At 43.3% G+C, this 72,089-nt stretch overlaps 2 protein-coding genes across 2 annotated transcripts; both read left to right on the top strand.

Moving 5' to 3' along the window:
• Positions 1–7,177: 7,177 nt before the first annotated feature.
• Positions 7,178–8,044, top strand: LOC311144635 (G-protein coupled receptor 183-like; the record flags this gene model as incomplete). The annotated part of the gene is made up of 1 exon (XM_084180683.1): positions 7,178–8,044. One exon carries the CDS (start codon positions 7,178–7,180, stop codon positions 8,042–8,044), a length of 867 nt encoding a protein of 288 aa, XP_084036809.1.
• A 33,974-nt stretch (positions 8,045–42,018) lies between these two features.
• LOC311144474 (creatine kinase S-type, mitochondrial-like) lies at positions 42,019–67,059 on the top strand (the record flags this gene model as incomplete). Its single annotated transcript, XM_084180498.1, has 9 exons — positions 42,019–42,167; positions 52,216–52,414; positions 52,594–52,689; positions 52,848–53,069; positions 54,002–54,087; positions 56,083–56,206; positions 66,325–66,459; positions 66,644–66,769; positions 66,943–67,059. 9 exons carry the CDS (start codon positions 42,019–42,021, stop codon positions 67,057–67,059), a joined length of 1,254 nt encoding a protein of 417 aa, XP_084036624.1.
• Between the last annotated feature and the right edge of the window lie 5,030 nt (positions 67,060–72,089).

Below are 72,089 nucleotides of genomic sequence, written 5' to 3'. Positions count from 1 at the left end.
TCATGGAACATTCTGACAGTTGCTACAAGACAAAAAAAATTACAGTCTGTCAAACCTGGAGGATTTACAAACAATTTTTTCAACTTGAGGTAAGCAAGCAAAGCATTTTAAATAGTAATGTACAGTATGTCAGCCAAAACAATATTTTGTCAATATGAAAAAAATATGTTAATGACATCTTATGTTAGCTCTACTAAATTTGATATCATATGCAGACAGTTATCTAGCTAGCTAACTGTCATTAGCTAGCAAGTAGGGGCCTACATGTTAAACAACTATGTAGTTAAATATCTAAATGCATCTCGTTACTTTGTTTCAGTTGCTCATGGAGTATCAGCAAGAGGGAAGGGATCAGGTCTGTCACGGATTCAGCCGAGGCTGCTCCTCCTCCTTGCTCGGGCAGGCTTCGGCATTCGTCGTCGCCGGAATACTAGCTGCTACCGATCTATGTTTCTGTGATCTACTTGTTTTGTCTTTATTGTTCACACCTGGTTCCCATTATGTATTGATTTCTTCCCTATTTAAACCCTCTGGCTCCCACTGTGTTTTGTGCGTGTTTGTTCATGTTTGGTTGTCGTCTGGTGAGCGGGTTTGTTCCTCCCTGCGTGGAGGTTATGTTATTTACATTACCTACGAGTAAAGTATGTTTTCGATTAGCTCTGTGTCCTTCGCCTGACTACGTCCTACCGCATCACCCTGACCTCCTGACAGAAACACGCACCATAAATGGAGTCAGCAGGTACATTAATTTCTTCTGGATCAATGGTGGAACGTGTCCAACAGCAGGCGACCATGATCCAGACTCTCGGCACCGCAATGGATTGCGTGTTGAACACCATGGAACGATGGGAGAGAGGTGGTTATCCTATACCTCCTCCAACTACACAACCACCCTCACCGCTGTCCACCCCTTCGTCACCTGGGTCCAGTGGGATTCGGCTCTCGCTCCCGAGGGCATACGATGGTACAGCTGCCGGGTGCCAGGGTTTTCTGCTCCAGGTAGAGGTCTACCTGGCTACCATCCACCCGAATCCCTCGGGATACGAGAGTGTGTCCGCCCTCATCTCCTGTCTGTCGGGGAGAGCGCTCGAGTGGGCCAACGCTGAGTGGGAAGGAATAGACGCAGCGTCAGTATGCTATGAGGAATTCACCCGCCGCTTTCGGGGCGGAATTCGATCATCCACCGGAGGAGTGAGCGGGGGGGACGACGTCTATTCCAACTCAGACAGGGGAAGAGGAGCGCACAGGACTTTGCACTGGACTTCAGGACTCTGGCTGCCAGCGCAGGATTGAATGATAGGGCCCTGATCGACCACTACCGATGCAGCCTACGGGAGGACGTTCGTCGGGAACTGGCCTGCAGGGACACCACCCTTAACCTGGACCAACTGGTGGATATGTCGATATGGCTGGATAACCTATTGGCAACCCGCGGACGTCCGGATCAGGGGCTGTCCATTCCATCCCACAGCACCTCCGACCCTACCCCTATGGAACTCGGAGGTGCTGCGCTTAGGGAGACCGGAAGAAGGGCTGTCTCCTGCACCAACTGTGGCCGCAGAGGACACACTGCTGGTCGGTGCTGGGGAGGGTCTTTAGGGAGTCGAGGCAGTAGGCAGCGCACTGGTGGACCGTCTCACGTGAGTAGGCACCCAACTCACCCAGAGCTCCCTGTTGCGCATATGTGTATTTATATCGCATTTCCAGAGTTTTCCCCTCATTCCCAGCATAAGGCGCTCGTAAATTCAGGTGCAGCTGGGAACTTTATTGATCGTCAGTTTTCCCGTAGTTTAGGAATTCCTAGTGTTCCTGTTGATGTGCCCTTCCCTGTACATGCCTTAGATAGTCGACCTTTGGGGTCAGGCCTGATTAGGGAGGTCACAGCTCCACTCTGGATAAAGACGCAGGAGGGTCATGAGGAGAAAATTTGTATCTATCTGATTGATTCTCCTGCGTTTCCAGTGGTGTTGGGGCTTCCCTGGTTAACTTCTCATGACCCCACGATTTCATGGCAACAGATGGCTCTCAAGGCATGGTCAAGTCAGTGCTCGGGGAGGTGTGTAGGTCTTTCCATAGCGGCAACTACGGTGTAAAGTCCAAACCAGGTCTCCACCATGCACATTCCCCCCGAATATGCCGATTTGGCTCTCGCCTTCTGTAAAAAGAAGGCGACTCAATTACCACCCCATCGACAGGGGGATTGTGAGATAAATCTCCAGGTAGGCGCTGCACTTCCCCGGAGTCACGTGTATCCCCTGTCACAGGAAGAGACGGCGGCTATGGAAACATATGTCTCCGAATCTCTGGGGCAGGGATACATTCGGCCATCCACTTCACCTGTCTCCTCGAGTTTCTTTTTTGTGAAGAAGAAGGATGGAGGTTTATGCCCGTGCATTGACTACCGGAGTCTCAATCAGATCACTGTCAAGTACAGTTATCCACTACCGCTCATTGCTAGTATGACGGAGTCATTGCACGGGGCGCGCTTCTTCACAAAATTGGATCTCAGGAGTGCGTACAATCTGGTGCGTATCCGGGAGGGAGATGAGTGGAAGACGGCATTTAGTACCACATCTGGGCACTATGAGTACCTCGTCATGCTGTACGGGTTGATGAATGCTCCATCAGTCTTCCAATCCTTTGTAGATTAGATTTTCAGGGACCTGCACGGACAGGGTGTAGTGGTGTATATAGATGATATTCTCATATACTCCGCTACACGAGCCGAGCATGTGTCTCTGGTACGCAAGGTGCTTGGTCGACTGTTGGAACATGACCTGTACGTCAAGGCGGAGAAATGTCTGTTCTTTCAAAAGTCTGTCTCCTTCCTAGGGCTCCGCCTGTCCGCGTCAGGGGTGGAGATGGAGATTGACCACATTTTGGCCGTGCGAATTTGGCCGACTCCAACCACGGTGAAGGAGGTGCAGCGATTCTTAGGGTTTGCCAACTACTACCGGAGGTTTATCCGGGACTTTGGTCAGGTAGCGGCTCCCATTACCTCCTTGCTGAGGGGGGGACCGGTGCGACTGCAGTGGTCAGCCGAGGCGGACAGGGCGTTTGGTCACCTGAAGGACCTGTTTACCTCGGCTCCAGTGCTGGCTCATCCGGATCCCTCCTTAGCATTCACAGTAGAGGTGGACGCATCCGAGGCTGGGATAGGAGCTGTACTGTCTCAGCGCTCGGGTACGCCACCAAAACTCAGCCCCTGTGCTTTCTTTTCGAAGAAGCTCAGCCCGGCGGAGCGCAACTATGATGTGGGGGACCGGGAGCTGTTAACTGTGGTTAAAGCTCTGAAAATATGGAGGCATTGGCTTGAGGGAGCTAAACACCCTTTTCTCATTTTGACTGACCACCGCAATCTGGAGTACATCCGGGCGGCGAGGAGATTAAACCCTCGCCAGGAAAGTTGGGTCATGTTTTTCACTCGTTTTGTGTTCACCCTTTCTTACAGACCAGGTTCCCAGAACGCTAAGGCAGACGCCCTGTCCCGACTGTATGACACAGAGGAGAGGTCCATTGAGCCCACTCCCATACTTTCGGGGTCATACCTGGTGGCACCGGTGGTGTGGGAGGTTGACGCGGACATCGAGCGGGCATTACGTACAGAGCCCACTCCCCCCCAGAGGGTCGTATGTACGTGCCGTTAGAGGTCCGCGATCGATTGATCTATTGGGCTCACACGTCACCCTCCTCTGGTCATCCTGGCATCGGTCGGACAGTGGGAAATACTGGTGGCCCACTTTAGCCAAGGACATGAGGGTTTATGTTTCCTCCTGCTCGGTGTGCGCTCAGTGTAAGGCACCTAGACACCTGCCCAGAGGGAAATTACAACCCCTACCCATTCCACAACGGCCGTGGTCCCACCTATCGGTGGATTTTGTTACGGACCTTCCCCTGTCATAAGGGAACACCACGATCCTGGTCGTTGTGGATCGTTTTTCTAAGTCCTGCCATCTCATTCCTATGCCCGGTCTCCCTACGGCCCTACAGACTGCGGAGGCCCTATTGACACACGTCTTCCGGCACTATGGGGTACCTGAGGATATTGTGTCTGATCGGGGTCCCCAGTTCACTTCAAGGGTCTGGAGGGCGTTCATGGAACGTCTAGGGATCTCGGTCAGCCTGACCTCAGGTTTTCACCCCGAGAGTAATGGGCAGGTGGAGAGAGTGAACCAGGATGTGGGTAGGTTTCTGCGGTCCTATTGCCAGGACTGGCCGGGGGAGTGGTCGGGTTTTATCCCTTGGGCAGAGATGGCCCAAAACTCCCTCTGCCACTCCTCCACTAACCTTTCTCCATTTCAGTGTGTGTTAGGTTATCAGCCGATCCTGGCACCTTGGCATCAGTGGAGGAGTGGTTTCGGCGCTCGGAAGAGACCTGGAATGCTGCCCATGTACGCCTGCAACGGGCCATCAGGCGACAAAAGACGAGCACCGACCACCACCGCAGGCTCCGGTGTATGCACCGGGGGACCGGGTCTGGCTCTCGACCCGAAACCTGCTCCTTCGCTTGCCCTGCCGGAAGCTGGGTCGGCAGTTTGTGGGGCCATTTAAAGTCCTGAAGAGATTGAACGAGGTTTGTGAGTATTGCATTAACCCCTCGTTCCATGTGTCTCTCCTCAGGCTGGTGGTAGCTGGTCCACTCCAGGAGTCTGAGGTACGGGAGGTTCCTCCGCCCCCACTGGACATCGAGGGGGCACATGGTCCGTTCCATCCTGGATTCGAGGCGTCGGGTGGGGGACCTGCAGTATCTCGTGGAGTGGGAGGGGTACGGTCCGGAGGAACAGTGCTGGGTCCCTAGGAGGGACATCCTCGATCCCTCCATGTTGAGGGATTTCCACCATCGTCATCCGACTCGCCCTACACCGCGTCCTCCTGGCCGTCCCAGAGGCTGGTGTCGGCGCACAGCTGGAGCCGCGCGTCAAGGGGGGGGGGGGGGTACTGTCATGGATTCAGCCGAGGCTGCTCCTCCTCTTTACTCGGGCAGGCTTCGGCGTTCGTCGTCGCCGGAGTACTAGCTGCTACCGATCTATGTTTCTGTGTTCTACTTGTTTTGTCTTTATTGTTCACACCTGGTTCTCATTATGTATTTATTTCTTCCCTATTCAACCCTCTGGCTCCCACTGTGTTTTGTGCGTGTTTGTTCATGTTTGGATCGTCTGGTGAGCGGGTTTGTTCCTCCCTGCGTGGAGGTCATGTTATTTACGTTACCTACGAGTAAAGTACGTTTTTGATTAGCTCTGTGTCCTGCGTCTGACTTCGTCCTACCGCATCACACTGACCTCCTGACAATGTCAAATGTCTCAACCTCGATGATAGCTCAGCCATCTCCACCTTCATCTTAAGATGTCTCAAGACATCTTGAGACATAAAGTTGATCTACTCTTGTTAACAGGTAACAACAATTCAGGTATTTTCTATATAGAATATATCTATATGTTACATCAAATATATTCTCTAAATAAATTACAAATATTATTATATTTTCATTAGGGATGCTAACCTCACATGCTGCAGAGTAGACTGGACTTATCTGAGTGCTGACCTCTATGCATGGATAGGCTGATGAGATAAGTTATGAGTGAATGCTTGTATCTGCTTTTTGTTTTGCATGTGCTTTTGGTCTCTTTTGTCAGGATACGAGGATGGAAGACATGTCAGCAACTTAACTCAATCAAGGTAAGCTGTCACCCAGCAAATACAAGTGACAACACCGCATTGCAAAAAGGAACATGGAACATGCAATGTTAATTTCTTTCAATGAGAACAGACAGAGTGCTTAACTGATTCATTGTATTTTCAGACTGGACATACGATAAAGCTGGGGTCATATCTGCTGTCAAACATTAAGCCCTTGTGCCCCCTTGTCCTTGTGGGTGATTGTTTATTGTGAGCTCGGTTGAGCGCAGTGTATTTTTGTATTTTCCCCGTGTGACTGTTTGTTCCAGTGCGCCTGTTTTGCGCACTGGACTGGAAGAACGCTGTATTACGGATTAAACTCTGTATACCCTCCTGCGACTGAATCCTTCAAATCACGCATCACAGGTATTGTTATTGCTGTATTTATGATATGATACCTAATGGCATTTTATTTTCCAGCAGATTAAGGAGGATCATCTGGCTGTAAAGAGTTGAAGATAGGCATTGTTTGGAGCTCTATACTGCCTTTACCACAAGTTATTTTGTTGCATCTGACATTTTATTTTGGTCAATAAATCTACATTACTTTGATTTGGTGTACAGTACAATTTGTGCTATGAATGTCCATGAGTGAATTATTAGTATTAATCACTAATAAAACATGAACCATTTTTATTATAAAATGTTTAGAGACATCTTAAGACGGATGTCTCAAGACATTGGTATTTCCCAGACCTTTTTATAGACTGTCTTAAAGACGTCTTCATTTTCTAAGTCATGTATTAAGACATATTTCAAGACATCTCAAGAAGTCTTCATTTATATATCTTAAGACGACTCAAGACATGGTGATGGTTGGGTATGTACTTATCGTTAAAATGTCTTGCACAACTAACTTAATTTGTTTTGATCACATTACACATTTATTTTGGGATTCACCCCTGTAAACGTAATTTGCCTGATGACGCACGAGTGGAGAAGGAGTCTCATTTCAAACAAGAACATTTTTGTCCACTTTCCTTCTCCTCGCCGACTCTCCTCAATTATCTTTGACCTTTTTCAAAAGGAGGCGAGAGAGGACAGAGGAGAGAGGACACAGGAGTTGAGCCAAACCAATTGAGAAAAGGCCCATAACAACTCATTTCGTTCCTCCAGACCACAATATAATTAGATTACAAGACATTTGGCAGTGTGACATCATTCAAGATAGTCTATGGAGGGAGGAATCAGGTTAAGAGGTTACCAGTAGGCCTATAGCCTACATGGCAATTAGGTCATTGTTCTTTATGCATTTTGTAATCTAAATACTATAAGCCATTGTTTTTCACCCAATACAAATCAAATAGTGGTTCAACTTTCCATGTTCCCATCTCAGGCCCAATCTACCCCTGGCCTTGCATAACGATGCTAATTGTGTGCCTGTAAACATATTTTACTCAGGTGACAATGTGCTGACTCTCAGGAGAGACGTGCATGCATTAGACGCAGTGGTTCAGCTATAAATACTGATTCATCGCTCACTGTCTGACGGAGCTTCACGATGCTCTCAAACGCGACCATTCCACTGTCGGTTGACTTCAACAGCCCCGGCGATTTTCTTATCTTTATTTTCCACATTCTGTTCGCTACAAGTGCCATTCTCCTCGCTGGCTCGGTAGTGATCAGTATCTTTAGCACGAGATCTCTGCGAATACAGAACCGGTTCATATTCATGTTGAACACCAGCATCAGTGACACACTGACTGGTTTTTCCATTTACTACCTTGGTCTCTTCGACGTTCAAGAAGGCTACCCATCCAGGAATGGAACATTTTACATTTTGCCTTCATTCCTAGGGGTGAATGTGCTCACATTTTTGTTTGCACAATTCGACAGGTACTTTGCAGTGTGCCACCCCTTTTTTTACAATCGCTTCATCTCGCGGTCGTTTGTCATTGGAATTTGTGCGTTTTGTTGGATTTACACTTATTCCATATTAACGGTGCAAAACATGGTTCCCATCTCAAAAGCTGCGCAGATCAATGCGTTCGGCGTTATGACTTTGCAAATAATAGTTCTCACCAAGGTATTGATGACCATCAAGTTGTATATCATAGCCAGAAACCAGCTAGGGCGAGAGGCACCCAGCACTGAGAGAGATAACAAAAAAGAGTCTCTGCGCATCATAGTGTTTGTGGTCATATGCTTCTTAACGTTATGGGCTCCCTCCTTTGTCAATATCATAGTGCGGCAGCTAACTTACCGCGGTCTGAAGTTTAGGAATGAGGCAACAAATCTGTTTGCCATCTTGGCGAGGTTTAACGCATTGGTCACACCAGCGCTGTACATCTGGGGCAGCCCAGCGCTACGCGGTGCGGTATGGAGAACAGTGTGGAGGAGAGTGTGTCCCAAGCGGATGGGAAGGTAGGTTATTACAAAGGAGTCACCAACCCTGGTCCTATAGAGACCCCACAGGGTGCCACGTTTCTGTTTCAGACCTATAAACCAACTGAATCAAGATCTAAATGTTAGAACAAAAGTCTCTCCAGGACCAGGGTTGGAAGTTATCACCGTGTCAACCATTTAGGTAAAGTGTCAAGATTGTAGGTGTTGATGTTTCTGTTTTTATCTCTCACATACAGAATTGGTTTTGATCACGTAAGGATGAGCAAAGACAGCGGAAGGACTTTAAGTATATCGAGGGTCTTGGGGCAACCGGTGTGAACAAGCTAAATGTCTCATTTTAAAGTGCGACACCCATGGCCATTGTTTGCTCCAATTTCCTTTTCCGCTATTTCCCCTAGAACTTTCTCTGGTAGCCTACCCACGCTCTTGTATTTCTTTTTTTTTTTTTTTGTAAAGACTGAGACATTTTAATTTCTAACCTGGTATTAATTTTGGAATTCATTAATTCATTTACATGTCGTGGTGGCCTATTTGTGAAAAAGATCAACTACACCTCATTTATCTTCTGTAAAAGTAAATTAACCGGGTTCAACGTGAACACCCAAAACCTGTTCCTATTCCCATCATTGTCAGAGATAGTCTTCTGTATCTTTGTGTTGGGACCCTTCCAAGAATGATGCATGTGAAATGTAACTTCACTTTTGTTGTGCACAGAGGTGAAATGGGATTTGAGAGATAGAACGGACCAGACTGTAAATTTGTCTCTCTGGGAAAAAGTAAAACATATAATCTTCTAACCAACGTTTATTTTTCCAGCTATCCAAAAATGTTCCACTAGGAATGTCATAGTATCGAATGCTACCTCAAGTTCCCCATTGAAAAATAAATGATTCATTAACTTGCACGTCTCCTGTTCGACTATGTGGCCAATTCTTGCAAACTGTTATTTTGTTACCCTGCGGCTATTTTATTACCCTGCATGTGAAAGGTACGTAGTCCAACCATATGTGGTGTGTCATCAAGGCTACAGACGTTCACCTATGGACAATATTGAAAATGTTTAGCTTTAAGTCTACATAGGCTACAAGAGTTGTACAAGCATTGTAGCCTACAAGACTACACCTGCTTATTTGTAATTTGTTGAATGCCTATATATCATCACTAAAATGTCAGTATTTGTTGTAAATGTGAAGATCAACGTCAAAAGCCTGACTGAATAAATATGTTTATTGTATGACTTCACACTGTTGTTTGAATAGAGCACCAATTTTCCAATTTCTCTTCTAGTAATATCTGAGGAATGGTGTCTTAAAGTGGTTCTCATCCACTTCAGTTGTTAAATTATATTTAGTTATTATGGTGTTTTTAACCAATCTAACTGCCACTAACGTAGAGGCCTATACTTAAGCTACTGTTTTCACTAAGAATGCTGTTATCTCCTTGTTCGTTTCTGTTTGTTTTGAATCACCAACTTTTTTATATGACAGGAAAGTATAATTTCAGCATGTTCTAACTGTGAGGCTGAGTCACAATTATTTTGAAGTATTTTCATATCACCCATCATTTAGGCCTACTAGCCTATAAGGATAATGAGACTTCTGAAAATAATTGTTTTTCAATGTGTTGGGTAGCTATATTGATTCGTTCAAATGCTTCCAAAGAACCAAACTAATTTTCAGAATTAATGTAGGCTTTAGGTCATAGGCTATTAAAACACGCAAGAGGCAGAAGGCCAAAGAGGAATGACAGTATGATGTTTTGATCGTGCTTTATTTAATTCTAAGATAGTGTGTATCAGGGCCTCGTTTCCCAGTTGCGTTGTAACTTCAGCATTACAATGATCATGCCAGATGCATTGTTATTTACGAGCTAACTTTTTAAGTGTTTCCCAAACAAGTGCGTTGAGAGAACGTTCGCTATTGTGTATTGTTAGGCCATGTGTCGATACTGATAGGATCGAAAGAAAAGCATTCAAATCAGCTCCTAGAGAGATATTATCACCTATGGCTGCAAACATTGAGGCGGCTTGTTCTAAATGCTTAACCTATAATAATTCACTAAATCAAGACTTGGCACATCATTGTACACATGTTTTTACACATTATGAAATATATTAAGACAGTAGCCTGGATTTAGCAAAATATAATTCAACAAAATTAACATAAAATTGATTCAGTGTGATTTAAATATATAGGCCTATTTAGCCTATAATGTATGCATCTTTTGCAGTCATCTTTGTTTTCATTTGAAGCATTGTGGTAACACTTCATTTTAAGGGGTCCTTATTACAGTGTAATTACATATGTAATTATAATGTAAGAAATATTGTAATTAATTGTAATAATTCGGAGTTACACTGTAATAACAAGATGTAACTGTTGGTGATTGCGGTCTGTAATTACAGAGGTGTAACAACGAATGCTTGTTACCATGGGGGTGTTGGCACCGACAGAAATGGCAGCCTCGCGACTAGCTCTTAGGAAACTTTGCGGTATATTGTTTTTTTATGTGTTATTTTTTACATTATTAGCTCAGGAAATGTTTTGTGTTATTACGTACAGCCGGGAAGAACTATTGGATATCAGAGCATTGGTAACTCACCAGAACTACCAGCATTATGAACAGGAATACGACTTCCCAGAAGCAGATCCTTTGTTCGCTCTACCCAGAGCAATTGAACTGATTCCAGAGGCCGACCCAAAATATCGCGGGCGGAGGAGAGGCACTCATGGCGGCTTGCTGGTTCGACTTAGGAGGCGCACACACCACCCACCGCTTCCGAGTATATTACTTGCTAATGTTCAGTCTTTGGATAACAAAGTTGATGAGTTCAGGGCAAGGATATTTTCCAGAGAGACATCAGGGCCTGTAACATACTTTGTTTCACGGAAACATGGATCTCTCAGGATACTCTGTCGAAATCGGTCCAGCCAGAGGGATTCTCAGTTCATCTTGCAGACCGGAATAAATATCTCTCCGGGAAGCAGTAGGGTGGATGCGTGTGTTTCACGATCAACAACTCATGGTGTAATTGTAGTAACATAGAGGAACTCAAGTCATTTTGGTCACCTGACCTAGAATACCTCACAATCAAATGCCGACCGTATTATCTCCCAAGATAATTTTCCTCTGTTATAGCCATGGCCGTTTATGTCCCCCCTCAAGCCGATACCACAACGGCCCTCAAAGAACTTCACTGGACTTTATGCAAACTGGAGACAACATATCCTGAGGCTGCATTTATTGTAGCTGGGGGATTTTAACAAAGCAAATTTGAGGACTAGGCTGCCGAAGTTCTATCAACATATCGACTTTAGTACTCGCGCTGCTAAAACACTCGACCACTGTTATTCAAACTTCCGGAATGCTTACAAGTCCCTCCCCCGCCCTCCTTTCGGCAAATCTGACCACAACTCCATTTTGCTTCTCCCTTCCTGTAGGCAGAAACTCAAACAGGAAGTACCAGTGCTAAGGACTATCCAACGCTGGTCTGAACAATCGGAATCCATGTTTCAGGATTGTTTTGATCATGCGGACTGGGATATATTCAGGGTAGCTTGAGAAAATAATTTAGACGAATACACTGATTCGGTAACTGAGTTTATCAGGAAGTGTATAGGAGATGTCGTATTCATTGTGACTATTAAAACCTACCCTAACCAGAAACCGTGGATAGATGGCAGCATTCAAGCGAAAATGAAAGCGCGAACCATCGCATTTAACCATGGCAAGTTGACTAGGAATATGGCAGAATACAAACAGTGTAGTTATACACTCCACAAGGCAATCAAACAAGCAAAACGTCAGTATAGTCGCAATTCAACGGCTCAGACACAAGACGTATGTGGCAGGGTCTACAGACAATCACGGACTACAAAAGGAAAACCAGCCACGTCGCAAAGACTGACATCTTGCTTCCGGACAAGCTAAACATCTTCTTCGCCCGCTTTGAGGATAACACAGTGCCACTGACGTGGCCCACTACCAATGACTGTGGGCTCTCCTTCTCCATGGCCGATGTGAGTAAAACATTTAAACGTGTTAACCCTCGCAAGGCTGCCGGCCCAGACGGCATCTCTAGCCGCGTCCTCAGAGCATGCGCAGACCAGCTGGCTGGTGTGTTTACGGACATATTCAATCTCTCCCTATCCCAGTCTGCTGTCCCCACATGCTTCAAGATGGCCACCATTGTTCCTGTACCCAAGAAAGCAAAGGTAACTGAACTAAATGACTATCGCCCCGTAGCACTCACTTCTGTAATCATGAAGTGCTTTGAGAGACTAGTCAAGGATCATATCACCTCTACCTTACCTACCATTCTAGACCCACTTCAATTTGCTTACCGCCCCAATAGATCCACAGACGATGCAATCGCCATCCCACTACACACTGCCCTATCCCATCTGGACAAGAGGAATACCTATGTAAAAATACTGTTCATTGACTATAGCTCAGCATTCAACACCATAGTACCCTCCAAGCTCATCATTAAGCTCGAGGTCCTGGGTCTGAACCCCGCCCTGTGCAACTGGGTCCTGGACTTCCTGATGGGCCGCCCCCAGGTGGTGAAGGTAGGAAACAACACCTCCACTTCGCTGATCCTCAACACTGGGGCCCCACAAGGGTGCGTGCTCAGCCCACTCCTGTACTCCCTGTTCACCCATGACTGTGTGGCCAAGCACTCCTCCAACTTAGTCATCAAGTTTGCAGACGACACAACAGTAGTAGGTTTGATTACCAACAATGACGAGACAGCCTACAAGGAGGAGGTGAGGGTGCCAGGAAAATAACCTCTCTCTCAACGTCAACAAAACAAAGGAGATGATCGTGGATTTCAGGAAACAGCAGATGGTGCAACCCCCTATCCACATCGACAGGACCGAAGTGGAGAAGGTGGCAAGCTTCAAGTTCGTTGGTGTACACATCATTGACAAACTGAAATGGACCACCCACACAGACAGTGTGGTGAAGAAGGAGCAACAGATCCTCTTCAACCTCAGGAGGCTAAAGGAATTTGGCTTGGCACCTAAAACCCTCACAAACTTTTACAGATGCACAATTGAGAGCATCCTGGTACGGCAACTACACCATCCACAACCGGAAGGCTCTCCAGAGGGTGGTGCGGTCTTCCCAATGCATTACCGTGGGCAAACTACCCGCCCTCCAGGACACCTACAACACCCGATGTCACAGGAAGGTCAAAAAGATCATCAAGGACATCAACCACCCAAGCAACTGCCTGTTCACCCTGCAATCATCCAGAAGGCGAGGTCAGGTGCATCAAAGCTGGGACCGAGAGACTGAAAAACAGCTTCTATCTGTCACGATCATCAGAAGGAGCGGACCAAGGCGCAGCGTGATACGAGTACATACTTTTATTTTAGTACTTTCAAATACACAAAATAACAAAACGATACGTGAAGTCCTCGGTTATACAATACAAACCAACACGGAACAAGATCCCACAAAAGACAAGTGCACAATAGGCTGCCTAAGTATGGTTCCCAATCAGAGACAACAAGCAACAGCTGATTCACGTTGCCTCTGATTGAGAACCACCCCGGCCAACATAGAAACACATAAACTAGATCGTGAACATAGAACACAAAACATAGACACTACACACCCTGGCTCAACATAAAAGAGTCCCTAGAGCCAGGGCGTGACACTATCTCAAGGCCATCAGACTGTTAAACAGCCATCACTAGCACATTAGCGGCTGCTGCCTATAGACATACAGTGAGGGAAAAAAGTATTTGATCCCCTGCTGATTTTGTACGTTTGCCCACTGACAAAGACATGATCAGTCTATAATTTTAATGGTAGGTTTATTTGAACAGTGAGAGACAGAATAACAACAAAAATATCCAGAAAAACGCATGTCAAAATGTAAAAAATTGATTTGCATTTTAATGAGGGAAATAAGTATTTGACCCCTCTGCAAAACATGACTTAGTACTTGGTGGCAAAACCCTTGTTGGCAATCACAGAGGTCAGACGTTTCTTGTAGTTGGCCACCAGGTTTGCACACATCTCAGGAGGGATTTTGTACCACTCCTCTTTGCAGATCTTCTCCAAGTCATAAAGGTTTCGAGGCTGACGTTTGGCCACTCGAACCTTCAGCTCCCTCCACAAAGGAGACTGGCTAGGCCACTCAAGGACTTTAATGTGCTTCTTCTTGAACCACTCCTTTGTTGCCTTGGTCGTGTGTTTTGGGTCATTGTCATGCTGGAATACCCATCCACGACCCATTTTCAATGCCTTGGGTGAGGGAAGGATGTTCTCACCCAAGATTTGACGGTACATGGCCCCGCCCATTGTCCCTTTGATGCGGTGACGTTGTCCCCTTAGCAGAAAAACACCCCCAAAGCATAATGTTTCCACCTCCATGTTTGACGTGGGGATGGTGTTCTTGGGGTCATAGGCAGCATTCCTCCTCCTCCAAACACAGCGAGTTGAGTTGATGCCAAAGAGCTTGATTTTGGTCACATCTGACCACAACACTTTTACCGAGTTCTCCTCTGAATCATTCAGATGTTCATTGGCAAACTTCAGACGGCCCTGTACAGTGAGGGAAAAAAGTATTTGATCCCCTGCTGATTTTGTACGTTTGCCCACTGACAAAGAAATGATCAGTCTATAATTTTAATGGTAGGTTTATTTGAACAGTGAGAGACAGAATAACAACAACAAAATCCAGAAAAACGCATGTCAAAAATGTTATAAATTGATTTGCATTTTAATGAGGGAAATAAGTATTTGACCCCCTCTCAATCAGAAAGATTTCTGGCTCCCAGGTGTATTTTATACAGGTAATGAGCTGAGATTAGGAGCAAACTCTTAAAGGGAGTGCTCCTAATCTCAGTTTGTTACCTGTATAAAAGACACCTGTCCACAGAAGCAATCAATCAATCAGATTCCAAACTCTCCACTGTGGCCAAGACCAAAGAGCTCTCCAAGGATGTCAGGGACAAGATTGTAGACCTACACAAGGCTGGAATGGGCTACAAGACCATCGCCAAGCAGCTAGCTGAGAAGGTGACAACAGTTGGTGCGACTATTCGCAAATGGAAGAAACACAAAATAACTGTCAATCTCCCTCGGCCTGCGGCTCCATGCAAGATCTCACCTCGTGGAGTTGCAATGATCATGAGAACGGTGAGGAATCAGCCCAGAACTACACGGGAGGATCTTGTCAATGATCTCAAGGCAGCTGGGACCATAGTCACCAAGAAAACAATTGGTAACACACTACGCCGTGAAGGACTGAAATCCTGCAGCGCCCGCAAGGTCCCCCTACTCAAGAAAGCACATACACAGGGCCGTCTGAAGTTTGCCAATGAACATCTGAATGATTCAGAGGAAAACTGGGTGAAAGTGTTGTGGTCAGATGTGACCAATATCGAGCTCTTTGGCATTAACTCAACTCGCCATGTTTGGAGGAGGAGGAATGCTGCCTATGACCCCAAGAACACCATCCCCACCGTCAAACATGGTGGAAACATTATGCTTTGGGGGTGTTTTTCTGCTAAGGGGACAGGACAACTTCACCGCATCAAAGGGACGATGTACAGGGTCATGTACCATCAAATCTTGGGTGAGAACCTCCTTCCCTCAGCCAGGGCATTGAAAATGGGTTGTGGATGGCTATTCCAGCATGACAGTGACCCAAAACACAAAGCCAAGGCAACAAAGGATTGGCTCAAGAAGAAGCACATTAAGGTCCTGGAGTGGCCTAGCCAGTCTCCAGACCTTAATCCCATAGAAAATCTGTGGAGGGAGCTGAAGGTTCGAGTTGCCAAACGTCAGCCTCGAAACCTTAATGACTTGGAGAAGATCTGCAAAGAGGAGTGGGACAAAATCCCTCCTGAGATGTGTGCAAACCTGGTGGCCAACTACAAGAAACGTCTGACCTCTGTGATTGCCAACAAGGGTTTTGCCACCAAGTACTAAGTCATGTTTTGCAGAGGGGTCAAGTACTTATTTCCCTCATTAAAATGCAAATAAATTCTTAACATTTTTGACATGCGTTTTTCTGGATATTTATGTTGTTATTCTGTCTCTCACTGTTCAAATAAACCTACCATTAAAATTATAGACTGATCATGTCTTTGTCAGTGGGCAAACGTACATAATCAACAGGGGATCAAATACTTTTTTTTCCCTCACTGTATCTATGTTTATTTGTCACTCGATTAAAATAATTATGTAACAATTAACTCATTAGGAATTTGGGGCACCACGGAAGAAGTTGTTTAACGAGTTACCATCTCCCGAATTAAACTCTTAGAAGATATGTTATAAATCGATAAGTCACTTATTAAATAATTACCTCTTATCAGTCTCATCCTGAATGTTGCATCATCCTTGAACCTGCAAGAACCCTAACCGTATTGATGAATCAGCAAAACACAAATTGGCTTATTTATTTATTTACTAACTAACTAAATAATAACACAATGCAAACACACACAGGTTATTGATTACTAATGTAGTACAATGAAAACAGGTCCCTAGTGGACTGGACTAACATTAGCATGAATGCTTGGGTATAGGGAGGGTCAGAATGGAAGGGAGAGACAGAGATTCAAACTATTGTAGTTATTTTGGAAACTACGCTCACAGTAATCATAATAATTATACACCCTAATAATCACTCATTCGGATTAGAAATGCAACATTTAGTTACGTGTTGCTGTCCTCAATAGTTGAGTTGATGATGTAGGACTCTGGTTTGCCCACCAGAGATCTCAATGTTCTTGGTAGAATTTCTGGTTGTAGTGCTGGTTAGAATGGATACTTCAGATGTACCAGCGGTTGTCGGAGAGGGATTGTCCTCTCCTCTCGTGTCTTTAGTGAAAGTTCTCTAGACGACTATACATGCCAGCTGCAGACTGATATGATAAGGTCTAGTGCATTGTCTTCTTCTTCACCTCGTGTAGAGGTTGAGAGCTTCAGAGTTTCTCCATTTCAAACGTGTGGACTAACGTCTCACGTTTTCTGGTCTTTCTGAAATTCAACCATTTGCCACGTTTAGCTCACGCTTCACGTCTGCTGGTCTAAAGAGTTTCAACCATTTTAAGCCGTGGGGCTTGCTGGTCTGGTAGAAATTCAACCATTTGCAACGTTTAGCTCACACTTCATGTCTGCTGGTCTAAAGAGTTTCAACCATTTTAAGCCGTGGGGCTTGCTGGTCTGGTAGAAATTCATCAATTTGCAACGTTTAGCTCATGCTTCACGTCTGCTGGTCTGTAGAATTTCAACCATTTTAAGCCCTGGGGCTTGCTGGTCTAAGGTGAATTTTGTCACAAGGCTTTCTATGCACTCGGGGTAAAAGGGGTGTTCCATCATGTTTGTGCTCATCTGACTGAGAACAAATCAAAATGGAAAACAATCATCTCATCTAGAATGCTAAAATCACATTGTTATCTTCACAAAATTATTATTATATTTAATCATTTGTTTTATACAACAATTAATTAGCTACAGTGGTCCTCTGTAGCTCAATTGGTAGAGCATGGCACTTGTAACGCCAGGGTAGTGGGTTCGATCCCCGGGACCACCCATACGTAAAAATGTATGTACACATGACTGTAAGTCGCTTTGGATAAAAGCATCTGCTAAATGGCATATTATAATTAGATGCAAACCTCATAACTGGGAAGTGTACCCCCCCAGAGATATAGTTATGTTGTTCCACCATCTTTAATTACATCACAACATAGTAATGAATTTGACATAATTGTTCTTTAAGTCCCCACCAACTATTTCCCACATTCTTTTAAGTAGGAATATTGTTTCATTATCCACTTTTGGATGTTGGAGTATTGGCGGGAAGACTTTCTTTGTTAACAAAGGGGTCCTTTCTCCCAATACTTCATGGCAAGGAAGAGAAAGTCTGCACATAAAACTGGCCCCCAGGAAAGGGGGTGTTCAAACCTTTGCCTGGCCGGTATCTTTGATCCTCAGCCCATGAGGCCAAGTCATGACAGTACCAAGGCGCTAATGTGTCTCTCTCCTCACTGAATGAATGACATCAATAGATGACGTCAATGGATAGAAATTGATAATTGTGCACATGACTTCACAATTTTATTTGAATGTGGAGGATGAAATTGAAATTTAGAACAATAGTGTGCCCTGCTTGTCCTCTTCCCCGCTGCACAACAGCTCACAACCGGGGAAAAGATACCTATTTTTTTTATTTCTACTTTGTCAGAAGAAGCTTTAACTGGAATGTATTACTTACTGTAACTATAATACTAATCGAATCTACAAATAAAATGTATCAAATGTACAGTGGGGAAAAAAAGTATTTAGTCAGCCACCAATTGTGCAAGTTCTCCCACTTAAAAAGATGAGAGAGGCCTGTAATTTTCATCATAGATACACGTCAACTATGACAGAAAAAATGAGCAAAGGAATTCCAGAAAATCACATTGTAGGATTTTTTATGAATTTATTTGAAAATTATGGTGGAAAATAAGTATATAGTCACCTACAAACAAGCAAGATTTCTGGCTCTCACAGACCGGTAACTTCTTCTTTAAGAGGCTCCTCTGTCCTTCACTCGTTACCTGTATTAATGGCACCTGTTTGTACTTGTTATCAGTATAAAAGACACCTGTCCACAACCTCAAACAGTCACACTCCAAACTCCACTATGGCCAAGACCAAAGAGCTGTCAAAGGACACCAGAAACAAAATTGTAGACCTGCACCAGGCTGGGAAGACTGAATCTGCAATAGGTAAGCAGCTTGGTTTGAAGAAATCAACTGTGGGAGCAATTATTAGGAAATGGAAGACATACAAGACCACTGACAATCTCCCTCGATCTGGGGCTCCACGCAAGATCTCACCCTGTGGGGTCAAAATGATCACAAGAACGGTGAGCAAAAATCCCAGAACCACACGGGGGGACCTAGTGAATGACCTGCAGAGAGCTGGGACCAAAGTAACAAAGCCTACCATCAGTAACACACTACGCCGCCAGGGACTCAAATCCTGCAGTGCCAGACGTGTCCCCCTGCTTAAGTCAGTACATGTCCAGGCCCGTCTGAAGTTTGCTAGAGTGCATTTGGATGATCCAGAAGAGGATTGGGAGAATGTCATATGGTCAGATGAAACCAAAATAGAACTTCTTGGTAAAAACTCAACTCGTCGTGTTTGGAGGACAAAGAATGCTGAGTTGCATCCAAAGAACACCATACCTACTGTGAAGCATGGGGGTGGAAACATCATGCTTTGGGGCTGTTTTTCTGCAAAGGGACCAGGATGACTGATCCGTGTAAAGGAAAGAATGAATGGGGCCATGTATCGTGAGATTTTGAATGAAAACCTCCTTCCATCAGCAAGGGCATTGAAGATGAAACGTGACTGGGTCTTTCAGCATGACAATGATCCCAAACACACCGCCCGGGCAACGAAGGAGTGGCTTCATAAGAAGCATTTCAACTATGACAGACAAAATGAGGGAAAAAAAATCCAGGCCTAGCCAGTCTCCAGATCTCAACCCCATAGAAAATCTTTGGAGGGAGTTGAAAGTCTGTGTTGCGCAGCGACAGCCCCAAAACATCACTGCTCTAGAAGAGATCTGCATGGAGGAATGGGCCAAAATACCAGCAACAGTGTGTGAAAACCTTGTGAAGACTTACAGAAATCGTTTGACCTGTGTCATTGCTAACAAAGGGTATATAACAAAGTATTGAGAAACTTTTGTTATTGACCAAATACTTATTTTCCACCATAATTTGCAAATAAATACATTAAAAATCCTACAATGTGATTTTCTGGATTTTATTTCCTCATTTTGTCTGTCATAGTTGACGTGTACCTATGATGAGAATTACAGGCCTCTCTCATCTTTTTAAGTGGGAGAACTTGCACAATTGGTGGCTGACAAAATACTTTTTCCCCCCACTGTATTACACTAATGTTTTTATTGTAAGACAAACTGAAATATGCGAGGCCTACATGTTGCAGTATGCCTTTGTAGAAAAATTTAAAACATATCCTTACATGCATTGTATGTACTTCAAAATAAACTATATATTCTTAAGACATGACTTCATTCAATCAATCATTTTAAATGTATTCATGGTATTTACTTAGTTTGATAACAACACAATAGGTGAATCTGATGCATTACTAATGTGCCGGCTGACAACATTCTCTAACAGATACTTATATGGTGAAAGGCCCAGCGGTGTTAATTAATCTAGTGTTAATTAATCTAGTGTTAATTACCATGAAAAACACTTAGAGGAGCAAGCACACCACATTTTCTTTAGGAAATAATTTTTCCAGTTATTGTCTATAAAAAATAAATATATTTTGTAAACATTTTTGGGGAGAATGAGCGGTATATTGATATAATGTATATAACAAACAGTACGAAAAGGCAGACTATATTTGTGTTTGGATTTTTCGAGCATTGGGAGATAGTTTTGGCCCCTATAAATACATTTGGAACCAACAGGAAGACTATTGAAGCCCTGTTTATACCTGGTGCTAAAATGCGTCCTTTGTTCTGATCTTGTCAACATTCTGATTATGTCCACATTTTTAGGCGGGTGTAGATGATTAAGAGACTGATTGTGATCAGATCTTCCTGCACCTCCGGAGGCAGTCAGGCACACATTGTGTCTGGATATCTTAATAGTGTAGATGGATCTGGACAAGGAAACTATTTAAATCATCATTATCCCATCATTTTAAATAATTGACAGGTGGTACTATTGACTTATGGCATCAATATGTCTTAAAATTAAATAAATAAATATTAATTTGAAATAATATCTGAGAAAGAATTTGCATGCAGGACAGGAAATCTGGTCGGCAATCTGGCCATTATTGTAGAGTGGCCAGACGGAAGGCATTCTTCAATAAAAGGCACATGACATTCCACTTGGAGTTTGCCAAAAGACACTTAAAGGACTCAGAATATGAGAAACAAGATTCTCTGGTCTGATGAAACCAAGATTGAACTCTTTGGCCTGAATGCCAAGCGTCACGTCTGGAGGAAACCTTGCACCGTCCCTACGGTGAAGCATGGTGGTGGCAGCATCATGCTGTGGGGATGTTTTTCAGTGGCAGGGACTCGGAGACTAGTCAGGATCAAGGAAAAGATGAACAGAGCAAAGTTCAGAGAGATCCTCGATGAAAATCTGCTTCAGAGCGAAAAAAAGAGGACTGAGCACGCCCCCATTCTCATCGACGGGGCTGTAGTGAAATAGGTTGAGAGCTTCAAGTTCCTTGGTGTCAACATCACAAATAAACTATCATGATCCAAACACACCAAGACAGTCGTGAAGAGGGCACGACAAAGTCTATTTCCACTCAGGTGACTGAAAAGATTTGGCATGGGTCCTCAGATCCTCAAAAAGTTATACAGCTGCACCATAGACAGCATCCTGACTGGTTGTATCACTGCCTGGTATGGCAACTGCTCAGCCTATGACCGCAAGGCACTACAGAGGGTAGTGCGAACGCCCCAGTAAATCACTGGGGCCAATCTTCCTGCCATCCAGGACCTCTATACCAGGTGGTGTCAGAGGAAGGCCCTAAAAATTGTCAAAGACTCCAGCCACCCCAGTCATAGACTGTTCTCTCTGCTACCGCACGGCAATCGCTACCGGAGTGCCAAGTCTAGGTCCAAAGGCTTCTAAACCTCTACAGGATCATTGTCCCGTATACGGGACGGTTGAGCTAACGTGCGCTAATGTGATCAGCATGACTGTTGTAAGTAACAGCAAACTTTCCAGGACATAGACATGTCTTTTATGGGCACAAAGCTTAAATTCTTGTTAATCTAACAGAGTTGCAAATAAAAAGCCATATCTCAGACTGGCCAACAAAAAGAAAAGATTAAGATGGGCATTCTGAGATATGGCTTTTTCTTTGCAACTCTGCCTAGAAGGTCAGCATCCCGGAGTCACCTCTTCACTGTTGATGTTGAGACTGGGGTTTTGTGGATACTATTTAATGAAGCTGCCAGTTGAGGACCTGTGAGGCGCCTGTTTCTCAAACTAGACCCTCTAATGTATTTGTCCTCTTGCTCAGTTGTGCACCGGGGCCTCCCACTCCTCTTCCTATTCTGGTTAGAGCCAGTTTGCGCTGTTCTGTGAAGGGAGTAGTACACAGCGTTGTACGAGATCTTAGGTTTCTTGGCAATTTCTCGCATATAATAGCCTTCATTTCTCAGAACAAGAATAAACTGACGAGTTTCAGAAGAAAGTTTTTGTTTCTGGCCATTTTGAGCCTGTAATTGAACCCACAATTGCTGATGCTCCAGATACTCAACTAGTCTCAAGAAGGCCAGTTTTATTGCTTCTTTAATCAGCACAACAGTTTTCAGCTGTGCTAACATAATTGCAAAAGGGTTTTCTAATGATCAATTAGCCTTTAAAATGATAAACTTGGATTAGCAAACAGAACGTGCCATTGGAACACAGGACTGATGGTTGCTGATAATGGGCCTCTGTACGCCTATGTAGATATTCCATAAAAAATCAGCTGTTTCCAGCTACAATAGCCATTTACAACATTAACAATGTCTACACTGTATTTCTGATCAATTTGATGTTATTTTAATGGACAAAAAAATTGCATATAGGCTCCCTACTGTTATTTTATTTTACTGCTGCTCTATTTTTTACTTTTCAATTTTTTACTTAACCTTATTTTTCATAAAACTGCATTGGGAAAGGGCTTGTAAGTAAGCATTTCACTGTAAGGTCTACACCTGTTGTGGCTTCGGGACAAGCCTCTGAATGTCCTTTAGAGCCCGGACTTGAACCCGATCGAACATCTCTGGAGAGACCTAAAAATAGCTGTGCAGCGATGCTCCCCATCTAACCTGACAGAGCTTGAGAGGATCTGCAGAGAAGAATGGGGAAAACTCCCCAAATACAGCTGTGCCAAGCTTGTAGCGTCATACCCAAGAAGATTTGAGGCTGTAATCGCTGCCAAAGGGGCTTCAACAAAGTACCTTTGTAAAGGGTCTGAATACTTATGTAAATCTTATTATTTCTGTATTTTATTTTTTATAAATTTGCAAAAAAATCTAAAAACCTGTTTTTGCTTTGTCAGTATGGAGTATTATGTGTAGATTGATGAGGGGGAAAAAACAATTTAATCCATTTTAGAAAAAGGTTGTAACGTAACAAAATGTGGAAAAAGTCAAGGGGTCTGAAAACTTTCAGAAATCTCTGTATTCTATGCGTTGGGGGGACGCGGGGTACTGTCACATCCACTCCTGCTCCGGCGCTCGACGTCACCGGTCTACTAACCACCAGTCCTGGCAGCCCATCTTTACGCACACCTGGCAACCATCTATACGCACACCTGCGTCTCATCATCAGTCACACCTGGACTTCATTCCTCCCTTGATGACCTGTCCTTTATATAGCACTATTTTGTTATCAGTCATCAGGTAGTATTGTTTGTCATTCCATATCAGCCGCTTCTCTTGTTTTGTATCGTTCCATGTTCGTTACTACACTCGCTAATTGCACCTGCTTCCTGACTCCCTGCATCTACGTTATATCTGCATGGCAATTGCGAGCTCCCTCAAAACTTGAGACATCTGTGGCATTGTGTTGTGTGACAAAACTGCACATTTTACAGTGGCCTTTTATTGTCCCCAGCACAAGGTACACCTCTGTAATGAGAAATGCTCACTAACAGGGATGTCAAGAAATTGGTGCACAACATTTTAGAGAAATTAGCTTTTTGTGCGTATAGAAAATGTCATAAAACATGGGACCAATTGTACATGTTGCGTTTATATTTTTGTTCAGTATAGTCCAAAAGGTGGAAATTGTTCATACAGTATGTCTATATCTGATCATCATGCAAATGTATGAAAATAATGTATAACCAATGCTCCAAATTGTGCCACAAGGTGGATATTTAATCTCACTCTCTTAAAAAAGGAGGATTTCTGTAATCAATTCAGGTCTGATTTACATTAATTTATCCTCCTCAGTACAGAGTCTGTGGTATTAGGTATTAGAAACAATCTAATAGCATTTGATTCTTTTTTCAACAAGTCTGAAGAAAAAAATATAGCCAAACTGGAGTCCACTCTATCCTTAATAACAGCTTTCTGCCGAGAAGGAGAGATAATTATGAATCATCAAATCTGAGATAAATTCCATTCTCAGATTATGAGCAGAATTTCTCATTCATAGAGTCAGACAAACTGATTATCTGGACAATAGACCTAGCTTCCTCTTAGCTAGTAAATTACGCAATAATGATAGTCTTGCTGACATTGTTTCCATTGTATGACGATGGTGTTCTCTTGCATGATTCACCATCAATCCCCCACCCCAAAATCAAAAAAATTATACAGTTCTGAAGTACAAAATACCTCAGACAGCATAAGCCCCTTTTTCGAGGGCTTGAATTTACCGCAACTCTCCTCCTTCGATGATGCGCAGTCTGTAGATGCACCTATAACGCTCAGTAAACTACACAATGCATTGAATGACATGAACTGATGTAAATCCCCTGGATGGGATGGCATCCCACCGGAATTCTATTTAACCTTTTGGTCTGAACTTGGCTCGATATTATTAGAAATGGTACAAACATCTATTCAAATGGAAATGTTCAATAGAGATATTAATACTGCAATGATCTATTTGTTACAGAAAAAAGGTAAAGACCCAACTCTCTGTTCAAGTCATATGCCTCTCTCCCTCATCAACAGTGACATGAAATTGTATGCCAAGATTTAGCCAGGCACCTTGAAACCATTTTACCCAAACTAGTTCATTCTGCTCAAACAGGTTTTGTCAAATATACACAAAAGTATGTGGACACCTCTTCAAATTTGTCGATTCGGCTATTTCAGCCACACCAGTTACTGACAGGTGCACAAAGCGAGGACCATACAGAAATTATTTGTCAAGATTGGTGTGGAAGAACTTGACTGGCCTGCACAGAGCCCTGACCTCAACTCCATCGAACACCTTTGGGATGAATTGGAACACAGACTCCGGCACTAATTACCCAACATCAGTGCCTGACCTCACTAATGCTCTTGTGGCTGAATGGAAGCAAGTCCCCGCAGCAATTTTCCAACATCTAGTGGAAAGCCTTCCCAGAAGAGTGGAGGCTGTTATAGCAGCAAAGGGGGACCAACTCCATATTAATGCCCATGATTTTGGAATGAGATTTTCGACTAGCAGGTGTCCACATACTTTTGGTCATGTAGTGTAGATTGGCGTCAGACAATCTGAAATGTCTTCTACATGTAATCCACATTACACCTAATTGACCATCTGCCTGTGCAGTCCTGTCAATTGATGCGGGGAAGGCCTTTGACCGTCTCGAATGGTCCTACCGCTGGTATACTATGGAACGGATGGGATTTGTCAAAATGTTTATGACTATGTAAAAAACACTGTATACTAACCCCTCTGCGATGGTCTTGATGGGTAACCAATGCTCTTCGCAGTTCACCATCAAACAGGGAAATTGTCAAGGCTGTCCAGCCTCCTATTTGCCCTAACACTGGAGCCTTTAGCTAAAAAAATATGTAAATTCCAAGATATAGGGCAAATATACTAAGCTATATGGAATTTCTTTAAGAATATCATACCAAGGATTATTTTTGCTATTTAATTTTGAATTTTAAGACCCCTTAAAGTATCAAACAAATATATAAAAAAAATATTTGATGAACATTTTTATTTGGCCTTACTGCCATTAGCCCATACAAACGCATTGAATAACAGATTCACTACTTGGAACAACATAGTCCCCCCAAAAAAAATGTAAAATAAGTTTGTTCTGAAATATCTGTACTACTGAGAGATATAAGAAAGATCAGGAAACTTTTAACCAAATTTTTGGCACTAAACAGTCTCCATATATACTGTACTTAATTTTTTTCAACTGGTACCGGGGGACCTTCAGACGAGTCTTGTGAGGCCTGTGGGCATCCTAAAGCAAAACATGTATGTGTTCGTGACAGTCTCATCTTTCCATAGAGGGGAATAATAGTTATTTTGTGAGAATGGTTTGACAAACACAGCTCTAGCTCTGTCACCTTTCACAGCAGATGTGGGCGGCAGGTAGCTTAGTGGGTAAGAGCGTTGTGCCAGTAACCGAAAGGTTGCTGGTTCTAATCCCCGAGCCGACTAGGTGAAAAATCTGTCGATGTGCCCTTGAGCAAGGCACTTAACCCTAATTGCTCCTGTAAGTCGCTCTGGATAAGAGCGTCTGCTAAATGACAAAAAAAAAAAAATAAGAAAAAAAAAAAAAATGTGGAAGTGCGACATCCGCGGATGTGGTGGATTCCATCCAATGCAAAAAATCAATGTCTCTAACTTAAACTGACAGATTCTTATGGGGATATTTGTATTATACTAATTAGATTTCAGATGGGGCGCGGATATCAACTCTTGGGGGCTTAAGGACACAGGCCACCAAACCTCATTATATGCAAATTACATATTATTGTACCATGGCAATGTACCACAATGTATTAAGTATATTCAGACAATTCAGCCATATATCAAGTTATAAAATCAATCTCACTAAATCATCTCTGCTCCCACTTAACAAAGCAATGTTTAATCTCAACATAGAATCAAAGATACCAATTGGGACCCATTTTAAATACCTGTGCATTTACATTTTTCCCTCTCTAGATAAAAATGTTCTAAGAACTACAAACAAGTCACAACTGCAATTACAGCAGATCTTGACAGATGGTTTAATCTAACATGAACTTTATCAGGTCAAATTTCGACAGTCAAAATGAATGTCTTGCATAGACTGAATTTATTTGTTAGCATGCTTCCTTTTCCCACGCCATTAGGGTACTTGGAAAAGATTCAAAGTTCAGTCTTTACTTTGGAAAGGGAAACATCCCAGAATTAAAATGACTACACTCCAGCTAGTTCAGAAACCCAAAGGTTTTGGGGGTCTAGGTTTACCCAACTTCAAGTTATATGCTTTGTCTCTAGTGCTCCACCCACTTAAGAAATGGTTTGATCAAGATAAATGTCTTCCTTGGTTGGAAATAGAGGGAAATATAGTGTCACCATTTACATAGAAAGATGTACTATTCTCTGCCTTACCTCCTATGTTTTGCTGTACTCAGTTTAGACCAAACATCGCCCACTCAATACAGACGTGGCAACAAATCGAAAAACTGCGTAATTTGGAAGTGCAATGGCATACCCAAACACCAATATTTAGAAATAACTCCCTACCTTTGGGAGGGAAACCTATTATTTGTCAACAATAGTCTGAACAAGGAATTCATAAACTTTCAGACATAATGAATGATGAAGGTTTATTATCCTTTCATCACCTAAATAAATATGTATAATTTACCTGGTTCATCTTTTTTTATTTATTTGGAGTTAAGAACCGCTATGTGCACTTATGGAGTCTACTAAAAACTACTAGAAGCCATCCGTAAACCAATGAGAATAGTTACGGTATTGAATACAGATCTTAAAGACTACAAACAAAATACAGATTGGAAAAGAGTCTGAAACAATATACCAATGTCCTCCCGAAATTTTAATGATCAACTATTACAGATTTTATTTGACTCTGTGGAAACGCTGCCAATTTAAACTTGCTACTACTCCAAATTGTCTGTTGTTTTCTCAAAGAATCATTGGAACCTACATGCACATGATGTGGGACTAACCCAGTGTGAAGACCTTTTGGTCACAGGTGCCAGGTTTGTGTCGAGCATAGTTGGTGCTGCCATTCCCTATCGCCCCAATATATTATTGTTGAATGATGACTCTTCACTGACTCTCACAGTACCCCAGAAGCGAGTATGGTTGTCTGGACTGACTGCAGCAAAAATTATGTTGGTGACCAGATGGAAGCCTCCACATAAGCTCAGCATAACAAATCTTCCTTGACGTCCTTTCACTAGAGGTCTCCATAACGCGTGTGAACAGCGCAAAGGAAACAACATTAGATACATCCAATAGAGCAGTCGAAAACGTCAAAAGCTTATTATGAGTTTAATGTAATGTTTGAATTCATCAATTGTGTTTTGAATATCTGTTTCGAATATTGATGTATGCTGGCTGATTCTATTCATGTGTGCCTTGGTCCCACAACCGAACATAAGATGAGTTACCTGTGATGTTTTTTTAATGCATAGATAGGTCCACAACCTGAGCCCATAGGAATGGGTCACACCTACTGATTAGCCCACCCAACTACCTCATCCCCAAATTGTTATTTACATTGTTATTTATTTTGTTATTTTGCACCCCAGTATCTCTATTTGTACATCATCTTCTGCACATCTATCACTCCAGTGTTAATACTAAATTATAATTGTAATTACTTTGCACTATGGCCTATTTATTGCCTGACCTCCATAACTTACTACATTTGCACACACTGTATATAGATTTTCTATTGTGTTATTGACTGTATGTTTTGTTTATTCCATATGTAACTCTGTGTTGTTGTTGTTTTTACCGCACTGCTTTGCTTTATCTTGGCCAGGTCGCAGTTGGAAATGAGAACTTGTTCTCAACTGGCTTACCTGGTTAAATAAAGGTGAAATAAAAGAAAAAGAAAAAGAGATGGGACAAACAGGACAAATAATGCTTATTAAATTTTTTCTCTACTGATTTTTTAGTTTCTTTATATATGTACTTTTTTTTTTTTTATCATAAGAAACAAGGTTTTGAAGTGTCTGCCCTACATCTAGGAGATATAAAAAAGACTTCAACTCGAATTGACCCCCAACCCTGATTGTGTACGTGCATGCACTCACACATTGTATAAAAGAGTGTATTTGACTGAGAGCCTCCTCTGGTGAAACATTTACACTACACCCTAGCGTTCAAATTAGGATAGGATCGGGAAGGCTTGGCTAGTTCCCATGGTGTGGAAGGAGCTGGATGGTTTGACCATAAAGGGAGGGTTGCTGGGTTAGCTCAAGGGCACAGGCCTGTGGAGAGTGGTACGCCTGTGTCTTTGTGTGTAGGGGGAGTTTGGTGGGGGGTGGAAGACAGGGGCAGACAGACATGCTGACTGACAGCACAAAGAGGATTGGCTGTGTGTTTCCCAGAGAGCTAATCATGAACACAGGACACTGCCCCCTCACCTCTAACTCCCTCCCTCTCTCCCCTTCTCTCTCCCTCTCTCATCATCCCTCTATCATTCTGCAGAAGAAGTCTCTGAGGACTAGGCTGCAGGAACCAAACCTACACTACTACAAGCACTCTACAGGGTTATCTATAGGTGAGAGGATACCTCTTTTCTACTCTCTCCTTTTCGCTCTGTTTTCACCTCTCCTACTCTGTTCTTCTTTTCCTCCTCCTTTTGATCTTTCCCTCTAACCTCTTTCCCTCTCTCTTGCATGTCATCCAGGGTGTGTGGTTTTCACATCATCATAGTTCTATAAGTCGCATGAAAACATTACGTGATTAAACATATTTCCCTCTAAGTTATGCCTTTTGTGCCAGTGAATCTCGTATTTAGAAACATAAAAAAAACTTGATTTCCCCCATTTCGTTTAATTTGGTGAATAATTATTTATAGTCTAAGAAAAGGGGGGGGGGGGGGGGCAATGTACGGTCCGCGGGCCGTATCCGGCCCTCCGGGCACTTCAATCCAGCCCGTGAGACATTTTCTAACTGTTTTAAATATTATAATATTTGAGTTACGATTTTTGGCCTAAAATTACTCATTCCATGACATTCAAACAACCTCCAATAGATGGCGCTGTAGCCTGGCAGCGCGCTCTGTATTTGGGCCTACAGTCAGATTCAGAATGCTTTCAGTCATCATAGCCACTTCATTGCTTGACGACTTTTGACGTGAAAAATGAGTGCTGCGAAAATGAGAAAAGTGTTTAAAGAAGAATGGACAGCAAAATAATATTTTTTTACTAATATTGGACATAATGCCAAGAAAATGTCTGATATGCCAAGAAAGTGTTACCGTTTTTAAGGAATATAATCTCAATCGTCATTTTTCAAGCAAGCATGCTAAAAGTGTGTTAAAGCTGGATAATGTTGTCAAAGTGGTTGTAAAACTTTACAAGGGCAAGGGGGCTTAATCATTGTCAGTTCATTCAGCTGCTCAATGACACGGAGGCAGAGCACCAGGACTTGTTGTACCATTCAAATGTGCCTGGGAAAAGTATTTTGCCGTGTGTGGGAACTGAGATGGTAGATAGGTATGTTCCTTGATACAGTTGGTAAAGCCAACGACTTCTCCGAGTTGAAAGACTTAGACTGGCTGGGCGACTTTGCTTTCGGTGTGGACATATTGGGGCATCTGAACGATCTAAATGTGAAACTGCAGAGAAATTCTGTTTTTGTGCATGAACTGTATTCCAATGTGAAAGAATTCAAGGCCAAACTTATGTTGTTCTCCAGACAAATGAGCAGCCGGTCTCTCACTCATTTTCCGACAATGGCCGCACTGAACGCGCCCACATCGCAGTGCCGCACTGAGACGTTCAGTAGCACTTTGATCGACCTGCATGCTGAGTTTTCCCGCCACTTCTCAGACTTCACCAAGATTGAGACTGAGCTGGAGCTTGTATCATGCCCCCTGTCTTTCGACAGTGAGAAAGCACCACCAGACACAATTGGAGCTCATCAACATCCAATGTGACAGTGCTTTGAAGGAGAAGTACAAAACAGCAACAATAGTCCAGTTACATGGCTCACTGAATGAAACAAAGTTTCCAAACATTAAAAAGCACGCCGAAACGATGCTTGTTTTATTCGGGTCCACATATATGTGTGAACAAACGTTCTCAGTCATGAATTACAACAAATCTAACAAATTTACATTTGACCACTTGTCAGCTGTTCTGAGAATTTCTACATCAAAGATGACACTATACTTTGATGCCCTTGCCAAGAGTGGTGACCAGACCCATTTTTCACATTAAGACTCGAAAGACCGTGACTGGGGTAGGCAAGGATTATGGTTTTTCATGGTGATGGTTATGCAGTGAGAATTATAAAATATAAAATAAATAAAAATTATCCAGAAATGCACTTGGATACAGGTAATAACTAATCAATCAGATTTGGGCTGATGTGATTGGATAACTTTAAATATGGCTCACAATGGAGAGGATAATTGTTCCTTAATATGCTCTAAAAAAAACAGACCATTCCATATGAAACGGATGCTCTTACCATGTTTCACTCAAATGTTAGTATATATTTTTTTTACACATCTGCTGTTATTTTTTCCATGTCTCCAGTCATATAATACAGTGGGGAAAAAAAGTATTTAGTCAGCCACCAATTGTGCAAGTTCTCCCACTTAAAAAGATGAGAGAGGCCTGTAATTTTCATCATAGGTACACGTCAACTATGACAGACAAAATGAGAAAATAAATTCCAGAAAATCACATTGTAGGATTTTTAATGAATTTATTAGCAAATTATGGTGGAAAATAAGTATTTGGTCAATAACAAAAGTTTCTCAATACTTTGTTATATACCCTTTGTTGGCAATGACACAGGTCAAACGTTTTCTGTAAGTCTTCACAAGGTTTTCACACACTGTTGCTGGTATTTTGGCCCATTCCTCCATGCAGATCTCCTCTAGAGCAGTGATGTTTTGGGGCTGTCGCTGGGCAACACGTACTTTCAACTCCCTCCAAAGATCTTCTATGGGGTTGAGATATGGAGACTGGCTAGGCCACTCCAGGACCTTGAAATGCTTCTTACAAAGCCACTCCTTCGTTGCCCGGGCGGTGTGTTTGGGATCATTGTCATGCTGAAAGACCCAGCCACGTTTCATCTTCAATGCCCTTGCTGATGGAAGGAGGTTTTCACTCAAAATCTCACGATACATGGCCCCATTCATTCTTTCCTTTACACGGATCAGTCGTCCTGGTCCCTTTGCAGAAAAACAGCCCCAAAGCATGATGTTTCCATCCCCATGCTTCACAGTAGGTATGGTGATCTTTGGATGCAACTCAGCATTCTTTGTCCTCCAAACACGACGAGTTGAGTTATCAATTTTGTGAAAAATGTGTTCACAAAAAACAAGGGTAGAGATGTACACTAGTAGTTGTGCGTCAATGTGAAAATGAATAAAGGCTTCACATGTTTTCTCACGCATATACTGTGTGGCCCTTCACTTGGTTTAAAAAACGAAATGTTCTAAGCTGACATATGGAATTGTTTTAAGATGGTCATACTATGCATAATTTAATTTATATACATTAGATTTTTTTTACACAGTTTTTAACCCCTTTTTTTTGGCATATTTTTTTTTTTTTAATTTAGATTGATCCAACTGGCGTCAATCGATTCTATAGGGTTTAAAGCATAGCCTACTTTCCCCTTAATGAAAGCTGGTTTAGCAGCATTGTATAGGTTAATCTTTTAATCCTGGCCATTAGCCAAAAGTACCCTATGAATAAAGGTGAGTGATTTGAAATATTTTGGTGGTTTTTCCCTCATGATTTTTCAATATTCACAATTCACATATCTGTATTTTGCTTGTTCAAGTAGGCCAGGGTTCCCCAACTGGCGGCCCACGGGCCGAATTTGGCCCGAAGGTGGTTTTATTTGGCCCCCCAAGTTTTCTAAGCCAAAAATTATAATACGTTTTTTTTTTTTTTTTTGCATTTTCATTGTTGGATTTAACTGAAAACACCAGGAAATCAGCTTCAAGTGATTTTAATTTGGGAAATCTTTTCCCAAGTATTTCCACGAATAATAGAGACACATGATCATTAACAAATGTAAGCAAGGTTTGAAATTATGACGTTTTATTCCAATATTATATCTGTTTGGGCTTCTTGAGGTTAATCTGCAGTCTATATATTATTTGTAATTATGTTCCGGCCCCCCGACCATCTGCTGAAGAACAAATCGGCCAGCAGTTGATGATCCCTGAAATAGGCTATCCATCCCCATTTCCAAAGAGCGCTCCTTGTCCGATTACCAAAGACACGCTCGCTCCTCCAAACTTCTCAGTCCTCCTATAATGTCATATCAAAGGCCATTTTTTTGAGAATCTGCCTCGCACATAGGCAACGATACAATTGACAGGAGTCTAGTATTTTGTATAGACGTGCGAACGTTACAGAACGTGTGCACACAGTGCCATGGAAAGAGAGAAGTGATGTATTATATCATGCTTCTGACCTGATCCTATTTAGAGATATTGTTGTTGGTAAAAAAAAAACTGACTGATTGTTTTTTTGTACCTATTTGAAAGATTCACTGTCCGTGGGTTTATGGTGAGAACGTACATGGCTCGAATAAAATGAATGTTCATGTGCCATTTCAGGGGAAGTGAAAATATGCTCTATCAGATGGTTCCATGATGTTTATAAAACATTACATTTGCGAGCAGTATAACGGTGAGTGGACATTCCTCCTTTTTTTATATTGGATCTCTATCCTGCTCTTTGTTATCTTGTCTGTATTATATGCCCGCAGGGACCAATTATGGTGTCTGTAACTGTATTTAGACATAGCCTACTTAAAACAAGTTGTAGTTTTGTTTTCATTCAAGAAAAATTACAATTATACAATGTATTTTTAGGCCTTATCAATAGCCTAGTGAATTTAATCTTGCTTATTGACTACGTTGGGCATGTCCAACGTAGTCTCCCGATTGGCGCAGTGGTCTAAGGCACTGCATCGCAGAGATCCTGGTTCAAATCCAGGCTCTGTTGTAGCTGCGACTGGGAGACCCATGAGGCAGCGCACAATTGGCCCAGGGTAGGGGAGGGAATGGCCGGCAGGGATGTAGCTCAGTTGGTAGAGCATGGTGTTTGCAATGCCAGTGTTGTGGGTTTGATTCCCACTGGGGGCCAGTATATAAAATAAAAATGTATGCACTCACTAACTGTAAGTCGCTCTGGATAAGAGCGTCTGCTAAATTTCCAATTTACAGCCCCTATATCAGTGCAAATGCATTGTTTAACAATGTATTTCCTTATTGAAGAAATGCAATTAGAACAATGTGGATTGCAAACATGTTCAACATATTTAGGAAATATGGGTCAGGCTATTGAACGAACTAGGCTATAACGGACTAACATTCTAATTGGAGTTGATGACAACGCAATACATAAAATAACGTAAATACACAACTTGAAGCAACCACATATTTTGCCGTGGAGCACGTTCTGATTGGCCAATGAGGGGCCAAGCCTCGACACACCCACAACTTGTTTATTCATCAAAACCCAACCCTTTCGCGCCACCGCCAGCTACTGCACTGATAATTCCAGTTGTGAAAATAGCAAACATATTTATTCTGCCCTGGAATTGCGTTCCCGTGCAAAACTAGACAGATAGCTAACAACTGAGTCTTCAATAAAACTTCCAAGGCGTGACTTTTCTTGAACGAATGTATTGAAAACGTTTATGTTGTGAAACTGCAAATACAGAAAATAATATACTTTAGTATTCAATTCACATTGACATACTGTAGCTGTACATTATACATTTCAAGTTGAAGTTGCATAAATACAAAGCAAGTGCCAAGTTACCATGTCTCTGGCATGACGACAAATCAAATAGATTTGTCGTTCTTCCGGCGCTGTCACAAGACAGCGCCGGAAGAAGATGGCTGCCGTTTTACAGCCCTCTAACCAATTGTACTATTATGTGTGTTTTTCCGCGTTATTTGTAATTTATTTTGTACATAATGTTTCTGCCATCGTCTCTTATAACCAAAGAGAGCTTCTGGATATCAGGACAGCGATTACTCACCTGGTATTGGACGAAGACTTTTTCTTCAACGAGGCGTTCGCGAAGGATATTCTACAGACACCCAACAAGGCCCAGATCCCCGTCATTCGCGTGAGGAAGAGACGGAGATATCGTGGACGCAGATCCGGGTGCCTTGTAAGGATCCGACGGCGAACGAGTAAACTGCCTCTCCCATCAATCCTATTAGCCAACGTTCAATCTTTTGAGAATAAAATTGACGATTTAAGATTACGGTTATCCTACCAACGGGACATTAAAAACTGTAATATCTTATGTTTCACGGAGTCGTGGCTGAACGACAACAATGACAACATTCAGCTAGCAGGCTATACGCTACATCGGCAGGATAGAACGGCAGACTCTGGTAAGACAAGGGGTGGCGGTCTGTGTATATTTGTAAACAACAGCTGGTGCACAAAATCAAATACTAAGGAAGTCTCGAGGTTTTGCTCGCCTGAGGTAGAGTATCTTATGATAAGCTGTAGACCACACTATTTACCAAGAGAGTTTTCATCTATATTTTTCATAGCTGTCTATTTACCACCACAAACCAATGCTGGCATTAAGATTGCACTGAATGAGTTGTACAAGGCCATTAATCAACAGGAAAACGCTCATCCAGATGCAGCGCTCCTAGTAGCCGGGGACTTTAATGCAGGGAAACTTAAATCCGTTCTACCTCATATCTACCAGCATGTTAAATGTGCAACCAGAGGGGAAAAAACTCTAGACCACCTTTACTCCACACACAGAGACGCATACAAAGCTCTCCCTCGCCCTCCATTTGGCAAATCTGACCATATCTCTATCCTCCTGATTCCTGCTTATAAGCAAAAACTGAAGCAGGAAGCACCAGTGATTCGGCTAATAAAAAAGTGGTCAGATGATGCAGATGCTAAGCTACAGGACTGTTTTGCTAGCACAGACTGGAACATGTTCCGGGATTCTTCAGACAGCATTGAGGAGTACACCACATCAGTCACTGGCTTCATCAATAAGTGCATCGATGATGTCGTCCCCACAGTGACCGTACGTACATACCCCAACCAGAAGCCATGGATTACAGGAAACATCCGCACTGAGCTAAAGGGTAGAGCTGCCGCTTTCAAGGAACGGGACTCTAACCCGGACGCTTATAAGAAATCCCGCTATGACCTCCGACGAACCATCAAACAGGCAAAGAGTCAATACAGGTCTAAGATTGAATCATACTACACTGGCTCTGACGCTCGTCGGATGTGGCAGGGCTTGAAAACTATTACAGACTACAAAGGGAAGCACAGCCGCGAGCTGCCCAGTGACACAAGCCTACCAGACGAGCTAAACCACTTCTATGCTCGCTTCGAGGCAAGCAACACTGAAGCATGCATGAGAGCACCAGCTGTTCCGGACGACTATGTGATCACGCTCTCCGTAGCCGATGTGAGTAAGACTTTTAAGCAGGTCAACATTCACAAGGCCGCAGGGCCAGACGGATTACCAGGACGTGTACTCCGAGCATGTGCTGACCAACTGGCAAGTGTCTTCACTGACATTTTCAACATGTCCCTGACTGAGTCTGTAATACCAACATGTTTCAAGCAGACCACCATAGTCCCCGTGCCCAAGAACTCTAAGATAACCTGCCTAAATGACTACCGACCCGTAGCACTGACGTCTGTAGCCATGAAGTGCTTTGAAAGACTGGTCATGGCCCACATCAACAGCATAATCCCAGAAACCCTAGACCCACTCCAATTTGCATACCGCCCCAACAGATCCACAGATGATGCAATCTCTATCGCACTCCACACTGCCCTTTCCCACCTGGACAAGAGGAACACCTACGTGAGAATGCTATTCATTGACTACAGCTCAGCATTCAACACCATAGTGCCCTCTAAGCTCATCACTAAGCTAAGGATCCTGGGACTAAACACCTCCCTCTGCAACTGGATCCTGGACTTCCTGACGGGCCGCCCCCAGGTGGTAAGGGTAGGTAACAACACATCTGCCACACTGATCCTCAACACGGGGGCCCCTCAGGGGTGCGTGCTCAGTCCCCTCCTGTACTCTCTGTTCACCCATGACTGCATGGCCAGGCACGACTCCAACACCATCATTAAGTTTGCCGACGACACAACAGTGGTAGGCCTGATCACCGACAACGATGAGACAGCCTATAGGGAGGAGGTCAGAGATCTGGCCGTGTGGTGCCAGGACAACAACCTCTCCCTCAACGTGACCAAGACAAAGGAGATGATTGTGGACTACAGGAAAAAAAAGAGGACTGAGCACGCCCCCATTCTCATCGACGGGGCTGTAGTGGAACAGGTTGAGAGCTTCAAGTTCCTTGGTGTCCACATCACCAACGAACTATCATGGTCCAAACACACCAAGACAGTCGTGAAGAGGGCACGACAAAGCCTATTCCCCCTCAGGAGACTAAAAAGATTTGGCATGGGTCCTCAGATCCTCAAAAAATTCTACAGCTGCACCATCGAGAGCATCCTGACTGGTTGCATCACCGCCTGGTATGGCAACTGCTTGGCCTCTGACCGCAAGGCACTACAGAGGGTAGTGCGTACGGCCCAGTACATCACTGGGGCAAAGCTCCCTGCCATCCAGGACCTCTATACCAGGCGGTGTCAGAGGAAGGCCCTCAAAATTGTCAAAGACTCCAGCCACCCTAGTCATAGACTGTTCTCTCTGCTACCGCACGGCAAGCGGTACCGGAGTGCCAAGTCTAGGTCCAAAAGACTTCTCAACAGCTTCTACCCCCAAGCCATAAGACTCCTGAACAGCTAATCATGGCTACCCGGACTATTTGCACTGCCCCCCCCACCCCATCCTTTTTACGCTGCTGCTACTCTGTTAAGTATTTATGCATAGTCACTTTAACTCTACCCACATGTACATATTACCACAACTACCTCAACTAGCCGGTGCCCCCGCACATTGACTATGCAACGGTACCCCCCTGTATATATAGCCTCCCTACTGTCACTTTATTTTACTGTATATATAGCCTCCCTACTGTCACTTTATTTTACTTCTGCTCTTTTTTTCTCAACACTTTTTTGTTGTTGTTTTATTCTTACTTTTTTTGTTTAAAATAAATGCACTGTTGGTTAAGGGCTGTAAGTAAGCATTTCACTGTAATGTCTGCACCTGTTGTATTCGGCGCATGTGACCAATAAAATTTGATTTGATTTGATTTGATCTATGAGTAACAACTAGCCAACTCCTTTCATTACTCTAATAATGTACAAACACCTCTGTACAATAACAAAGCATATTACACTAGAAACAGTAACAAACTATAGTATGTTTTACACTTCTTTTACATGACGCACGAGCAAACTAATACAGCTAACGACATCCATGAAAGTCAATGCAATTTGCGTGAGTAAATGTAACCAACTAACATTGATAAGTAAGTAATTCTGTCAATAACAATATTATCATCACTTGCAATATGCTTGAATTGAACTTACAAACAAATATTTTCCGAGGCTGAAGCGTAACAAGAAATAGTTGCACTGAAAGAACTGTACAGTAGCGTTGTTTCTAGCTGCTTGTCTGCGTGCAGAATGACTACTTTACTTCCGGTTTTTGTACGTTATTCTAAGTACCAGAAAGCTCCACTAGGGGGCGCTAAACACCATGGAACACAATGAAAGTCACTCTTAATCACTATAATAAAATAATCTGTTACCTTCTAACAAGATGGCAGCACAATATTTCTGACACAATCCAGTGCTAAGATTTACCATTGCATTAGGTTTGTTAAAATAGAGCCAACAGTGTATTCCTGGATCAGATTGAGCCTTTCCTAAAAAATATTCAATTTCATTTTGAGTACATCTGTACAGCTCCTTTTGTAAGTTTACCCTTGGAATGTAATGTGTATAGCCTTAACAGTGGCCTCTTGCATTAAACAATTATCCTAATAATCCAGCTGACTGTGACAGTGACCAGCCACCTGTTCCAGACGCTCCGCTAGCCATGGGAATGTCCTTCCTCACTGTCCCCTAGCCTCGGAAGCCCAGGCTTCTCACCTAGTGCTCCAAAGCCAGGGGAAGTTTTCCTCAGTAAGACGATAAAAAGGGGTGGAGTACAATGGAGTCTAGATGAAAAAGTATTTTGCATGGTTGGAGCAAAGAACAGAGGTGGTGTTTCTGAACGTTGTCTGATAGGAAAAGAGGCATGTACAAAATAAGAAAAAACACAAACTAAAAACAAGGAAATGCCTCTCCTGAAGGGTAGATTTATGTATTTTTATATTAGGGTAATGCCATTTCTACTCAGAGCCAATCAAATGCCAGCGTTGAATGCCAGTGTTGAATGCCAGTGCTTCCATTCAAACGCAAAATCCAATACTGAAGTTCGCCAGACTTCTAATACTTGAGTCAATGAGACGGAATTTGGAAGGATGGCCACGCGAGACTAACTGTCCCCTGACTGTCCACAGATATCCCCAGGGAGAATTTCTGGCAGCCCCTCTTAGCTCCCCCTATCCTCTCTCTGTCCTTTCCATCCCCCTCTCTCCTTTTCCCCCTCCCTCTTTCTCCCACGGGGTTCTTCACTCACACACCCCGCATCCCTCTCTTCTACCTGTCCTTACTCTCCTTATCGGTCCTTTCACCCCTCACACCTCTGCCATTAAAATCAAATCAAATTTTGTTGCATGCTTCGTAAACAACAGGTGTGGACTAACAGTCAAATGCTAACTTACGGGCACTTCCCAACAATGCAGAAGAAAGAACATTTTGAAATAATAGAAAAGTAAAACACGTAACAATAAAAGTAATAATAGATACACAAGTGGTACCAGTACCGAGTCGATGTGCAGGGGTAAGAGGAAATTAAGGTAGATATGTAGGAATAACGTGACAGATAGTAAACTGTAGCAGCAGCTTTTGTGAAACAAAGTTAGTGCAAAAAGGGTCAATGAAGATAGTTAAATAGTTAACTAAATAGCTAACTGGACTAACAATTTAGCAGTCTTATGGCTTGGGGTATAAGCTGTTCAGGGTCCTGTTGGTTCCAGACTTGGTGCATCAGTACCACTTGCCATGTGGCAGCAGAGAGAACAGTCTGTGACTTGGGTGGCTGGAGTCTTTGACCATATTTAGGGCCTTCCTCTGACACTGCTTGGTATAGAGGTCCTGGGTGGCAGGGAGTTCAGCCCCAATGATGTACTGGGCCGTACGCTCTACAATCTGTAGCGCCTTGCGGTTGGATGCCAAGCAGTTGCCATACCAAGTGGTGATGCAGCCAGTCAAGATGTTCTCAATGGTGCAGCAATTTAACTGTCTTAGGATCTAAGGGTCCATACCAAATCTTTTCAGCCTCCTGAGGGGGAAGAGTCATTGTCGTGCCCTCTTCACAACTGTGTTGGTGTGTTTGGACCATGACAGATCCTTAGTGATGTGGAAAGTCTCACTTTCTCATCTGTCCCCTCACCCTTTCTCCACCCACTTCTCTCCCACTCTCTCGCTTGTTATTCCTTTCTACTCACCTCTTACCCACTCCCCTCCTTCTCTCTCGTACTCTCTCTTTTCACACCCCACAACTTTCCTTCCCCTCTCTTCACCCCAGTCTCGACCCTCTCGGTTTTAACTACTCTCTCTCACCTCTCCCTCCCTCCCTCTCCTCTCTCTCTCCCTGTCTGTCCTGTGTCAGTCCAGCTGACCCGTTCAGAATGTCATGGTGGATCATGTGCTGGTCAGGGCTGATGCCAACACCGGGCTGGCACTAATGCTTAAGCTCACCCCTTGCTGCTATAATTAGTACTGACACACACAGACACAGTGTATGTGTGTGTTTGGCAGTCTCACCAGGAATAAAATGCAGCAACAGTTAAAATAGACCCGTGAGACAGTGTGTGTCAGAGTGGATAGGGACGGAATAGCCCTCTAAGAAAGAGAGCTGTTGTGGTAATCTAATCTCTATTTGTGTGTTATTGTCTCAGTCTGTGTGTGACACCCTCAGTCTCTGTATTTTAAGATTGTTGTCTTGAAACAAAACAACTCTTCTCACCTCACCTAGCGTAAAGACTATAACATTTGATGTCATTTGTTGACTCAAATTATTTGCTGTATCCCGAGTGGCACAGTGGTCTAAGGCACTGCATCGCAGTGCTAGCTGTGCCACTAGAGATCCTGGTTCGAATCCAGGCTCTGTCGTAGCCGGCCGCGACCGGGAGACCCATGGGGCGGCACACAATTCATCCAGGGTAGGGGAGGGAATGGCCGCCAGGGATGTAGCTCATTTGGTAGAGCATGGCATTTGCAACGCCAGGGTTGTGGGTTTGTTTCCCATGGGGGGCCAGTATAAAATATATAAAAAAAAAAAATGCACTAACTGTATGTCGCTCTGGATAAGAGCGTCTGCTAAATGACAAAAAAATAAAATGATATTCATGTGGCAGGTAGGTCAGCTGACCAGGACATTCTAGAACACTGTCCAGGTCTGACCAATAGGGAGAAATATGTCTGCCTCCAACGCCTTCTAGAACAGTCTAGTCACGGAAACACAAGAGGCTAAAAGCATATCCTAAACTTAAAACTATTAGGACTGTGTGTGTGTGTTTAAACATAAATATACAGACTTGCAAGACCTAAATCAGTGTCTAATAGATACATTAACAAATGACAATGTATTTTAATTCTGTACCTCAAAGTTGAATCAAAGTCAAAAGCTTTCAACTATATAAGTGTTCTTTCTAAGTGCTAGGAAATGGTAGCGATCTTATTAAAAAACGGTGGATATTCTCCATGTTGCAAGTCTAATTTGGGTGATATGTCAATTGTGTTTATGTAGACAGGTGCTGTGGAGCGTTTTGTTCTTATGACCTCTGAACTTCAAGGCAGGACATGTTTTGCCCACCTGACTACCCTGATCAGATGTTGGAGAAGGCTGCTAATAAGGTGTCAGCTTGTCAGCTGTATTTCTGACCCGCCAGCAACACGGCCGGTTGGAACTGGTGGAGAGAGTCATTTGAAAACATAGCAATGTCACATTGGGAATGTCTCATTGGTTTACAACCATATTGTGGTGAGAGTGACATTTCTTGAGTTGTACATAAAGGCAAAAGTAACATTAGAGAATGACAAACTCAATGTGACAGTGAATTAAGAAATTGAAGGCCTCGTACTACATTTACTACGATATGAGTGACTCCTGCGACCCTTACTGATTATAATCCCCACTGCCCTCATGACCGCTATGTGACCTTTGACCTTTACCCTCTGACTTGTCCCCAGGTATAATCTGAAGTTGAGTGGTAGCCATGGCGAGCTTGTTCACACGTATGCTGTCTGGCCATCACACGGCTGTGGCTCTGGCCAGCCTCGGGGTGGGCACCCTTGCATCAGGATACCTTCTGACCGACAATGGCAATGCCGCCGCTGCTGAGAGAAGGAAGCTCTACCCTCCCAGGTAGGTCTCTCTCTCTATTTATGTATGTGTGTGTGTGTGTGTGTGTGTGTGTGTGTGCCACATTTTGGCAAATAATGTTCATACTGTATGTGGGTTTTGGACTGAAACCCAGCTGATCTTTATAAGAGCTGTAATAACCATTGTTAGGTTCTGACAAACAGAGTGAAAAAATAACGGACAACTAGTCAAAGCTCAAACCAAATGTATTCACCCACTGGGTCAAACAGCTGAAAAGACAAAGACATGTTTCAACCAGCACAATTATTTATACTCTCCTATTAGGCGGAGTCTCCTCCTTGCACATCTAGACAGCCAATATATCTATGTTGCTAGTCAGGAAGTTAAGTGATGTGTGTAATAAAACTGTTCCTTCTCCCTTCATCTGACCTGACCTCGGCCCACATTCCTCACTAATCCACAGCTATCCAACCTTATCCGTGACCGCAACCAAGTGATTGCCTTTTCCCTCACTTACATTTACATTTTACATTTTAGTCATTTAGCAGACGCTCTTATCCAGAGCGACTTACAGTTAGTGAGTGCATACATTTTTATACTTAGTAACTTTCCAGACCCATACATCTTATCCAACCTCCATTGACCTCACCATATACATTCCTCATACATGTACCCATCAAGTATTTCAAATTGCAACCCAACACCATATCACGACACAGTCATATATCATGAGAGTTTGGCCAACTTTAGATCTAGAAGCCATGTTGCTGTGTGACAGGGTAATTTACGAGGGCCTGTAGTGTGTGAGTGTAAGACTGTTAAATGGCTAACTACTGCTCTCCCTCTCCCACAGACTATCCACACTGACTATATGCCCATCCACAGGTTTCTACCCACTCAGACACATACACCTTCACTCACTCTTACTCACAGGCACACACACACCTACCCTCACACCAACACTGCTGCTAAAATGATTATTGATTAGATTTATAACTACCACTACACTGCTGTTCATTGATTATATTTCCATTACCCCTTAGTATGTACTATATATATTTAGCCTACCACTGGTCTCCTGCTTACATGTATATATTACCATTAGTATTTTCCCATAAGTATTTATATATTCCTGCTACCAGTCACTTTTCAGTTTACATTTATATCTGCCTATCATGCCTACACTGAAACTCTTGCGCGCGCGCGCACACACACACACACACACACACACACACACACACCACTTATGCTGCTGCCATACTGTTTAATATTATTATTATTATTCTTTATCCGGCTACCAGTCACTTTCTTTTAATCCCTGCCTACATGTACATATCTACCTTAACTACGCCAGTATCGCTGCACATTCTACATTTGTACTGCCATTCTACAACAACAACAAATCGTCCTCTCTTACTTCTTATTTCTCTTGTTTAAAAAAAATACTATTTTGATATTGAATAGTGCACTGTTGGGAAGGGCTTAAGCATTTCACTGTACTTGTCCATGTGACAAATAAAACTTGAAACGTGCAACTCCACCAACTTTAAGGACTTTTGGAGATCATTCCACATGAGGCGCAAAATAACTAAAAGCAGATTTACTTAACTAGGTGGAGATTGAAGGGATCTCCAGGGTTAGCTATCCCTGAGTCTGGGTCTGGTAATTTATACGTCTTAAGGTTAACAATGAGGTAAGGTATGGAGAACATTATGCAAGAAGGCTTTATAGACAAAAAGAACGCAATGCATCGATCTACGAGACTTCAAGAAGGGCCAGCCTACTTTCTGATACAAAATGCAATGATGTGTACTGAACCTATCGTCCATAATAAAGCACAATGTGCTATGATAAACTGCGTCCAATTGCTTCAATACAGTGGCAGCTGCATTCATATAGATTATATCGCTATAGTCAATAACCGGAATGAATGTTGACTGAATTATTAGTTTTCTGCTATTTAACAAAAGACAGGACCTGTTCTTATAGAATCATTTTAATTATTTAATTGCCATCAACATACTTTTCTGAAAGATATCTTTTCGTTAATCCAGATGCCCAGCTATTGATAATTGGGACACGATCAATGAGGGCACCATACAAAGTACGTATGCATAAATCATCCGATACATTTTTACACAACTTGTAAAATTACATTTACTTGGTTTTACCAGCATTAAGTACCAACGTTGTTCAATCGAGTACAGGCTTAACTGAATGACAGTGAAAGAATGCATCATGGAATTGTATTAAATAGTTTGGGGTATGTTTTAAATACTCCTATAAAAACGGTAGACTTGCAGATAAACAGCAAGAAGGTAAGTACACTGCTCAAAAAAATGAAGGGAACACTTAAACAACACCATGTAACTCCAAGTCAATCACACTTCTGTGAAATCAAACTGTGCACTTAGGAAGCAACACTGATTGACAATAAATTCCACATGCTGTTGTGCAAATGGAATAGACAACAGGTGGAAATTATAGGCAATTAGCAAGACACCCTCAATAAAGAAGTGGTTTTGCAGGTGGTGACCACAGACCACTTCTCAGTTCCTATGCTTCCTGGCTGGTGTTTTGGCCACTTTTGAATGCTGACGGTGCTTTCACTCTAGTGGTAGCATGAGTCGGAGTCTACAACCCACACAAGTGGCTCAGGTAGTGCAGCTCATCCAGGATGGCACATCAATGCGAGCTGTGGCAAGAAGGTTTGCTGTGTCTGTCAGCGTAGTGTCCAGAGCATGGAGGTGCTACTAGGAGACAGGCCAGTACATCAGGAGACGTGGAGGAGGCCGTAGGAGGGCAACAACCCAGCAGCAGGACCGCGACCTCCACCTTTGTACAAGGAGGAGCAGGAGGAGCACTGCCAGAGCCCTGAAAAATGACCTCCAGCAGGCCACAAATGTGTTTGTGTCTGCTCAAACGGTCAGAAACAGACTCCATGAGGGTGGTATGAGGGCCCGACGTCCACAGGTGGGGGTTGTGCTTACAGCCCAACACCGTGCAGGACGTTTGGCATTTGCCAGAGAACACCAAGATTGGCAAATTCGCCACTGGCGCCCTGTGCTCTTCACAGATGAAAGCAGGTTCACACTGAGCACATGTGACAGACGCGACAGAGTCTGGAGACGCCGTGGAGAACGTTCTGCTGCCTGCAACATCCTCCAGCATGACCGGTTTGGCGGTGGGTCAGTCATGGTGTGGGGTGGCATTTCTTTGGGGGGCCGCACAGCCCTCCATGTGCTCGCCAGAGGTAGCCTGACTGCCATTAGGTACCGAGATGAGATCCTCAGACCCCTTGTGAGACCATATGCTGGTGCGGTTGGCCCTGGGTTCCTCCTAATGCAAGAAAATGCTAGACCTCATGTGGCTGGAGTGTGTCAGCAGTTCCTGCAAGAGGAAGGCATTGATGCTATGGACTGGCCCGCCCATTCCCCAGACCTGAATCCAATTGAGCACATCTGGGACATCATGTCTCGCTCCATCCACCAACGCCACGTTGCACCACAGACTGTCCAGGAGTTGGCGGATGCTTTAGTCCAGGTCTGGGAGGAGATCCCTCAGGAGACCATCCGCCACCTCATCAGGAGCATGCCCAGGCGTTGTAGGGAGGTCATACAGGCACGTGGAGGCCACACACACTACTGAGCCTCATTTTGACTTGTTTTAAGGACATTACATCAAAGTTGGATCAGCCTGTAGTGTGGTTTTCCACTTTAATTTTGAGTGTGACACCAAATCCAGACCTCCATGGGTTGATAAATTTGATTTCCATTGATCATTTTTGTGTGATTTTGTTGTCAGCACATTCAACTATGTAAAGAAAAAAGTATTTAATAAGATTATTTCATTCATTCAGATCTAGGATGTGTTGTTTAAGTGTTCCCTTAATTTTTTTGAGCAGTGTATAAAGATCCAATCCATTAAAAAAACTGGAGGCCCCTTACACTTCAATGTTGTGATGCAAAAATCATAGAGAATAGAATTAGAAAGATGTATGCATCCTGATCAGACAGGCTTGGACAATACATTGGAGATAACATACGGCAATTAATTGAAATAGTAGAACACTATGAAACCTAAAAGAAACCAGAACTGGTCTTCATAGCAGACTTCGAAAAGGCCTTTGATAAAGTTTGACTAGAATGTATATATACATGCTTGGACTATTTACATTTTGGGGAATCTCTTGTACAATGGGTTAAAGTTATGTATAGCAACCCCGGATGTAAAATTGTAAATAATGGTTAATTCTCAGAAAATATTGAACTGTCCAGAGGAGATAAACAAGGATGTCCATTGTCTCCATATTCGTTATGGCCATCAAAATGCTTTTTCTTAAGATAAGATTGAACAATAACATCAAGGGTTTAGAAATCCACAGCCTAAAAACAAATGTTTGAATTCATGCTGATGATTCAAGTTTGCAATCTGGATCACTACACAGACAACTTCTCTAGCCTCTCTGGACTAAAACCTAATTATGATAAGTGTACCATAGTACATATTGGATCATTAAAAGACACAACATTCACATTACCCTATAAAATGTGCTGATGGTGAAGTAGAGATACTTGGTTTTCATATCCCTAAAGATATAAAATAACTTAAAAATTAACCAAAATGACAAGATCTTGCAACCATGGAGAGGTAAATACCTGTCTATTTATAGAGAAATTACACTGATTAACTCTTTAACCCATAAGAGTCTAAGCCCTGTCCAAGCTATATGGAATTGTTTTAAGAAGGTCATACCAAGGATCATTTTGCTATTTGATTTTGAAATTTAAGACCCCTTGAAGTATAAACAAAATATATAAAACAATTATTTGATAAAACATTTGTTTTGGCCTTAATGCTATTAGCCCATAAAAACGCATTGAATAACAGATTCACCACATTGAACAACAGATAGTCCCCAAAATGATCTAAAGGAAGTTTGTTTTGAAGTGTCTATCCTATATCTGAGAGATATAGGAGAGATCAGGAAACATTTGTTGTTGTTTTTTACATGTATTTAACCCTTTGACACGTACCAACAAACGGGTGTGATTATTCTACAGTGGTCACTGCAGCGTACGCTCAAACCGGTGTGATTAGAATACTTATTTAGAACGTCCAGTTTTGATTGGCATTTGAGCTGGCCACACTGTTTTTTCACAGAAACATTTTGCACAAACACTGTCCTTTCAAAGGGATGTCCTGAATGTGACCAGTTTCCCAGAAGTAGTGACAGCTTAACACAATCATCCAAACCGGAAAATGTAGACTACGTTAGTCCTAGCGCTAACTGAGGAAAGACTGATGTAAGACAAGCAGTCATATTTAGCTAACTCTCGGCTGACGGAAACCACAATATGAATTGGCTAATAGCAATTACTATTTACAATTCATCACATCACGGGTAAGCTCACCATTGACCGAAATAATTGCAGTTGCCATACCAGGCGGTGATACAGCCCGACAGGATGCTCTCAATTGTGCATCTGTAAAAGTTTGTGAGGGTTTTAGGTGATAAGACACATTTCTTCAGCCTCCTGTGGTTGAAGAGGCTCTGTTGCGCCTTCTTCACCACACTGTCTGCGTGGGTGGACCATTTCAGTTTGTCAGTGATGTGTACGCCAAGGAACTTGAAGCTTTCCACCTTCTCCACTGCGGTCCCGTCGATGTGGATAGGAGGGTGCACCCTCTGCTGTTTCCTGAAGTCCACGATCATATCCTTTGTTTTGTTGACGATGAGTGAAAGGTTATTTTCCTGGCACCACACTCCCAGAGCCCTCACCTCTTCCCTGTAGGCGGTCTCGTCATTGTTGGTAATCAAGCCTACTACTGTTGTGTCGTCTGCAAACTTGATGATTGAATTGGAGGCATGCTTGGCCAGTGAACATGGAGTCCAGGAGGGGGCTGAGCACGCACCCTTGTGGGGCCCCAGTGTTGAGGATCAGCAAAGTGGAGATGTTGTTTCCTGCCTTCACCACATGGGGGCGGCCTGTCAGGAAGTCCAGGACCCAGTTGCACAGGGCGTGGTCCAGACCCAGGGCCTCGAGCTTAATGATGAGCTTGGAGGGTACTATGGTGTTGAATGCTGAGCTATAGTCAATGAACAGCATTCTTACATAGGTATTCCTCTTGTCCAGATGGGATAGGGCAGTGTGCAGTGTGATGGCGATTGCATCGTCTGTGGATCTATTGGGGCGGTAAGCAAATTGAAGTGAGTCTAGGGTGACAGGTAAGGTAGAAGTGATATGATCCATGACTAGTCTTAAATGTCTTACTCACGTCGGCCACGGAGAAGGAGAGGCCACAGTCCTTGGTAGTGGGCCTCGTCGGTGGCACTGTGTTATCCTCAAAGCGGGCGAAGAAGGTGTTTAGCTTGTCTGGAAGCGAGACGTCGGAGTCTGCGACATGGCTGGTTTTCCTTTTGTAGTCCATGATTGTCTGTAGACCCTGCCACATACGTCTCGTGTCTGAGCCGTTGAATTGTGACTCCACTTTTTCTCTATACTGATGTTTTGCCAGTTTAATTGCCTTGCGGAGTGAGTAGCTAACTATTTGTATTCTGCCATATTCCCATGGTTAAATGTGGTGGTTCGTGCTTTCAGTTTTGCGCGAATGCTGCCATCTATCCACGGTTTATGGTTAGGGTAGGTTTTAATAGTCACAGTTGGCACAACATCACCTATATACTTCCTGATAAACTCAGTCACCGTTTCAGTGTATTCATCTAAATTATTTTTGCAAGCTACCTGGAACATATCCCAGTCCGAGTGATCAAAACAATCTTGAAGTGTAGATTCCAATTGGTCAGACCAGCATTAAATAGTCCTTAGCACGGGTACTTCCTGTTTGAGTTTCTGCCTGTAGGAAGGGAGGAGCAAAATGGAGTCATGGTCAGATTTGCCGAAAGGAGGGGGGGAGGGCCTTATAACCATCCCGGAAGTTCGAATAGCAATGGTCGAGGATTTTAGCAGCGTGAGTACAACAGTCGATATGTTGATAGAACATCGGTAGCCTAGTCCTCAAATTTGCTTTGTTAAAATGCCCCAGCTACAATAAATGCAGCCTCAGGATTTGTGGTCTCCAGTTTGCATTAAGTCCAGTGAAGTTCTTTGAGGGCCGTTGTGGTAACGGCTTGAGGGAGGATATACACGGCCGTGACTATAACCGAATTTTTTTATCTTGGGAGATAATACGGTCAGCATTTGATTCTGAGGTATTCTAGGTCGGGTGAACAGAACGACTTGAGTTCCTGTATGTTACTACAATTACACCATGAGTCGTTAATCATGAAACACACACCTCAGCCCTTCTGCTTCCCGGAGAGATATTTATTCCTTCTGCGCGATGAACTGAGAACCCATCTGGCTGGACCGATTTCGACAGAATATCCCCAGAGAGCCATGTTTCCGTGAAACAAAGTATGTTACAGTCCTTGATGTCTCTCTGGAAAGAAATCCTTGCCTGGAGCTCGTCGAGCTTGTTAACCAGAGACTGAACATTAGCGAGTAGTATACTTGGAAGCGGTGGGTGGTGTGCGCGCCTCTTAAGTCGAACCAGCAGGCCGCTCCGAGTGCCTCTCCTCCGCCGGCAATGTTTTAGGTCAGTCGCTGGAATCAGTTCAATTGCCCTGGGGAGAGCAAACAAACGATCTGCTTCGGGAGAGCAGTATTCCTGGTCGTAATGCTGGTGATTTACCGCCGCTTTGATATCCAATAGTTTTTCCCGGCTGTATGTAATGATTCTAAACACTTTCTGAACTATTAATGTAAAAAATAATGTATAAAAAACAAAATACTGCAAAATTTATTAAGAGCTTGACAACCATGTCAACTATGCAGATTCTGCTATGAAGAGATTGAATCACTGGATAATCTATTTTGGTATTGCCCCCTTTTAGCTGGTCTCTGGTCACAGGTTCAGGAGTGGCTAAAAAGTCATAACATTGTTGTAAAATAAACCCTACAAATAGCAATGTTGGCCATCTGGAAAGCCATAGTCAATACGCTTGGCAAAAATATTAATATGCGATTAGAAAGGTTCAGAATCTATGTAAGACATCTCAGTACAGTTGAAAAATATATGGCATAAGGAAATCAAGAGAGGTGGTCTATGGAGATAGGTGAGATGGGCTGAGAGAAGCTGAGGGATGGATTTAATCTGTACAAATTATTAATCTGTAATAGTTGTGACTGAAAAGAATATATATAATGTTTACTGGACATGTCTGAGCACTATGAATTCAAATGTAATAAAATCCAATGAATCCAAATGTGCATATAAAATAAAAAATGTTATGTGATATTATGTGAAAAAGTACCATTATGTAAACATATATTTGTAACAAAGTTACTTTTGTCCTCCGGGATGGGCCAATAAAATAAACGAATATATATACACTATCAGTCAAATGTTTGGACACACCTACACATTCAAGGGTTCTTCTTTATTTTTACTATTAGTAAAAGAGTCCATCATTACTTTAAGACATGAAGGTCAGTCAATCCGGTACATTTCAAGAACTTTGAAAGTTTCTTCAAGTGCAGTCGCAAAAACCATCAAGTGCTATGATGAAACTGGCTCTCATGAGGACCGCCACAGGAAAGGAAGGCCCAGAGTTACCTCTGCTGCAAAGGATAAATTCATTAGAGTTACCAGCCTCAGAAATTTCAGCCCGAATAAATGCTTCACAGAGTTCAAGTAATAAACACATCTCAACATCAACTGTTCAGATGGGACTGTGTGAATCAGGCCTTCATGGTTGAATTGCTGCAAAGAAACCACAACTAAAGGACACCAATAAGAAGAAGAGACTTGCTTAGGCCAACAAACACGAGCAATGGACATTAGACCGGTGGAAATCTGTTCTTTGGTCTGATGAGTCCAAATTTGAGATTTAGTAGGTGAACGGATGATCTCCGCATGTGTGGTTCCCACCGTGAAGCATGGAGGAGGAGGTGTGATGGTGTGGGGGTGCATTGCTGGTGACACCGTCAGTGATTTATTTAGAATTCGAGGCACACTTAACCAGCATGGCTACCACAGCATTCTGCAGCGATTCGCCATCCCATCTGGTTTGCGCTTAGTGGGACTATCATTTGTTTTTCAACATGACAATAGCCCAAAACACCTCCAGGCTGTGTAAGGGCTATTTGACCAAGAAGGAGAGTGATGGAGTGCTGCATCAGATTAAATGGCCTCCACAATCCTCCGACCTCAACAAAATTGTGATGGTTTGGGATGATTTGGACCGCAGAGTGAAGGAAAAGCAGCCAACAAGTGCTCAGCATATGTGGGAACTACTTCAAGACTGTTGGAAAAGTATTCCAGGTGAAGCTGGTTGAGAGAATGCCAAGAGTGTGCAAACCTGTCATCAAGGCAAAGGGTGGCTAATTTGAAGAATCTAAAATCTGAAATACATTTTGATTTGTTGAACACTTTTTTGGTTACTACATGATTCCATATGTGTTATTTCATAGTTTTGATGTCTTCACTATTGTTCTACAATGTAGAAAATAGTAAAAATAAAGAAAAACCCTTGAATGAGTAGGCGTGTCCAAACTTTTGACTGGTACTGTATATTCACAGAAGCGCTCTATCACCACTCAAACCTTTTGCTTCCTATTTCCTGGTCACGTGACTTATGTTCCTGAATGACTCTATGGATGTGTCCCTATTGGCTCCCTATTTCTGATCTAGTGCACTACTTTCGACCAGGGATGGTCAAAAGAAGTGTACTTAATACGGAATGGGGTGCCATTTGGGACGTAACCTATACTAACTGGTAGTTCCCACTAGCCAGAAAGAAGACAAAACTGACAACATGAGATTGGCATTAGGCTGTACATTGGGTTGTTTTTGTCTCTATGAGGGTGACTCTAGTTTCATGGAATCTTATTCACCCAGTGTTTGTGTGTGTTTTTGTTGATCATTTGCTCTCTCTCCCTCTTTTTGTCTTTCTTCCTATCTTCTTTTCCTTTCTCTCCTCCACCTCCCTCCCTCCCTCCCTTCCTCTCTCTCTCTCTCTCTCTCTCTCTCTCTCTCTCTCTCTCTCTCTCTCTCTCTCTCTCTCTCTCTCTCCTCTCTCTTTCAGTGCTGACTTCCCTGACCTGAGGAAGCATAACAACTGCATGGCGTCTTGCCTGACCCCGGCCATCTATAGTAAGCTGAGGGACAAGTTGACCCCCAACAACTGGAGCCTGGACCAGTGCATCCAGACTGGGGTGGACAACCCTGGTCACCCCTTCATCAAGACCGTGGGCATGGTGGCTGGAGACGAAGAGAGCTATGAGGTGCGCGTGTGTGTGTTTGCTGCATAAGACCTGAAGGTTTGTGTTAACATAGAGTTTAAGCGCAGGTTTTAGCATGGTGGGCTAACATGGTCCTGAGTGGTACAGATCACCCATATTTAGATACCTGTTGAGTTTGACTAGCTGTCTGAATGTAAAGTCTCTTGTGTGTGCGTCCCCAGGTGTTTGGCGATCTGTTTAACCCAGTCATTAAGGACAGACACAACGGATACGACCCTCAAAACATGAAACATCCTACTGACCTGGACTCATCTAAGGTAACAAGATTTGGTTCCATTCTGGTCCCTGTACTCCTCCCATTTATCCACTCCCCCCCTCCTTTTGGTACTGGCAGGTTTGAACGAGCCCAACTTGGAGCAAAGCAGTAAGATTTAACTGATTGATTGAGTGATTCCGATTCCCTCTCCCTGTCCAGATCAAAAACGGTATGTTTGATGAGAAATATGTCCTGTCATCTCGTGTGCGTACCGGCCGTAGTATCCGCGGGCTGAGCCTGCCGCCAGCCTGCACACGCTCAGAGCGCCGTGAGGTGGAGCGTGTTGCAGTTCAGGCCCTTTCTGGTCTGAAAGGAGACCTGGCTGGACGCTACTACAGCTTGGGAGACATGACAGACAAAGAGCAGCAGAACCTTATTGACGTGAGTATACACACACTCGTGCACACACATATGCACACCCATGCACACACACACACACACACACACACACACGTACACATCTAGATGGCCATGCTATAAAGGACAAACGTGGCCATCTCATCACAACTAATGTGCAAGAATGAGCTAGTTGATATTATTCTATGGTCTATGGTCAGTGTAACTAAATTGAACCTTTGACCTCTAATGACCGCTGGTCCCTCTGTCCATGTGCTGGCCAATCAGGAGCACTTCCTGTTTGACAAGCCTGTGTCTCTGCTGCTTACGGCTGCTGGGATGGCCAAAGACTGGCCTGATGTGCGTGGGATCAGGTAAGGCTGAGAGGAGTAATGCATCCCCAAGAACTAGTGAACTCTATTTTAAAAGCACTTCTCTGAAGAATAGTGCACCCTGCCAAATAGTGTGCCCCCAAAAAGTGAGCCCTATCATGATGTGTGTGGTGCTGCCCTGAAGAATAGTGCATCCTGGCAAATAGTGGGCCCCCAAACAGTGGGCCCTATCGTGACGTGAGTGGCGCTGCCCTGAAGAATAGTTCACCCTGCCAAAAAGAGTGCCCTGTAGCGATGTGAATGGTGTTGCCCTGAAGACTAGTGTTCCTTATTAAATAGAGGACCTAGTGTGCTGACATTGTGAGCCCTATAGGTGAACAGTGCTGTCATGAGAACGGTGTACCTCAGGCGATGGTCAACCATTCATCTGCTGCCTCAGACGATGGTCAACCAATTATATGCTTCTCTTTCCTTGGTTCATCCTCCCGCCACCTTCTCAGTGACCCTGATCCTTCCTTCTCTTCTCCTCTTTTTCCTCTCCTCCCTCTCACCCTTCCTTTCCTTCGTTGTCATTTTCATCCCTCCTTACCACTCTCCTCTCTCCCCCCTCTCTCTCTCCCTCCCTCCTTTCCCCCTCCACTCTAGGATCATTTCCTCTTTGACAAGCCTGTATCGCCCCTGCTCACCTGTGCTTTCATGGCCCGTGACTGGCCCGACGCCAGAGGCATCTGGTACGGTGCATGAGGCCTGCTGCACCTGTGTGTGTGTATGTGTGCTTACGTGTCTGTGTGTGAGTGAATGCTTTTGAAGTCCCTTGGTAATAGGAATCACTTGGAAGGAACGATATGCTTCGGCTAACAATGAACATATTTAGACAAGATAACTTTCACCATGGCATGGCTTGATCACTGCAGATGCCTAATTTACGTGTCACACCGCCTGTTTTAGCCATTTGTCCTCCTCATACAGTAACTAACCAGAGCTGGTCAGCCTGTGTGTTAAGAAGCAGCTGAGATGTTTGGTTATGTGATGCACACAAAATGGATGGTCACAAGCCAACTTTTCTCTGTCTCATTATTTCTCTTGTTTTACAGCTTAGTAATGTGTAAAAAAATATATATGTTTATATAACATGTTTAGCTAACTATACAATGGGTTGTGTTGCATTTCTTAGTATTTTTATAAAAATAAGGAAATGCTAAGCCTCAACATTAAAATGACTGGAGCCACGCTAGGTGGAAAGGATTTAAAATAGTGGTGAACCTAAACAAAATGGCATCGTGGACATTTCAAAGTGATAAAAATATGTTAAGCTCCTGGGGACTTTATTAAATTAAACGATGGCTCAGATTTAGATACCTATATATTGTACTAATGAATCCTTAGATAAATCATCTAATGTAGCTAATGCTAACCCAAATATTGATACTCAAGTGCACCTTAAGTTAATGTCTAGCTTTGAAGAGCTATGTAGCAAACTCCTCCAGTTTAACAAAACCTGCTTAGTAAATCTTGGTGGGGCAAACAAAAAAAAAAAATTGGGATGCATGCCAGAAAAGCCACTACACAACACAACATTAAACAATACATTAATTGCACTATAACGGTGACAAACAGTGCCCACAAACTGTTAGGGCCTACATAAAGCTGTCCCAACAGCAGGGTCCCAACAGCAGTCCCAACATCTTTCCACTGCTACACCTGACTATCAGCAGAGCCTTCTCTGGCAGCGAAACAGTTAATTCAGCCTCATTTACTGCCTTTTAAAAAAACATAGCTGATATGGCTGACTTGCTTAAACAAATGTGGTTTCTAATGACAATTGAGATGTACAAACTATGGCATAAGGGGACGACAAGCGGAAAAGAGGTAATCCGTAATTTCGATTAAGACATTAATGAGCGATCTAGGATGGACATAGTCAAAATAACTATTTGTTTAGCACTTTTGAAATGTATAGCGACAGAATTCAGAACATTTAGCCTTGTTTAGCTGTTCATGCATTTTAGTGTTAACTGTGCACTGATTGGAACTCGTAATGTATAACTTTGAGAAGCATGTTTAATTATATTTTTATAGTGGGTAATCTTTGGGATGTATTGGACAAATATACAATTTGGTGGTTTTACATAACAGCTATGTAATTTGCACTATTTTTATTGGATAGCTTTATTTTGGTTATTGGATATCAATAGCTATGGTTATGTAATAGTTTAGGGGACTGAAGATGGAATGGGAAAAGGTGGGAAATGTACTTTCTTTACTATAGTTATTTTATGTAACTGTGAAATGATAATTGCTACAACTGAGATAATTGACACTGTTGCACCTTTTATATATATTTTATTAAATTAAACTGAGAGAAGATTTCAAGACACAAGCCAACTGTGTCATTATTTCTCCTGTTTTACAGGAACACATTATCTGTTTTCTTGGTCTTACGCCTGAGACCTGGAACAGTTACTGCTGTTGAGAGTACTCAGAGTACTCTCCGCTTTCTCATGTTCTATGTCTCTCTCTCTCTCTCTCTCTCTCTCTCTCTCTCTCTCTCTCTCTCTCTCTCTCTCTCTCTCTCTCTCTCTCTCTCTCTCTCTCTCTCTCTCTCTCTCTCTCTCTCTCTCTCTCTCTCTCTCTCTCTCTCTCTCTCTCTCTCTCTCTCTCTCTCTCTCTCTCTCTCTCTCTCCCTTCCTTCCTTCCTCTCCCCTATCCTCTTCACTATCCCCAAGGCACAACAATGAGAAGACCTTCCTGATCTGGATCAACGAGGAAGACCATACCAGGGTCATCTCCATGGAGAAGGGAGGCAACATGAAGAGAGTGTTTGAACGCTTCTGCCGGGGACTCAAAGAGGTACACACACACATTGATGGACTGTGTACAGCAGTGGAGGCTCCTCAGAGAAGGAAGTGGAGGACCATCCTCCTCAGTCAATTTCATAAAAATAAAAATAGTGGAGAAAAAAAAAGAAAATATCCTTTTTAGATAAAACTATACTAAATATATTCACGTTACCAAATAATTGATTAAAATACATTTTTTTGCAAAGAAGGTCTACAGTAGCCTTAACAGCACTCTGTAGGGTAGCACCATGGTGTGGCCGGAGGACAGCTAGTTTCCTTCCTCCTCTGGGTACATTGACTTCAATACACCCCTTTCCATAGACTTAGACAATAATTATGACAACTTCCCGGAGGGTGTCCTCCAACCTATCAGAGCTCTTGTAGCATGAACTGACATGTTGTCCACCCTAGCTAGCACTGCAGTGCATAAAATGTGATGAGTAGTTGACTCAAAGAGAGAGAAGACAATAGTTGAACAGTTTTGAACAAAGTAATTCCTTCAAAAATGAAGGAGAAGCAAGAAAGAGAGACAGAGAGACCGAGAGATAGCTATATAGTTTTTTTTTTCAATTTGGGGTAGTTATTAGGATCCCCATTAGCCACTGCAAAAGCATCACCTACTCTTCCTGGGGTCCACATGAAACATTACATAATACATAGTACAGAACATTATTAGTCAAGGACTGAAATACATACATTTAAAACGTCACACATAGCCTACATATCGGTACATACACACAATAGCTAGATCTAATACAAAGTACAGTGCAAATTACAATACAAGATATGTAAAATGGCTGTCTCTTCACAGTCCCCTTTGCGCAATAAGGTGTTTTTTAAATCAATTTTTTTGTTTTATTGCTAGCTTGAGTTACCTGGGGTGGCAGAGAGTTCCATTTAATACTGTGCGTTTCCCAGCCTCTGTTCTAGACCCGGGGACTGGGAAGATACTTCTGGTTGCATGTCTTGTGTTGTACCGATGAGTGTCCTAACTGTGTGCCAACTGCTTGAACAGACTGTCCGGTAACTTCAACACATCAATACCTCGCACAAAGACCAATAGTGATGCGGTCAATCTCTCCTCAACTTTGAGCCAGGAGAGACTGACATGCATGTTACTGACACTTTCCCTCCATGTACATCTAAGTGCAATACGTGCTGCTTTGTTCTGGACCAACTGCAATTTACCTATGTTCTTCTTTGCCGCACATGACCACACAGCTGGGCAGTAGTCCAGGTGCGACAAAACTAGGGCCTGCAGTACCTGTCTGGCAGAGCAACACCCTATCATGGACATACCTCTTCCCATTTTAGCAATCATTGAGTCTATTTTGACCATGACAGCTTGCTATCCAGGGTACACCCAGCAGTTTAGTCTCCTAAAGTTGCTCAATAGCCACATTATTCAATAATAGATCTAAACGAGGTTTAGCGTTGAGCGAGTGATTTGTCCCAAAAATTATGCTTTTAGTTTTTGAGATATTTAGCACTAGCCTATTGCTACTTACCCATTCTAAAACTGACTGGAGCTCTATGTTAATTTTTCTCAGTTATTTATTTTACTGTTGCAGCCGACGTGTATACTGTTGAGTCGTCAGCGTACATAGACACACAGGCTTTATTCAAGGTCAGTGGAAGGTCATTTGTAAAAACAGAAAACATTAATGGTCCTAGCCGGCTACCCTGCGGTACACCACATTTAACTGAATTTGCATGAAAGAGGCTTCCATTAACGAAAACCCTCTGTGTTCTATGAAATAGGTAACTCAATCCATAATAAGGCAGATGATGGAAATCCAGCAATAGGTAATGATCAATGACATCAAAAGCTGCACTGAAGTCTAACAAAACAGCTCCCACAATCTTCTTACTCTCAATTTCTTACAGCCAATCATCAGTCATTTGTATCAGTGCCGAGCATGTTGAGTGCCCTTCCCTATAAGCATGCTGAAGTCTGTTGTTAAATTGTTTTCTGTAAAATAATTTTGTATTTGATCAAACACAATTTCTTCCAAAAGTTTGCCAAGCACTTTTAAACAGGCTGATTGGTCGGCTGTTTGAAGCATTAAAGGGTGCTCTTCTATTCTTGGGTAGTGGAATGACCTTTGCCTCCCTCCATGTCTGAGGGCACACACCGTCTACTGGGCCTAAATTGAAGATGTGGCAAACAGGAGTCACAATGTATTGCGCTACCAACCGCAGCAATTTACCATCCAGGTTGTTGGTGCCAGGTGGTTTGTCCTTATTTATAGATAGCAACACGTTTTTCACCTCTTCCACACCCATTTTGTTGAACTCAAACTACAGTGCTTGTCTTTCATTATTCGGTCCATTATGCATGAATATGAAGGCTCAGCATGAGTTGTTTCCATGTCATAACTAACTTTGCTAATCTTGTCAACAAAAAAAGTTATTCAAGTTTTATTTGTTGCCTAGAATTTAATTTAAAGTATTCTAGAGTGTTTTACTATCATTCTTTATATAATTTATCTTTTCTCCATAGTGTAGTTTTTTCTTCTTTTTTGTTTAGTTTAGTTACGTGATTTCTCAGTTTACTGTAGGTTTGCCAGTCTGCTGTGTTGCCAGACTTATTTGCTATTCCCGTTGCCTCATCCCTCTCAGCCATACAGTTTTTCAATTAATCATCTATCCATGGGGATTTGGCAGTTCTAACAGTCAGTTTCTTGATGAGTGCATGCCTATCAGTAACCGGAAGAAGCAGTTTCATAAATGCTGAAAGTGCAGCGTCCGGATGTTCCTCATTACACTCATCAGACCAACAAATATTTTTTCACATCTTCGACATAGGAATCATTGCAAAACCTCTTATATGATCGTTTATACACAATTTTAGGTCCAGTCTTTGGAACTTTGTTTTTTCTAGATATGTCTATTATATTATGATCACTAAATCCGATTGGTGTGGATACTGCTTTTATTGCAGATTTCTGCTACGTTAGTAAAGACGTGTAGCTCAGTTGGTAGAGCATGGCGCTTGCAACGCCAGGGTGTGGGTTTGATTCCCACGGGGGGCCAGTATGAAAATGTATGCACTCACTAACTGTAAGCTGCTCTGGATAAGAGCGTCTGCTAAATGACTAAAATGTAAAGATGTGATCAATACACGTGGATGATTTAGTTCCTGTTCTATTTGTAAATACCCTGGTAAGCTGACTGATGACTTGAACCAGCCCTCTAACCAATTGTACTATTATTTGTGTTTTTTCGCATTATTTGTAATTTATTCTGTATATAATGTTTCTGCCACCGTCTCTTATGACCAAAAAGAGCTTCTGGATATCAGGACAGCGATTACTCACCTTGTTTTGGACAAAGATTTTTTCTTCAACGAGCTGGACCAAATCCCCGTCATTCGCATGAGAAAGAGACGGAGATATCGTGGACGTAGGTCGGGGTGCCTTGTAAGGATCCGATGGCGAGCAAGTAAACTGCCTCTTCCATCAATCCTATTAGCCAATGTTCAATCATTCGAGAACAAATTGGACGACCTAAGATTACGGTTATCCTACCAATGGGACATTAAAAACTGTAATATGTTTCACCGAGTCGTGGCTGAATGAAGACATGGACAACATACAGCTGACGGGATATACGCTACATCGGCAGGATAGAATGGCTGACTCCGGTAAGACAAGGGCTGGCGGTCTGTGTATATTTGTAAACAACAGCTGATGCACACAATCTAATACTAAGGATGTCTCAAGGTTTTGCTCGCCTGAGGTAGAGTATCTCATGATAAGCTGTAGACCACACTATTTACCAAGAGACTTTTCATCTATATTTTTTGTAGCTTTTCTACCACCACAAACCGATGCTGACATTAAGATTGTACTCAATGAGCTGTATAAGGCCATAAGTAAACATGAAAATGCTAATCCAGAGGCAGCGCTCCTAGTGGCCCGGGGACTTTAATGCAGAGAAACTTAAATCCGTTCTACCTAATTTCTACCAGCATATTAAATGTGCAACCAGAGGAAAAAAAACTCTAGACCACCTTTACTCCACACACAGAAACGCATACAAAGCTCTCCCTCACCCTCTATTTGGCAAATCTGACCATAACTATATCCTCCTGATTCCTGCTTATAAGCAAAAACTAAAGCAGGAAGCACCAGTGACTCGGTTAATAAAAAAGTGGTCAGATGATGCAAATGCTAAACTACAGTACTGTTTTGCTAGCACAGACTGGAATATGTTCCTGGATTCTTCAGATAGCATTGAGGAGTGCACTACATCAGTCGCTGGCTTCATCAATAAGTTTATCGATGACTTCGTCTCCACAGTGACAGTACGTACATACCAGAAGCCATGGATTACAGGCAACATCCGCACTGAGCTAAAGGGTAGAGCTGCCGCTTTCAAGGAGCAGGACTCTAACCTGGAAGCTTATAAGAAATCCCGCTATGCCCTCCGACGAACCAGCAAACAGGCAAAGAGTCAATACCGGACTAAGATTGAATCGTACTACACCAGCTCTGACACTCGTCGGATGTGGCAGGGCTTGAAAACTATTACAGACTACGGGGGCCCCTCAGGGGTGCGTGCTCAGTCCCCTCCTGTACTCCCTGTTGACCCATGAATGCATGGCCAGGCACGACTCCAACACCATCATTAGGTTTGCTGACAACACAACAGTGGTAGGCCTGATCACCGACAACGATGAGACAGCCTATAGGGAGGAGGTCCGAGACCTGGCCGTGTGGTGCCAGGATAACAACCTCTCCCTCAACGTGATCAAGACAAAGGAGATGATTGTGGACTACAGGAACAAAAAGTGGACTGAGCACGCCCCCATTCTCATCGACAGGGCTGTAGCGGAACAGGTTGAGAGCTTCAAGTTCCTTGGTGTCCACATCACCAACGAACTATCATGGTCCAAACACACCAAGACAGTCGTGAAGAGGGCACGACAAAGCCTATTCCCCCTAAGGAGACTGAAAAGATTTGGCATGGGTCCTCAGATCCTCAAAAAGTTCTACAGCTGCACCATCGAGACCATCCTGGATGGTTGAATCACGTGCCTGGTATGGCAACTTCTCGGCCTCCGACAGCAAGGCACTACAGAGGGTAGTGTGTACGGTCCAGTACATCACTGTGACCAAGCTTCCTGCCATCCAGGACCTCTATACCAGGCGGTGTCAGAGGAAGGCCCTCAAAATTGTCAAAGACTCCAGCCACCCTAGTCATAGACTGTTCTCTCTGCTACCGCATGGCAAGCGATACCGGAGTGCCAAGTCTAGGTCCAAAAGTCTTCTCAACAGCTTCTACCCCCACCTCCCTCTTTTATGCTGCTGCTACTCTGTCTATTATTTATGCATAGTCACTTTAACTCTACCCACATGTACATATTACCTCAATTACCTCGACTAGCCAGTGCCCCCGCACATTGACTTTGCACCGGTACCCCCCTGTATATAGCCTCCCTACTGTTATTTTATTTTACTGCTGCTCTTTAGTTATTTGCTTTAATATATTTACTTTAAAAAAGCATTTCACTGTAATGTCTACACCTGTTGTATTCGGCGCATGTGGCAAATAAAATTTGATTTGATTTGAGATTGCAGGCACTGGTTATAGCTTGGAGCTTCTTTTTGAGTGGGCAGCTTGATGACAACCAGTCAATATTTAGGTCATCCAGAAAATATAACTCTCTGTTGATATCATATACATTATCTAACATTTCACACATATAGTCCAAATACTGACTTTTAGTACTTGGTGGTCTGTAGCAACTTCCTACGAGAATAGGCTTTAGGTGAGGCAGATGAACCAGTAGCCATATTACGTCCACATCATCTGACATGAGATCCTCTCTCAGCCTATTTTTTATTTTTATTTTTATTTAACCTTTATTTAACTAGGCAAATCAGTTAAGAACAAATTCTTATTTACAATGAGGGCCTACCCCGGCCAAACCCGGACGACACTGGGCCAATTGTGCGCCGCCCAATGGGACTCCCAATCAAAGCCGGATTATGATACAGCCTGGAATCAAACCAGGGTCTGTAGTGATGCCTCTAGCACTGAGCTGCAGTGTCTTAGACCGCTGCACCACTCAGGAGCCCCAGCCTAACAGGAATATGACTCTGGACAAACATGGCAACACCTCCGCCATTTGCATTTCTATCTTTCCTATATATTCTATAACCATGTATGGCTACTACTGCGTCATCAAAGGAATTATCCAAGTGTGCTTCAGAGATGGCCATAATATATATGTTTTCTGATGTTAATAAGTTGTCAATTACATGAACCTTGTTTCTCAGGCTACATATGTTAATATGGGCTATTTTTAGTCCTTTTCTGGGTTGCTTTTTTGTTTTTAGTACTATTCTGAGAGGCTGATCTGAGGTAGACATGTCAGTGACATTTACATTTGAGTCAATGGTATACAGTGGGCTGCCCACAGTGGGCATTTTCTTAAGGCAGACAGTTTCAGTGCAAACAGTGGAATTATGTAAGGGTTGGTGTGAGCTGTGACCCAGGTGTGGTGCAGGATATACAGTAGGCCGCTTCCGGGATCCAGGTGAAGGAGCGCACACTCGTCTGGGTGAGTGCTGTCAGGGGAGAAACTAGGGAGCTAAAATTGCGAATAAATCGGCTATAAAAATGAGCAAACCCTAAAAACCACTGTAGTTGCTTGAGGGATGAGGGCTGCGGCCAATCCAGTACCACGCTGACCTTAGCTGGGTTCATCCGTAGGTCCCCCTGGGTGATGATGAACCCCAGGAAGGAGACTGTCTCTGTGTGGAACATGCAGAAGGCGTTGGAGGACCTGCTGAACGTGCTGCTGGTGTTCACTCATGTCCATTGAGAATATTAGGATGTCATCCAAATACACGAAGACACTGTAGTCCCCCTCCTGAATCCTCACCAGGTTGTAGGCATTGCTTAAGTCCAGCTTGGTGAAGACCCGGGCTCCCTGCAACGACTCGAATGCCTTCGTAATCAGGAGTAGTGAATAGTGGTTCTTAACCGTGATGTCGTTGAGCGCCTGGTAATTAATGCACGGCCACTGCCCACGTCCCCTTTTTCCCCACAAAGAAGAAGCCAATGCCTGCGGGTGAGGTAGAGGGACGGATGTGACCCTCGACGAGTGCCGCGTCGATATACTCCCTCATGTCCAGCATCTCCGGCCGGGACAAGGAAAACAATCGCCTTCGTGTGGACATGGCGCCCGGTAGGAGATCGATAGCGTAGTTGTATGGCCTGTGAGGAGGTAGGCCCTTGGCACGCCTCTTACTAAACACCTCCCCCAGATCCCAATACTCCCGGGGAACGCCTGCCAGGTCTGGGCCGGTGAAGGAGTCTGTAGCCCGCCTTCCTCCCAGTGGCAACCGCCGCTAGGGCGTTAGGCGGTTCAGAGTGCGGGACCTGGGGAAGAGGTGAGGACTGGTAGGTGGTCTGGGACAGTGGTTTGGGCTGATGAATGGTCGATGGAGACCGGAACAGGATGGGAGCAGCGCGCCGCCCCCAGCTGCATAGTCTCCTCCTGAGGCATATCCTCCCTGAATCCGGGTTGATAGGGGGACGCGGAGGCGTGCCTTGCGTCATCCCCCTCTCATGCGCCCTCTCATGACGCCGATTCTCTACCCGCACCGAGAGTTCGACGAGGCCGTCCAGTCGCTCAGGCAGCTCCCTGAAGGAGAGTTCGTCCTTCATCCCCTCCGATAGCCCCTGCGCGTAAAGGATGACCAGGGCGGCCTCCTCCCATCCTGCTTCTCGAGCCCAGGTCTGGAACGCCACGGAGTAGTCTGCCACCGAACGGTCAACCTGCCGACAGGCCGTGGACCACCTCCCGGCCTTATGCCCCGACACCACCTGAGAGGTGTCGAACACCTTGCGTAGCTTCTGGGTGAATTGGTAGGAGTCTGAGTATGCCGGAGTTTGGCTCTCCCACTCCGCGGTAGCCCAGGAAAGGGCCAGACCCGTCAACAGAGTGATGATATAGGCCACCCGGCCCTGTTCCGTCGGGAAGGAGGATGGTTGTTGGCTGAATACCAGGGAACACTGGGTGACGAATTCCCTGCAGCCCTCTGGATGTCCGTCATACCTCTCCGGAGGTGGTAGACGGGGTTCCCGCGATGTCGCAGGCGTGACTGGAGATGGCTGCCGGGGCTGGTCCGGTGTCCACCCGGCTCTGCACGGAGTTCGTCAGCTGGCGGAGATTCTCGATGATCTGCTGCAGGCTGCGGTTGTGTTGGTTCAGCATAGCTCCCTGTGTTGCCAATGTGCTCCAATACTGTGCTGCCTCCGCTGGGTCCATATTGGCTCAGTTTTCTGTAAGGGTTGGTGTGAGGTGTGACCCAGGTGCGGTGCAGGATATACAGTAGGCAGTAGGCAGAGATGGTGAAACAAGGATATTTACTGGTGGTCCCGAAGCCAAAATACAAAATAACGGACTTATCAAGATAAAAGAAAGGCGGAGCAAATAAGTCTCCAAAAACCGGCTGACAGCCAAAATACGAAATACTACCTTCGATTGAAACAAATAACGAAACAGGGAGAACACTTCTCAAGTACCTGTACATAGGTCTCCGATCAGACACTGAGTAGTACTGCTGGACATACAGAAACTAACAGAGAAAACTGAGCAAGGGAACACAGGGAAGTGAGGGCATAAATACATAGGTGAACTGGTAGACACAGGTGACACCAATAGGATACTGATTAGTCCATACTGTGAGTGAGAAGGTGCCTAAGTTGTCGGAGGATGAAACCTAGTGGGTCGCTCCGGAACTGCGACCCCCTCCTGTAACAGAATTCAATTCTATGTGCATATGATTATTGCAGACAATACCCTCAGAGCTAACAGTTAAAGGAACATAGATTAGGTGACTTACAATTACTGCACTTCTATTTCTCTGGGATATAATATGATCCATATCTAGCGAATGCGAACGCAGCTAGCTAGTTTAGCCTACTCCCGGCTCAAACAAAGAGGGATGCTATGTTAGCTAGCTGGCTATGGCTATCCTACACTGGAACTCTTCCAAGTCAAGGTAAGCTTTTGGTTTTATCAATTTATTGCCACAGGGGCCCGCCGGTGTAACTGCTAAACTGCTTGCTGCTGACTGTACTGCATGATTGTAGCGGGTTTACTAACGTGTTAGTTCTAGTAGCTATGTTGACTATGATGTTAATATGGTGACAACAACATAGGATGTGTGTAGCGGTTAGCGTTTCTGATATGAAGGTTTGGCTTGGAAATGTTTTTTCGCCTGGTCACAGAAAGCTGATGTGTTGTCACTGACAAGTCCACAAGCGAATGGAAAAGCTGAGAGGAGGAGAGCGCGTAGATGCGAGAAGGAATACAACGATCAAAGGGTTCATGCTGTTTGAATGTGGCTGCTATGAAAGTGAACTGTGTTTGAGTGTGATCAGGGTTGTATTCATTACGCCGATTCTGTTGATAAATGTTTCTTAAACGGAAGCAAATGGAATGACACGGGGATAAACATGCCTGAATTTGTCCAATTGAAACTCTTGTTTGCAACTGTTGGACTAATTATTACACCATAGATCAGCTAGATGCAGGCAAGAGTGTGCAAGGCGGTATTGAATGTGTCAACATCTGTCACCTTGATTACTCAAATTTCTCTCGACCTGTGCACGTACGTTGTAAACTTTCATTCATAGGATAGGTTGTAGCAACCTCATGATGGGTATAGGGAAAATTTGAGTATCATGTAGTAGCCTAAACCTATCGATGTTACATTTAGCTGGGTGAATGGAATATGAATGACAGTCATCCAATATGCTGTAATAGAAATAAGGCACTGACCGCCACTGCTGCACAGAACCGTGGATGGGTAACTTTACCTAAGACCTGAAGAATTCTGTTAGCTTGTGTTAGCTGTTCCAAGCTAGCTTAATGCCACAGCTTTAGCTCAGCTGGCGTACACAGTGTTATGGTGAGCAGACAATCCACATTCAACAGTAAATAGTTCAGCTCATGCTATTATCACTTGACACTCAGCTGTACATTCCATATCTCTGTTGTTGCAGTTATGGTGAGGTATGGGGTTTTCTTTGGAGATTGTGTTGCACAATTCGTAATGTCAGTCTCTCTCCCTCTGTCTGTGTGCGTGACCTCCTGTCCACTAGGTAGAGCGTCTGATTCAGGAGAGAGGCTGGGAGTTCATGTGGAATGAGCATCTTGGATACATCCTGACCTGTCCCTCCAACTTGGGCACTGGACTTAGGGCTGGGGTACACGTACGCCTGCCCAACCTCAGCAAGGTAACATACACACACACACACACACACACACACACACACACACACACACACACACACACACACACACACACACACACACACACACAGACACACACACACACAGACACACACATAGTCCACAAATACAAAAAGAGGCATAACATAATAATAAAAACGTTGTGTGTGTGTGTTTGTATGTGTGCAGGACCCTCGCTTCCCTAAGATTCTGGACGCCATGCGGCTACAGAAGAGGGGTACAGGCGGAGTGGACACAGCTGCTACCGGAGATACCTTTGACCTCTCCAACAATGACCGTTTGGGCAAATCGGAGGTAAAAAAAAAAAAAGAGAGGGGGATGGAGAAGAAAGAGACAAAGGGAATGAGGAAGAAATAGAGTCGTAATAACTGTGTAACTGTTCATTATACACTTATTAAACTTTTGTGTGACCAGGTTTGATATTTTGGAAGAGTAATTCTCCCTGTTTCTCTTTTGTGCTGTGATAGGTGGAGCTGGTCCAATGTTTGATTGACGGTGTGAACTACCTAATCGACTGTGAGAAGAAGTTGGAGAAGGGGCAGAACATCCATGTCCCCGCCCCTGTCTCCCAGTTTAGCAAGTGAACCCTCCACTGCCGTGAACCCTGGAATAGGGCAGGTCCTCCTACCACTGGTTGCTAAACTGAGGGTCTTACGTGTCTGTGTATCAGAACTTCATTACATATAAGTTATGTGATTGTACGAATGTACGAGAAACACTGAACTCATTACGTGTACATGAACTCTAAACTCAATAAAGTCATTTTGACAAACCTAGCCTGGGAGTGTAGTCTGCTGTTTGTCTGATGGTACACAATGGGGATGTAATGGAACGTAAGCACACCTAAATGCAGTCATGTATGCAGCAATTATGCTACATTAGCATTAGTGTTAGTGTTGGGGTTAGCACAATTAAGGGTTAGCGTAATTTTCCACTGCCTGAGTGTGTCACACCCCTGCTGTTGTATCCTACTCCAGCTGAGAAGAAATTCCTGTCGACATTAACTGCTAACAAACAGAGTCTAGAATGAGATAAAGAAGGATTATACAGTGAGGTGATGAAAAATCTCAGGACTCTCCAGGACGTATTTGTGCACTGGGAGCCAAATGGAACTCCAGACAACTATCTGCTAACGTTCAGACAACTCACTGCCAACCCCCAGTCATTCATTGGTTGGTGCACTGTTGGACCTGTTACCTGCCATAAAGGGCTTAATGAGGAGCACCAAGCCAAGCTCATTACAGACAGCCCAGAAAAAGTTGACTAAAACACTGTCTATCACCCCTCACCTCTCTACTTACTACTCATCTCCCCACTCAATCCTCACCTCACCTCTCCACTTCAATGTCAGGTGCAAAATAATCTATTTTATCTGAAGGTCTGGTGGACAAAAAATTCTAACATGGTCTTCGCTAAATAATAGAAAGCACTGCAAAAAGTCCTGTCGCCAAGTCCTAGCACTCTACACGTTTCTTAATGCCTCACAGTCATGTGATTCACTAAGCTCAAATAAAGACAAATATTTAGTTCAGTCCCACATAGGTTAGATTTGAGTTGTTACACGCTTATACGCACAATTTTTCTGGGAACGAGGCTATGTGTAAAATGGCAGCTGTGAAACCTCCAAACTGTGTCTTTGTACATATCCCCAGAGTGTGGATTGCAACCTTTTTCTCGTAGGCCCATAGACTAATCTGAAGGAAAGGAATAATGGCAGTGATTTGAGAGAGATAGAGATTGTGAGTGAGTGACGAGTCAGTGTACAGACACTGTAGGGTTTGGAACGAATCCAGGTGAGTATTTATAGGGTAGTGCTACGTGCCATCCAGCCTTTCTCTGACTAGAGTGCGTGATCACAGGCAGGACTATAGGGAAACATTTTACCCCTCACTCCACCTGGCTGTCTTACACATACACACGCACACGTGAGCAGGCATGCAACTTGACCTCAGAACCTCTTAGAACACAGTATCATATGTCTCACCTCTATCTGGTGTGTGTGTGTGTGCATGTGCTAGTGCATTGTGTCTTATTTTATATTCATGATCCACAGGTAGCTTCCAAGCTGTAGGCCTAAATGTCTGCTGTTCAGTAGTTATATTATGCCCTCTAGTGGTGACCTCTCTGTGGCTTAAAGGAGAATATGACTGGACAAAGAACAGAAAATGACATCAAATACCTATTTTATGCACTTAGAGATTATTCTTGTGTAATGAAAAGTGCTTTCCAAATGTAATACATTATATTATTAAGGGCCCTGAGTTTCTTCTCATGCTATGGATCTGGCCAGGGAACACCCAGGCACTACTGAAATACACAACACAACCAAGAAAAAGTATTGAAAATCCATGAATGTAATCTGTATGTGATTTATAGCAGAGATTTATCAGCCTTCCCCTACTCTCCCCCTTCTTACTGACACTGTTTACACCACATACTATTAACCGCTCACAAATACCAACAATAACTAGATGGCAATTGTAGATGAAATCAAATTGTGTGCCTTGCTTCAGCTCTTCAAAAGCATTTTTGTGGTAGTGGAAGAAGTGTTCTGATTACATATTTAGATAGCAGAGAAGTAGACAAAGATGTTATACACTCTAACTTTTTGTGTAACTTGTTGGGAATGTGGTTTCTGTTGTCAAATGTATGTTCTTTATAATATGCTAGAGGAAATGTTGTTGATGTGGTTACTAAAAACTCAGTATCGTTTGATCGGTATAATATATTTTTTGCAAAATTTAAGATTTGAATAGCAGGGAAGTAGAGAAAGATGTCATACGCTCTAACTTTTTGTCAAATGTTTTAGGAAAGGGGTCAAAATGGCAGATGTTTCAAAAAGTTAAGACGAAAAGTAGCAGATGTCATTACTACAACAGCTGTACAGTTTGATTGGTAGAATATACACAACATGACCAAAAGTATGTGGACACCTGCTCATCGAACATCTCATTCCAAAATCATGGGCATTAATATGGAGTTGGTTCCCCCTTTGCTGTTATAACAGCCTCCACTCTTCTAGATGTTGGAACATTGCTGCGGGGACTTGCTTCCATTCAGCCACAAGAGCATTTTAGTGAGGTCGGGCACTGATGTTGGGCGATTAGGCCTGGCTTGCAGTCGGTGTTCCAATTTCATACGCTCTACGTTTTTAAGTTATTGGGAAAGTGGTCAAAGTAGCTGATTTGTGTCAAAAGTTACATTGTTTACAGTGAATAGAATAGAATGTTGGAAGTCATGATGTGACAATGGGCCCTTTAGAATGTTGAGGAAACAAACACAATGACAAAAAGCTAAATGTATAAAATATATCAAAACATTGTATACGATCAACAACCCCTTACACTCGTGGAAATTGGCCTATATGGATAGTTCTAAATTGACATGTTTCTTACAATAGAAATATGGAATGCATGACCATGGTAGCAATTAAAAGGCATATTACAGTGCCTTCAGAAAGTATTAATACCCCTTGACTTGTTCCACATTCTGTTGTTACAGCCTGAATTCAAAATGGATTAAATAGATTTTCTTTCTCACCCATCCACACACAATACCCCATAATGACAAAGTGATTTTTTGGGGGGGGAAATGTTTGCAAATGTATTGAAAATGAAATAAATAAATATCTAATTTACATAAGTATTCACACCACTAAGTCAATACTATGTTGAAGCACCTTTGGCAGCGATTACAGCTGTGAGTCTTTCTGTGAGTCTTTCTCTAAGCACTTTCCACACCTGGATTGTGAAACATTTGCCCATTATTCTTTTCAAAATTCTTCAAGCTCTGTCAAATTGGTTGTTGACCATTGCAAGACAACCATTTTCAGGTCTTGCCATAGATTTTCAAGTACATTTAAGTCAAAACTGTAACTAGCTTGAAATATACTTATTCATGTTACCATAGTAGAACTTATAGATTACTTTGCATGTATAAGGAATGTATATGTTGGAGTCAATGGAGGGTGAATAAGAACTAGGTGTATGGAAAGTTACTGAGTGAGACAAGGGGGAGTGCAGAACGTTTATAGTCTGTTAAAACATGTTATTGTTAAATCTCATGGCTCCTAAGGAGGGAGGCAAAGGGCAACAGTCTAGTTTCAGTAACTGATAAGGTAGGACAGTTGTGGATTAGGGAGGGGGTCAGATTAAGTGAGAAGGAACAGTTCTATCCCACACACATATACAGTTGAAGTCGGAAGTTTACATACACCTTAGCCAAATACATTTAAAAGTCATTTGTTCACAATTCCTAACATTTAATCCTAGTAAAAAATTCCCTGTTTTAGGACAGTTAGGGTCACCATTTTATTTGAAGAATGTGACATGTCAGAATAATAGTGGAGAGAATGATTTATTTCAGCTTTTATTTATTTCATCACATTCCCAGTGGGTCAGAAGTTTACATACACTCAATTAGTATTTGGTAGCATTGCCTTTAAATTGTTTAACTTGGGTCAAATGTTTCGGGTAGCCTTCCACAAGCTTCCCACAATACGTTGGGTGAATTCTTGCCCATTCCTCCTGACAGAGCTGGTGTAACTGAGTCAGGTTTGTAGGCCTCCTTGCTCGCACGCGCTTTTTCAGTTCTGCCCACAAATGTTCTATAGGATTGAGGTCAGGGCTTTGTGATGGTCACTCCAATACCTTAACTTTGTTGTCCTTAAGCCATTTTGCCACAACTTTGGAAGTATGCTTGGGGTCATTGTCCATTTGGAAGACCCATTTGCGACCAAGCTTGAACTTCCTGACTGATGTCTTGAGATGTTGCTTCAATATATCCACATAATTCTCCTTCCTCATGATGCCATCTATTTTGTGAAGTGCACCAGTCCCTCCTGCAGCAAAGCACCCCCACAGCATGATGCTGCCACCCCCGTGCTTCACGGTTGGGATGGTGTTCTTCGGCTTGCAAGATCCCCCTTTTTCCTCCAAATATAACGATGGTCATTATGGCCAAACTGTTTAATCAGACCAGAGGACATTTCTCCAAAAAGTACGATCTTTGTCCCCATGTGCAGTTGCAACTGTAGTCTGGCTTTTTTATGGGGGATTTGGAGCAGTGGCTTCTTCCTAGCTGAGCGGCCTTTCAGGTTATATCGATATAGGACTCGTTTTACTGTGGATATAGATACCTTTGTACCTGTTTCCTCCAGCATCTTCACAAGGTCCTTTGCTGTTGTTCTGGGATTGATTTGCACTTTTCGCACCAAAGTACGTTAATCTCTAGGAGACAGAACGTGTATCCTTCCTGAGCGGTATGACGGCTGCGTGGTCCCATGGTGTTTATACTTGCATACTATTGTTTGTACAGATGAATGTGGTACCTTCAGGCATTTGGAAATTGCTCCCAAGGGTGAACCAGACTTGTGGAGGTCTACAATTTTTCTTCTGAGGTTTTGGCTGATTTCTTTTGATTTTCCCATGCTGTCAAGCAAGTAGGCACTGAGTTTGAAGTTAGGCTTTGAAATACATCCACAGGTACACCTCCAATTGACTCAAATTATGTCAATTCTCCTATCAGAAGCTTCTAAAGCCATGACATCATTTTCTGGAATTTTCCAAGCCGTTCTTTAGGCACAGTCAACTTAGTGTTTGTAAACTTCTGACAT

The sequence above is a fragment of the Coregonus lavaretus genome (genome assembly GCF_964263955.1).
Source record: "Coregonus lavaretus genome assembly, chromosome: 17".
NCBI lineage: Eukaryota > Metazoa > Chordata > Actinopteri > Salmoniformes > Salmonidae > Coregonus > Coregonus lavaretus.
Note: the sequence above shows the minus strand (reverse complement) of the source record. Positions and strands in the feature narration are given on the sequence as shown.